General features: G+C 43.2%; 1 protein-coding gene across 4 annotated transcripts; it reads left to right on the forward strand.

Moving 5' to 3' along the window:
• Positions 1-15,994: 15,994 nt before the first annotated feature.
• On the forward strand, positions 15,995-53,442 carry LOC100383867 (uncharacterized). 4 transcript variants are annotated; one of them, XR_004857609.1, is made up of 21 exons: positions 15,995-16,230; positions 17,334-17,410; positions 17,675-17,775; positions 18,187-18,257; positions 19,129-19,191; positions 21,000-21,044; positions 21,208-21,273; positions 21,388-21,435; positions 21,515-21,610; positions 21,687-21,728; positions 21,844-22,059; positions 22,619-22,744; positions 27,280-27,489; positions 27,648-27,734; positions 28,886-29,134; positions 29,674-29,795; positions 50,201-50,291; positions 51,721-51,970; positions 52,060-52,136; positions 52,546-52,650; positions 52,943-53,435. XR_004857609.1 is itself a non-coding variant. In XM_020551701.3 (21 exons), exons 1-21 carry the CDS (start codon positions 16,183-16,185, stop codon positions 52,944-52,946), a joined length of 2,172 nt encoding a protein of 723 aa, XP_020407290.1. In that variant the 5' UTR covers positions 15,995-16,182; the 3' UTR covers positions 52,947-53,435. The 4 variants fall into 4 exon arrangements, 3 of the variants coding, with proteins under 3 accessions (XP_020407290.1, XP_020407291.1, NP_001349146.1); XM_020551701.3 differs by having other exon boundaries at positions 27,284-27,310; positions 27,418-27,489; positions 51,721-52,136; NM_001362217.1 differs by having other exon boundaries at positions 16,091-16,230; positions 51,721-52,136; positions 52,943-53,442.
• The last annotated feature ends 18,647 nt before the right edge of the window (positions 53,443-72,089 follow it).

Consider the following 72,089-nt stretch of genomic DNA (forward strand, 5'->3'; position numbering starts at 1 on the left):
CCGGATAGTTCGGCAATGGTCGGATCCAACAGTCAACTGCTATAGATCCCAATGGTCTGCTGACGTGGCCAGGGCACCGAACGGTGAACAGTGCTTGTCCGGTGCACACCGAACTGTCCGGTGCGCCGTCGACAGAAAGCTACTGCTTCTGTCCAACGGCTATAATTGAGCGGGAAGGCTATAAATACCCCCCAACCAAGCCATTTCAAGGTGTGGAAGCCCAAGCAACATACTAAGGCATATTGTATACATTTCCAAACTCAAACACCCAAGTGCTTAATAGAATCACTCGGTGATTAGCGTAGGTGCTTTGCGAAATGCTTAGGTTAATTAGACCGCATTAGCGCATGCTTTAGGTGAATTCTAGTTAGTTGAGTGAGTTTAGAAAAAACACACAACCCCTCGGCTCTTGCGTGAGCCGTTGTAATTGTACCGAGTGGAGCGAGAATCTTGCGAGACCGTTACAACCGCGTTTGTGTCATGGCCGCCACCGTGTACCGAAGGGAACGAGGCCCATGACGTTTCGACCGGAAGCTCGATAGTGGATACGGCGGGGAGCGTCCGAGAGGAGCCAGAAGCGGAGCACCACTTGAGCGTGGAGAAGGCTCATGGCTCTCTACGGAGTTACTCGACCGAGGTGCTTGCCCTCGCGTGGGATACCCTTTGCGTAGGGGCACCAACGAGGATTAGTCGGAACCTTGCGTGGTTCTGGATACCTTGGTAAAAATACCGGCACTTTACCTTCTGCATTTATATTAAGTATTTAAGTTTCAATCTTGTCTTCCTAGTTAGATTATTTAGAAATAAAACTTAGGCTTTGCGGTAGAGATAGCAACACTTAGACAAAACCTAGTTTGCACATTCTAGATTGTTTATTTACATAGGTTTTGCTCTAGGGATTTAATTGTGGCCAAGTTTAGCAAAAGTTTTTTAAGTCCTAATTCACCACCCTATTAGGCGTCACTGTTTCCTTCAACAATGATGTTTCTCATGCGCCTAGGAATGCACCTAATGGACAAATTAGGCTTTATCATGCTCATAATGCTTCATATGTGCTATACTATAAAAATGATAAAGTGGTTGCTAAAAATGTGGGCCTAAATGAAAGAAAGGCAAGACTTGCATTTGGATTCCAAAACCTTATGTGATTAACCTTGTAGGACCCAACAAGAGTTGGGTACCTAATCCCAAGCTTAAACTATCTTGCAGGTTTATGCATCTAGGGCACAAGCTGGATTGTTGATGTCAGATGCACAAACCATATGACGGTGGAGGAGAAGATGTTCACCTCCTATGTTAAGAACAAAGATTCCTAAGACACAATTATCTTTGGAGATGGGAATCATGGCAAGGTCAAATGTTTGGGTAAAATAGCCATCACTACTGAGCATTCAAGTTCTAATGTATTCTTAGTGGAATCGCTTGGTTACAATTTGTTGTATGTAGGTCAATTATGTCATATGGGTTATAATTGCTTATTTACAAATATTGATGTATCTGCCTTTAGAATAAGTGATGGTTCATTAGCTTTTAGAGGTGTATTAGACGACAAGCTTTATTTGGTTGATTTTACTAAAGAGAATGTCGATCTAGATGCATGTCTAATTGCTAAGACTAACTTGGGCTGGCTCTGGCATCGTTGTCTAGCACATGTTGGAATGAAGAATCTTCATAAACTTCTAAAGGGAGAACATGTGTTAGAACTAATAGATGTCTGTTTTGAGAAAGACAGACCTTGTGCAACGTGTCAGGTAGGGAAGCAGGTGGGAACAAATCATCCAAGAAAGAATGTGATGACGACATCAAGACCACTGGAACTCCTTCATATGTATCTCTTCGGACCTTGTGGCTTACGTTAGCATCGGGGGAAGTAAGTATGGTCTTGTAATTGTTGATGATTTTTCCCACTTCACTTGGGTATTCTTTTTTGCAGGATAAAACAGAAACTCAAGGTACAATAAAGCGCTTCCTAAGGAGAGCCCAAAATGAGTTCGAGTTCAAGGTGAAGAAAATCAAGAGCGACAATGGATCTGAGTTCAAGAATCTTCAAGTGGAAGTGTATCTTTAAAAGGAAGGCATCAATCATGAGTTGTCCGCTCCCTACACACCTCAACAAAATGGTGTAGTAGAGAGGAAGAACAAGACGATTATCAACATGGCAAGGACAATGCTAGGAGAATACAAGACGACAGAGCGGTTTTGTTCGGAAGCCGTGAACACGACTTGCCATGCCATAAACCGTCTCTATCTTCATCGCCTCCTCAAGAAGACGTCATACGAACTCCTAACCGGTAACAAACCAAATGTTTCAAACTTTCATGTATTTGTGAGCAAATGCTACATCTTGGTTAATAAAGGTAGACATTCAAAGATTGCTCCTAGAGTTGTAGAAGGTTTTTTACTAGGTTGTGATTCAAATACAAAGGCATATAGGGTCTTCAACAAATCTTCGGGTTTAGTTGAAGTCACTGTGACATTGTATTTGATGAGACTAATGGCTCTCCAAGAGAGCAAGTTGATCTTGATGATATATATGAAAATGAAGTTCCAACGGTCGCAATAAGAACTGTTGGGGGCCTTCCTCTTCCGAAGGTCCTCAAAAAACTTAACTAACATCTTTTCAGTATAACATAGACTGTTACATGAGGCTTCAACTTTGAGATGAAGGTGTGTGTGGTATGAAGGTGCATTCTGAACGAAGGATAAGCTAGCTCCAAAGCTGTGGCTGAAGGAGCTTCGGCTCAACACGTTGACGATGGTGAAAGGAGAAATTGACTTAAAAGGGAAAAGACTGCTTAGTCCTTGATAGCTTACCTTATGGTCAACAGTAAATGTCAAGGATATGAATGTAATTTCATCCAGGCTGCGTCATATGCCTATAAATAGATGAACAGTAACACCGTACTGTTCACGCTGACTTGTAATCACTATTGCGTCACTCCCACTTTTTCACCTTCTGTCAAGCCAAAGGTACAAATGTAATATAAATATCATTGATGTTTATTCATATTTATATAAAACAAAAATATGATTAGTCTAATGATTTGAAATGATTATTCATATTTCTTTTGTGTTGTATACATCTTCGTTTACATTCTTGCTTACTAAAATGATGAAGGTATGTCCTTCATGATCTTCGTCCGAAGATCATTATATCCTAAGGGAGATAATGCTTTGAAGGGCGAAGGTCTCTAATCATTAACAATTGTGTTGCTTTGTTCTTGGTATTTAGCATCCGAGAACAAGGACCAACAAGAACTATGACAATAGGTGACATGTGACCACATGAACAACAAAAACATGATCAACCATCTTCCTCAACAATGGTGCATCCCCCAACTCAAGACGAGGAACAGGTACCTCAAGATAAAGTCATGGATCAAGGGGGAGCACATGAAGAAAAGGACAAGACAAATACATACCATAGGCGCCTCCAACTCAAGTCTAGGCCACTCATTTGTTTCTTCTATTGAGCCTTCCAGGGTAGAAGAAGCCTTGTAGGATTCGGACTGGGCGTTGGCCATGAAGGAACAACTCAACGACTTCCAGAGAAATGAAGTGTGGAGTCTGGTGCCATGTCCGAAGCAAAATATTGTGGGAACTAAGTGGGTGTTCCATGACAAGCAAGATGAGCACGGGGTGGTGACAAGAAACAAGGCTCGACTTGTGGCAAAAGGATATGCCCAAGTCATAGGTTTGGATTTTGAGGAGACTTTTGCTCCTATAGTTTGGCTCGAGTCAATTCACATTTTATTGGCCTATGTTGCTCAACATTTTAAGTTGTTTCAAATAGACGTGAAGAGTGTCTTCCTCAACGGACCAATCAAGGAGGAGGTTTACGTGGAACAACCCCTGGCTTCGAGGATGATAGGTATCTCGACCATGTCTATAAGCTATCTAAGGCGCTCTATGGGCTTAAGCAAGCTCCAAGAGCATGGTATGAATGCCTTAGAGATTTTCTCATTTCCAATGCTTTCAAGGTCGGGAAAACGGATCCTACTCTTTTTACTAAGACTTGTAACGGTGATTTGTTTGTATGCCGAATATATGTCGATGACATAATGTTTGGTTCTACTAACCAAAAGTCTTATGAGGAGTTTAGCAGGGTAATGATGTAGAAATTCGAGATGTCAATGATGGACGAGTTGAACTACTTCATTGGATTTCAAGTGAAACATCTCAAGGAAGGAACGTTCATATCCCAAACGAATTACACCCAAGACTTGCTAAAAAGGTTTGGGATGAAGGACGCAAAGCCCGCAAAGACGCCAATGGGAACTGATGGGAACTTGGATCTTGACGAGGGAGGTAAGTCCGTTGATCAAAAGGCATACCGGTCTATGATACATTCATTACTTTATCTTTTTGCCAATAGATCAGATATAATGCTTAGTGTATGCATGTGTGCTAGATTTCAATCCGATCCTAAGGAATGTCATCTTGTGGCTGTGAAGCGAATTCTTAGATATTTAGTTCATACGCCCTGCTTCGGGGTCTGATATCCAAAGGGGTCTACCTTTGACTTAATCGGACACTCAGATTTCGATTATGTCGGGTGCAAGGTTGATAGGAAGAGCACATCGGGGACTTGTTAGTTTCTGGGAAGGTCCCTAGTGTCTTGGAGCTCTAAGAAGCAAACATTTGTTGCCGTGAAAGGGAAATGTGCCCTTGGGCCATTTCTAAGTATTTTGGTGATTTAGTGTCCAACACAAGTGCTTAAGTGTTAAACTATGCCAAATGGTGGACGAAGTGCAAATCAAGATTAAAGGTATGTTTCTAGACTTAGTACATTGTTTTGAAGACTAATGTATTGTGTCTAAGTGCTAGAAACAGGAGAAACAATTATGGAGAAGTTGGTTGTGTACAGCCAAAAGGCTGCTCAGTCTGAAGGGGGCACCGGAATGTCCGGTGTGCACCGGACAGTGTCCGGTGCGCCAACGGCTCCAAACCGCCAACGGTCGGCTGCACCAAAACAGGAAAGAAATCCGCACCGGACAGTGTTCGGTGGTGCACCGGACTGTCCGGTGCGCCAGGCGACAGAAGGCAAGAATTGCCTTCCTAGAATGCTCTCAACAGCTCCTAGCTGCCTTGGGGCTATAAAAGGGACCCCTAGGCGCATGGAGGAGAACACCAAGCATTCCTTGAGCATTCCTAAGCACCAAGACGTCATTTCCGCGCATTCGATTCTTTGTGATAGCAACTAGAGCTCCATTTGAGTAGAGAACTCTTTGAGTTGTGTTGAGAGCTCAAGTTGTGACTTGTGTGCGTATTGTTGCTCTGATTTTGTGTCTTGTGTGTGTTGCTCATCCCATCCTTACTTCCGTGATTCTTTGTGTTAATCAAATTGTAAGGGCGAGAGGCTCCAAGTTGTGGAGATTCCTCGCAAGCGGGATATAGTGAAACAAAGCAAAACATCGTGGTATTCAAGTGGGTCTTTGGACCGCTTGAGAGGGGTTGAGTGCAACCCTCGTCCGTTGGGACGCCACAACGTGGAGTAGGCAAGTGTTGGACTTGGCCGAACCACGGGATAAACCACTGTGCCTCTCTGTGTTGATCTCCTTGTGGTTACTTTGTTTTGCAAGAACTCCTCTCTAGCCACTTGGCTTTATTGTGCTAACTCCTAATCAAGTTTTGTGGCATTAAGTTTCAAGTTTTTACAGGATCACCTATTCACCCCCCTCTAGGTGCTCTCAATTGGTATCAGAGTCGTTCTCTTCAAATAAGGGACTAATCGCCCGAAGGGATGGATCCTAAGGGAAAGGGAATAGTGATCAACGACAAGGAGAAGGAGTCCTTCATCAATGAGCCGAAAGACGACAAGCCCACTGACTCGGGCTCAAGTCAAAAGAAGAAGGACGGGAAGAAGAAGAGGCGTATCAGGAAGATCGTCTACTACGACGACAGCGACGAGTCTTCTTCTTCCCAAAAGGACGACGACGACGACTACGAGAAAAGGAAGACGGTTAATTCAAACTTTTCCTTTGATTATTCTCGTATTCCACAAAATTCCAATGCTCATTTGCTTTTCATTCCCCTCGGTAAACCGCCTCACTTTGATGGAGAGGACTACGGATTTTGGAGTCACAAAATGCATAGCCACTTGTTCTCTCTCCATCCAAGTATATGGGAGATAGTAGAAAATGGAATGCACTTTGGTAGCACGGATAGTCCCATGTTCATCAATGAACAAATTCATAAAAATGCACAAGCTACTACTATGTTGTTAGCCTCATTGTGCAGGGATGAGTACCATAAGGTGAGCGGCTTGGACAACGCCAAGCAGATTTGGGACACCCTCAAGATCTCACATGAGGGGAACGACGTCACCATGCTCACCAAGATGGAGCTGGTGGAAGGCGAACTAGGAAGGTTCGCAATGATCAGGGGGGAGCCAACCCAACCATACAACAGGCTCAAGACCCTCGTCAAGAAAATAAGGAGATATGGAAGCATGCGATGGACGGACCACGACGTCGTCCGCCTAATGCTAAGGTCTTTCACTGTCCTTGATCCACATCTTGTAAACAATATTCGTGAAAATCCTAGGTACACCAAGATGTCGCCCGAAGAAATACTTGGAAAGTTCGTAAGCGGGCGGATGATGATCAAGGAGGCAAGATACGTCGATGAGGCATTAAATGGTCCAATTCATGAGCCTCAAGCCATTGCTCTCAAGGCAACAAATAGCAAGGAGACGCTACCTTGCAAGGTGGCACAAGTTGAGGTGGCAGGGCTCAATGAGGAAGAAATGGCCCTCATCATCAAGCGCTTCAAGACGGCGCTAAAGGGTCGCAAGGAGCATCCCAAAAAGAGCAAGACGAAGGGAAAGCGCTCCTGCTTCAAGTGTGGTAAGATTGGTCACTTTATTGCTAACTGTCCCGATAATGATAGTGACCAGGAACAAGGAAATAATGGGAAAAGAGAGAACAAGAAGGTTTACAAGAAGGCTAAAGGCGAGGCACACCTTGGAAAGGAGTGGGATTCGGATTGCTTTTCGTCCGACTCCGACGACGAAGGACTCGCCGCCACCGCCTTCAACAAATCGTCTCTCTTCCCCAACGAGCATCACACCTGCCTCATGGCAAAGGAGAAGAAGGTAAGTACTCGAAATGCTATTACTTATGCCTCTTCAGGTGATGATGAATCTAGCGATGATGAAGTAGATTATGCTAGTTTATTCAAAGGATTAGATAGGACTAAAATTGATAAGATCAATGAATTAATTGATGCTTTGAATGAGAAAAATAGACTTTTAGAAAAGCAAGAAGATCTCTTATATGAAGAGCATGATAAATTTGTAAGTGCACAAGATTCTCTTGCTTTAGAAGTTAAAAAAATGAAATGCTTTCATGTGAATTGTCTACATGCCATGAATCTATTTCTAGCTTAAAGACTATCAATGATGACTTGAATGCTAAACTAGAAATAGCTAATAAATCAACCTCTTGTGTAGAACATGTTGTGGTTTACAATAGGTGTAAAGATTTTAATGTTGATGCTTGTAGTGAACACCTAGTCTCCATTTCTAAATTAAAGGATGAAGTGGCTAGTCTTAATGCTCAACTTAAGACTAGCAAAAGTGAATTTGATAAACTAAAATTTGCAAGGGATGCCTACACGATTGGTAGACACCCCTCAATTAAGGATGGACTTGGCTTTAAGAGGGAAGCCAAGAACTTAACAAGTCATAAGGCTCCCATCTCCGCCAAGGAGAAAGGGAAGGCCCCTATAGCTAATAGTGCTCAAAAGAACCATGCTTTCATGTATCATGACAGGAGATATTCTAGGAATGTTCATAGAAGTTATGATGCTTTTGATTCTCATGCCATGATTGCTTCAAGTTCTTCTATTATGCATGATAGAAATTTTGCTAGGAAAAATGTTGTTCATCATATGCCTAGAAGAAATGTTGTTCATGTACCTAGGAAAGTAAGTAATGAACATTCTACAATTTACCATGCTTGCAATGCTTCCTTTGCTATTTGTAGAAAGGATAAGAAAGTGGTTGCTAGGAAATTAGGGGCAAAATGCAAGGGAGACAAAACTTTCATTTGGGTTCCTAAGACTATTGTCACTAACCTTGTAGGACCCAACAAGAGTTGGGTACCTAAGACCCAAGCCTAGTTTGCCTTGCAGGTTTATGCATCCGGGGGATCAAGCTGGATTATCGACAGCAGATGCACAAACCACATGACAGGGGAGAAGAAGATGTTCACCTCCTACATCAAGAATAAAGATTCCCAAGATTCAATCATATTCGGTGACGGGAATCAAGGCAAGGTTAAAGGCTTAGGCAAGATTGCCATCTCAAATGAGCACTCTATCTCCAATGTATTTTTAGTAGAGTCGCTAGGTTATAATCTTTTGTCAGTTAGTCAATTATGTAATATGGGATATAATTGCTTATTCACAAATGTAGATGTGTCTGTCTTTAGAAGGAGTGACAGTTCATTAGCTTTTAAGGGTGTACTAGACGGCAAACTCTATTTAGTTGATTTTGCAAAGGAGGAGGCCGGTCTAGATGCATGCTTAATTGCTAAGACTAGCATGGGCTGGTTGTGGCATCGCCGTCTAGCACATGTGGGGATGAAGAACCTTCACAAACTTCTAAAGGGAGAACATGTGTTAGGTCTAACAAATGTGCATTTCGAAAAAGATAGACCTTGTGTAGCTTGTCAAGCAGGTAAACAAGTGGGAAGTGCGCATCACAGCAAGAATGTGATGACCACATCAAGACCCCTGGAGCTGTTGCATATGGACCTCTTCGGACCCGTCGCCTACCTCAGCATCGGGGGAAGTAAGTATGGTTTAGTAATTGTTGATGATTTTTCCCGCTTCACTTGGGTATTCTTTTTGCAGGACAAATCTGAAACCCAAGGGACCCTCAAACGCTTCCTAAGGAGAGCTCAAAATGAGTTTGAGCTCAAGGTGAAGAAGATAAGGAGCGACAACGGGTCCGAGTTCAAAAACCTTCAAGTGGAGGAGTACCTCGAGGAGGAAGGAATCAAGCACGAGTTCTCCGCTCCCTACACACCATAGCAAAATGGTGTGGTAGAGAGGAAGAACAGTACGCTCATAGACATGGCGAGGACAATTCTTGGAGAATTCAAGACGCCCGAGCGGTTTTGGTCGGAAGCTGTGAACACGGCTTGCCACGCCATAAACCGGGTCTACCTTCATCGCCTCCTCAAGAAGACGTCATACGAGCTTCTAACCGGTAACAAACCCAACATTTCGTATTTTCGAGTTTTTGGGAGTAAATGCTACATTCTGGTAAAGAAAGGTAGAAATTCAAAATTTGCTCCCAAAGCTGTAGAAGGGTTTTTGTTAGGTTATGACTCAAATACAAAGGTGTATAGAGTCTTCAACAAATCATCGGGTTTGGTTAAAGTCTCTAGCGACGTTGTATTTGATGAGACTAATGGCTCTCCAAGAGAGCAAGTTGAGCTTGATGATGTAGATGAGGAAGATGTTCCAACGGACGCAATTCATACCATGGCGATTGGAGACGTGCGACCGCAGGAACACAAGGAACAAGATCAGCCTTCTTCCTCAACGATGGTGCACCCCCAACCCAAGATGATGAACAGGTACCTCAAGAGAAGGCGTGTGATCAAGAGGGAGCACAAGATGTCCAAGTTGAAGAGGAAGAAGCACCACAGGCCCCTCCAACTCAAGTTCGAACGATGATTCAAAGGAACCATCCCGTCGACCAGATTTTGGGTGACATTAGCAAGGGAGTAACCACTCGCTCTAGATTAGTTAATTTTTGTGAGCATTACTCTTTTGTCTCTTCTATTGAGCCTTTTAGGGTAGAAGAGGCCTTGCTAGATCGGACTGGGTGTTGGCCATGCAGGAAGAGCTCAACAACTTCAAGCGTAATGAAGTTTGGACACTGGTGCCGCGTCCCAAGCAAAATGTTGTGGGAACCAAGTGGGTGTTCCGCAACAAACAGGACGAGCACGGGGTGGTGACGAGGAACAAGGCTCGACTTGTGGCAAAAGGTTATGCCCAAGTCGCAGGTTTGGACTTTGAGGAGACTTTTGCTCCTGTGGCTAGGCTAGAGTCGATTCGTATTTTGTTAGCCTATGCCGCTCACCATTCCTTCAGGTTGTACCAAATGGATGTTAAGAGCGCTTTCCTCAACGGGCCAATCAAGGAGGAGGTGTACGTGGAGCAACCCCCTGGCTTTAAGGATGAACGGTACCCCGACCATGTGTGTAAGCTCTCTAAGGCGCTCTATGGACTTAAGCAAGCCCCAAGAGCATGGTATGAATGCCTTAGAGACTTTTTAATTGCTAATGCTTTCAAGGTTGGGAAAGCCGATCCAACTCTTTTCACTAAGACATGTAATGGTGACTTATTTGTGTGCCAAATTTATGTCGATGACATAATATTTGGTTCTACTAACCAACAGTCTTGTGAAGAGTTTAGCAGGGTGATGACTCAAAAGTTTGAGATGTCGATGATGGGCGAGTTGAACTACTTCCTTGGGTTCCAAGTGAAGCAACTCAAGGACGACACTTTCATCTCCTAAACGAAGTATACGCAAGACTTGCTCAAGCGGTTTGGGATGAAGGACGCCAAGCCCGCAAAGACTCCAATGGGAACAGACGGACACGTCGACCTCAACAAAGGAGGTAAGTCCGTTGGTCAAAAAGCATACCGGTCCATGATAGGTTCCTTGCTTTATTTATGTGCTAGTAGACCAGATATTATGCTTAGTGTATGCATGTGTGCTAGATTTTAATCCGATCCAAGGGAATGTCACTTAGTGGCCGTGAAGCGAATTCTTAGATATTTAGTCGCTACGCCTTGCTTCGGGATCTGGTATCCAAAGGGGTCTACCTTTGACTTGATTGGATATTCAGACTCCGACTATGCTGGATGTAAGGTCGATAGGAAGAGTACATCGGGGACGTGCCAATTCTTAGGAAGGTCCCTGGTGTCGTGGAGTTCTAAGAAACAAACTTCCGTTGCCCTATCCACCGCTGAGGTCGAGTATGTTGCCGCAGGATAGTGTTGCGCGCAACTACTTTGGATGAGGCAAACCATTCGGGACTTTGGCTACAATCTGAGCAAAGTCCCACTCCTATGTGATAATGAGAGTGCTATCCGCATGGCGGATAATCCTGTTGAACACAGCCGCACAAAGCACATAGACATCCGACATCACTTTTTGAGAGACCACCAGCAAAAGGGAGATATCGAAGTGTTTCATGTTAGCACCGAGAACCAGCTAGCCGATATCTTTACCAAGCCTCTAGATGAGAAGACCTTTTGCAGGCTGCGTAGTGAGCTAAATGTCTTAGATTCACGGAACCTGGATTGATTTGTAGCATACATGTGTTTATGCCTTTGATCATGTTCCTTATGCATTTTGTTGTTTATTTATGGTGCTCAAGTTGTACTCATGATCCCCGGACCTCACAAGTCCAATTGCAAGTGATGCACTTATTTAGGGGGGGCATGCTACAACTTGACCCTTTGAGACTAACCATGTGCTTGAGTTTACTTGATTTAGTCTCAAAGGTAGATTGAAAGGGAAAGGTGAACTTGGACCATGCAAGACTTCCACTGCACTCCGATGAGAGGGTAACTCACTCCAAGTTCGTCTTCATATTCTTATTGCCTTTTACTCTTAGTTGAAGATTTTGGTGAGGCAATGGGGTTTAAGGGCCAAGATTGATCTCGTTTTGGTGCTTGATGCCAAAGGGGAGAAAATAAGGCCAAAGCAAGAAATGGATCAGCTACCACTTGAGAATTTTGAAAATAGTAGAGTAGAGTTTTGTTTTGTCAAAATACTCTTATTATACCTTAGTGCTAAAAGTCTATCTCTTATGGGGAGAATGCTTGATTATGGGAAAAAGGGGGAGTTTTTGAATCTTTGATCAATTTCTCTTGGAATACCTCTCTTTATGTCTTCGCAAGTGAATTTGACTTAGAGATAGGAAATTGAGTTTAATTTGCAAAAACAAACCAAGTGGTGGCAAAGAATGATCCAAATATGCCAAATTTGAATCGAAATCATTTCTTGTTCGAAATTGCATTGATATTGCACTTCTTTTAGTTGCTTTATGTTATGTTGGCATAAATCACCAAAAAGGGGGAGATTGAAAGGGAAATGTGCCCTTGGGCCATTTCTAAGTATTTTGGTGATTTAGTGTCCAACACAAGTGCTTAAGTGTTAAACTATGTCAAATGGTGGACGAAGTGCAAATCAAGATTAAAGGTATGTTTCTAGACTTAGTACATTGTTTTGAAGACTAATGTATTGTGTCTAAGTGCTAGAAACAGGAGAAACAATTATGGAGAAGTTGGCTGTGTACAACCAAAAGGCTGCTCGGTCTGGGTGCACCGGACTGTCCGGTGGTGCACCGGACAGTGTCCCGTGCGCCAGTCTGGCTCTGGTGAAAAGGCTGCTCTCGGGAATTCGTCGGCGGCGTACGACTATAATTCACCGGACTGTCCGGTGGTGCACCGGACTGTCCGGTGAGCCAACGGTCAGCTGGACCAACGGTCGGCCGAGGAATCCGCGTGTGACGCGTGGCCGGGCCAACGGTCTGAAGGGGGCACCGGACAGTGTCCAGTGCGCCAACGGCTCCAAACCGCCAACGGTCGGCTGCGCCAAAACAAGAAAGAAATCTGCACCGGACAGTGTCCGGTGGTGCACCGGACTGTCCGGTGCGCCAGGTGACAGAAGGCAAGAATTGCCTTCCTGGAATGCTCTCAACGGCTCCTAGCTGCCTTGAGGCTATAAAAGGGACCCCTAGGCGCATGGAGGAGAACACCAAGCATTCCTTGAGCATTCCTAAGCACCAAGACCTCATTTCCGCGCATTCGATTCTTTGTGATAGCAACTAGAGCTCCATTTGAGTAGAGAACTCTTTGAGTTGTGTTGAGAGCTCAAGTTGTGACTTGTGTGCGTATTGTTGCTCTGATTTTGTGTCTTGTGTGTGTTGCTCATCCCATCTTTACTTCCGTGATTCTTTGTGTTAATCAAATTGTAAGGGCGAGAGGCTCCAAGTTGTGGAGATTCCTCGCAAGCGGGATATAGTGAAACAAAGCAAAACATCGTGGTATTCAAGTGGGTCTTTGGATCGCTTGAGAGGGGTTGAGTGCAACCCTCGTCCGTTGGGACGCCACAACGTGGAGTAGGCAAGTGTTGGACTTGGCCGAACCACGGGATAAACCACTGTGCCTCTCTGTGTTGATCTCCTTGTGATTACTGTGTTTTGCAAGAACTCCTCTCTAGCCACTTGGCTTTATTGTGCTAACTCCTAATCAAGTTTTGTGGCATTAAGTTTCAAGTTTTTACAGGATCACCTATTCACCCCCCCTCTAGGTGCTCTCATATCCACCGCTGTGGCCGAGTATGTTGTCGTAGGCCAGTGCTGTGCGCAACTACTTTGGATGAGGCAAACCCTCCAGAACTTTGGCTACAATCTGAGCAAAGTCTCACTCCTATGTGATAATGAGAGTGCAATCCGCTTGGTAGATAATCTTATTGAACACAGCCGCACTAAGCACATAGACATCCGACATCACTTTTTGAGAGACCACCAGTAAAGGGGTGATATCGATGTATACAACATTATCACCGAGAACCAGCTAGCCGGTATCTTCACCAAGCTTTTAGATGAGAAAAGGTTTTGCAGGCTGCATAGTGAGCTAAATGTCTTAGGTTCGGATGCCAATTAACTCCAAAGACATAGAAAAACAGGTATATCAACTTCTTAATATTCAAATAAGCTCTCCTCAAGTAATTATATTGTTTCTATAAAATATTTAGGAGGAATGCACTTTACAACCAGAAGACGCCGAAGAAACTCAAGATAGGAACATTGAACCATTTGGGAATGATTAAGATAAATTTCATTCTTATCTTCTATACTAAATCTTAATAGCTTTCGAATAATGCCATTTCGTATTTACTTTCCATAACAAACTATATATGTGTATATATGCATAAAAAAAGAATACTACTTATTTGTTTGTAAAAATGTATTTGAGTCCATTGAAATATTACATATTAGTTTTTAGTTTTATAAAGAGCTTTAATAGCTCATGTCATGCTGTTATAATATTTCTAATAGCTTATGTCCTATTATTATGAATAACCCTTCTCCATATTGTCTGCATTTCATCATTTGCGAAGAAACTCAGAGTTCAAACTAAATAAGCTTTGGAGACCGAAACTATGACAACCATGTATGCTCCATATTATTGCCAGATCCATCATTTTAGTGCAAATGAACCTCTTAATTATATCATAGATCTTAAGCTATATTTTAGCTTATCAAATATGGCATATGCAAAATGTATGTAAATTGCAAATTTGTAATCGAGGACTAGTACACTTTCACTTGCCTGTTATCAACTTGGAAGCAAAATAAACATATAAAACATTATTAAACATGTGAAAAGCATTGATATAACCCAATGTTATCGAAAAGAAAATGTCTAATTGTAGTTGCTTTTCTATAATGTCATCTTGCATGATCACCATGCTACCAGTAAACAATAGTCGATTTTTTTTACTATGTTCTTTGCTCTATTTGTAGCTTCCATAAACTTAAACTTGGCTCTATTCATAATCACATTAGGTTGTTATGATTCATAAAACTTTTCTTAATAGGAAATAGTTGATGACAAAGATCTTCCACAACATAAGAAAATTAGAAGGATCCAATCTCAAGCAAAAAGCAAAAAACGATGTACTCCCTCCGTTTTCCGTTCCTGATCTTAAGGTCACGATGGTTTTTTCTAAGTCAATGTTTTGAAACTTTGACCAACAATATCTATAAAAATAATTATTTTAATTACAAAAATTATATATAGTGGTAGATGTTTTAATAATAAATATAATAGTTCATTTTTATTTAGTAAATATTTATGAATATTTTGTTATTACCGATCAAAGTTGAAAACATTGACTTAGGACATACTTTCATGACTTTAAGATAGGGAACAAAGGGAGTATGTAACCAAGAAGACAAATTAAAGCAGTATCCTTTATAACCCTCTTGACTTGTTTGATATTTCTATAATTTCTGTTTTGTTGAACACCGAAACACTATATCTTTTGATGTATATAAGCATGTAGCTACATGGTCTTGATCATCTTATGTTATAAACCAACAGGACATAAGTAGTATCCTCCATAAGTTCTTTTCATTAATATTTTACAAATCTATATCTATACTAATATATTAAGAACCTAACGCGGCTTCACCCTCCGTCCTCCGCGCTACCACACCGTACAAAAAATAGTGCACAAAGCGAGCACTTGAACCCATACTCCTTCCTCCAAACATTTGGGGGTAACCAACAAACCACACATACCTTAGTGTTTATAAATAACCAATAATTATATTTGAATAAATATCTCAATACCTATTTATCTATACTACTCTATTAAGAACCTACCCTTCACACTGACACTCTGGGCCCACCCCACATGCCCCGACTGGTTCTCCTGTTAGCTCTCTGACTGGTTCTCCCGTATCTCTCTCAGCTACTACCATGTGAATCCCAGCTCCCACGTAGCCAGCTACCGCGTTTGCTCAGCATCCGAGCCCACCCACGCAACTATCATACCACCTAAAAAAAAGTGCATAGTGAGCACTCGAACCTACATCTCGAGCTCCAGAAATTTAGAGCTAACCACCAGACCACATATACCTTAGTGTTTATAAATAAACAAGAACTATATTTAAATAAATATTTTAAATTTATTTATGTGATATATAAAACCGTAGCAAAGCATGTATAACTGACTAGTCAAACTAAGATGGGATTTATATCATCGCTTCAACGATATCTACACTGGATTCCACGCCGCCGCGTCGTTTTCTAGTGTTTTTTGATTCGTGAGCCCGGCCAAGAGCCCGTGACCAGCTAAGTCGGCCCATCCCATTTTCCACTCCGGACTCGGTGAAATGCGGTTGGAGTTCAAAACTCAGCCCGACCCATCCAGCTCCGACACTGCACAGCCCGCACCACGCACCAGGACATCGCCACCGGCACCGCACTACGGCGTACAGGAAACCGGACGGACAGCTATGCCCGACCGCCTCCTTTCTGGTTCTCCTCCTCCCTCCTCCCTCCCGCGCAGATCTCCACAAGCTTCCAGAGAGCAGCAGCAGCAGCAGCTCGCCTCCACGCGACACGAGGACGGACATGGCGACCTTCACCAAGCTCGAGGATTCCCCCATGTTCCGCAAACAGGTGGCGTCCCTCGCTCTTCGCTCCTCTGCCCACGAGGCCTCCCTGATCCGGCCCCGTCGAGGCAATGTTTCGTGTTTCTTGGGATCTCGGTCGGTCCTACGTCGTCAGTTGGATTTGGGTGTGTCGAATGGAAGGATTCGGTCCGTTGTCGGAGTCTGGGTGGTTGTGACGGAGCTATGGCGGATTTGGATCATTTTGTGTGCGGCAGATCTCGACTTGGTAGCTTGATCCAGTGTGCCTCGGTCGTTTTGGGTTTGAAACACAGGGATTTCTCAGCAGAGTCGACGTTTTGACGTGATGCGTAATTATTGCTGCAATTCTGTGTTTGTTATGACGAATTGGGCATGTTAGTGAAAATGGGTCAATCATCGTCCGATATTTGGGATTGATTTCTTTGAAGGGGTTAGAACGCTGACAACGGCGCAGCTTTGACGATCAAATTGCACTGTTGCATTGCACAACATATTTGAATAGAAGGGGTTGATTTTATTTGAATTGAGCTCATGGATGGACCTGGTACAGAGGGTGAAGCTTTTGCTTGAGCAAATTTTCAGCCTGGTTGTAGTTGTTACAATGGTTTACTGTTCATTTTTATTTTTGCTGAGGACACTACTTTGCCCATTTTGAATTGATGGTTGCATTTTTTGTTGAATCACCTTCTGGAACAACAACAATCCATTTTTGTTGAATCAGTCTGCTGGGACTTTTATAATGAATATTGGACCCTCTTAAAAACATCCCCTCTATTCTGTTCCTTATATAAATCAAACAAAAAAGAAGAGGTGTAGGCATTGTGCTAAACAATTTTGCTGGGTAACTTGGCTCACTAATTTCTCTCCAAAGGGCAGACCTATTGACGTAGGGTCTAGAGAAGGGATAAACCCAGTCAAGCTTTCTCAAAGTACGGAGAGGCTGCTTAAACCCGTGACCTGGTGGGCTGCTTAAACCCGTGACCTGGTGCTGCACCAGGCCTTCCCTTCTAATTTCTCTCCAGAATCACCAAATTATCTCTCTTCGTTGCCCCAAAACCTTGTTTTTGAACTTCAAAATGAAACTATACATGCATTTAAATTATTGTCCCAACTTGTTTCCAATACCTGCAGGTCAATTCTTTGGAACATCTTACTGATGAACTGAAAGAACGGTGCTCAAACCTGCATAAAGGATGTAAAAGATTCATGTACATTTCTTTGTTGTCTCCTGTTCCACATTTGCAAACATTTGAGATGTTCTAACTGCACATAACTGGAGGCAAATGCCATAAATGCATACTGTCTTATTGCATAAGTTTCTGATAAGGCCCTTTCATAAAAATTCCTTTTAGTTCAAGAAATACATTCAGTATTTTTTCTTTACTTTGCTGTTCCAGGTTTCTTGTTTTAGTTTTTGTAATGTTCCATGAGCTAGTGCTCTTTTATTATGTTGCTAATTACCTTAGTTTCAGGGGATCACTTGATGAGGCATATGCAGGGGATCTATCATTTGCAGATTCTCTGCAAGCATTTGGTGCTGGTCTGGATGATCCTATTAGTGTTGCCATTGGAGGTCAGCAAACCGCTAATGTATCTATTGCTTAAATGCTTAGTTCTGTCCTTCCATCCTATCTATATCTAGTAAAACAACAACAACAACGCCTTTTAGTCCTAAGCAAGTCGGGATAGGCTAGAGTTGAAACTTAACATTTGTGTTTTTTTCCGTTTCTAATTTCTAGTTGTTCCACTGCCACTTTGAGTGTTTTGGATATTTACGGCATATTTTTTTAATGTCTGTAGATCAGAACAATGGATCCTTAGAATATAAAAGTACAGATACATACATATCCATGCACTCATTAATTAATCAAATTCCTCCTATTTAAAATTGCAGAGCATGATAATTGATAGCTACAAATTTAGTCATTTGTTGGTGTTTCTCTATTGAAATTCTCTCAAAACTATATTCTTTACTATGTTGCAGGGCCCGTGATGTCCAAGTTTACTACTGCTTTCAGGGAGCTTGGGACATACAAGGAACTCCTTCGTTCTCAGGTACTATAAATCATACAGCATGAAAATGGACCTATAATTTCTGCTGCATAGGTAGTTCGTGTAACACAAAAGGAATGAAGAATTGAAAGGAAAATAACATTACTGTTTTGCAGTCTGAGTTTTCATTTTTGAACTCAACACAAGGGCTTGCTCCTGTGAGTCTGGGCATGATTTGTATTTTTTTATTGGCATGATCTGTATTAGTTTCAGTTTACAATATTCACATCGTTTCTTTTCTTATGTTTTTGAGTTATTTCTGGAACTTCTATACTCAATCTGCCACCTGCAGTTTCACATGTTTACCACCTATAAGGTTCTTGGATTACTTTGTAAATTTCAAAGATATTCAATAAACAGAAAGCACAAGTGATAAAATAAGTTGGCATTTGCAGAACCACAACAGAAAAAGTATGACTGATGCATTTTTTATTTGTTGAAAGATATATCTACCACTATCCTTATGACTGTAATACTGTATACTTCTCCTTGCTCAGGATGCCACGACGCTGGTTACTGTAGTGAATGCTGTACAGTTTTTTTTCTCCTCCTTTCATGCTAGGTAGCAAATCGTTTTTTCCCTCCTGCGTGGGGTTACCTGCTAGTATTTCTATGTCTATAAATAACACAGATAGGAAGAAATTGCCAATTGGGGTCCTTGCGTCCAGTACTGGCTGCATTATCTAGAAGCAGGAATTTTGTGTTGAATAGAATAATCATTTGTTCTGCGATGGAGTTTTTGTTTGTCCTCACACTGATGTCTGTAGATTTATTAAATTTCTTTTGCTCAGGCATGCTGATATATCACATGTATAAACAGGACAAATGATATTTTTTGCATTCTAATTATAATAAGCATTTTCCCTCCAAACAGCTTGAGCACATGCTTAGTGATCGCCTGTCACAGTTCATTAACGTGGATTTAAATGGTGTGAAGGTAAACTCTCCTCTCTTCTCTCCACTTGAAACCGCACAACATAGCATACTTGTAACTATAGGTTGTAACTGAAGTAAACAATATAGTAGTTCAGGTGCTGATTTTCAATGGGCAAATAACCTTTATGCATGTGGGATTAGACTTGAACGCTCTTGCTTCTGAGTTCAGATAACAACAACCACAAAGCCTTTTAGGCCCTGTTTGGCACAGCTTATTTTCAGCTTCTTCATAAATTTAAGCTGAAGTTCTGCCAAACAGACAGCTTCTGCAGCAGCTTATCAGTTCAGCTGCTTCTCAAAATGAACTAAAAGCAGCCAACAAGCAGAAGCTGCTTTTTACCAGCTTATCAGATAAGCTGCTTTTTCAACAAGTAGTAGCTGTGCCAAACAGGGTCTTAGTCTCAAGCAAGTTGGGTAGACTAGAGTTGAAACCTAGCAGAAGCCACAAATCAAGGTTCAAGCACGTGGATAGCTGTTTTCCATTCGCCCTATTCAAGGCTAAATCTTTAGGTGTATTCCATCTTTTCAAGTATCTTTTTACTACCTCTTTCCATATGAACTTTGGCCTTTCCCTGTCTCTCTTCCCATTACTGTCGCACTTTAGGATCCTACTACGCATTGGTGTCTTTAGAGGTCTTTGTTGGACATGTCCAAACTATCTCAATCGGTGTTGGCCAAGTTTTTCTTCAATTGGTGCTATCCCTAGCCTATTGTTGGCACGAAAATCCGTAACCCAAACACTCGGGAGAGAGAGCAAGTGACATAGTGGGGCGACGAGATGCTAGAGCAGTATATTGCCAAGCGTGTCCTGAGTGCTACAGGACCGATGCATTTATAGGGGTAGCCGGGGTTAGGTAAATCAAGTACCGTAATGCCCCCGGCTACCAACTATATTCCCGCCATGCACTGTACAACGGGGTAATTATAGGATAGCGAGCATGAACCCCTAATTACACCAGGTTTAGTACCCTTCTGGGTTGCTTACAGGTGGGCCTGCTGAGGGCAGGTACTTCACACAGAGGCCGCTAAGGCACGAAGTCCGACAGCCGTCGTTGTAAGTTGCCACCAGCCATGCTAAGTCTTTCGGGCGTCCGTGGAAAGTTGGCCCCTTCGCAAGCGAGCCTGCATGGTTGACTTTGCCGCCGTCTTCAGATGTTGGGCCCTCGTGCCTTCGGCAACACTTCCTGGCCTTCGCCTTTCTTTAGCTCGCTTTAATGGTTCGGAGACCAGATCGAGGGGGTGTTATGTCTTCGCTGCAACACCTATCACGTATATCATCGTTCCAGAATCGATTCCTTATTGTTTGACCACAAATCCAAGAAAACATATGCATTTCCACAACACTTATCTGCTGATTATGATGTCTTTTTGTAGGCCAATATTCTTCACCATACAACATAGTAGGTATAATTGCCGTCCTATAAAACTTGCCTTTTAGTTGGTGTGGTGTCCTCTCGTTACATAGAACGTCAGATGCTTGACGACATTTTTTCCATACTGCTTTGATTCTATAGCTAACAACTTTGTCAACATCTCCATCTCTCTATAGCATTGATCTTAAATATCGCAAGATATCATTCCTGGACACTACTTGACCTTCTAAACTAACATCTCATTTCTCATGTATTCCTTGCTTCCGAGTTCGGACAAGGAACAAAAAACCTTAAATAGTCCTAAGATCTGTGCCTTCCATCTTGGGAAAAAGGAACAATTGCCTTTCCATATGGACAATAATGTGGAAGTTAGATTTTAACACATTGCTTACTTGATATATGTTCTTTTTTTTCGTAAAATACTTGCTCTGTATAGGATTGTCGGCAACGTTTGGATAGGGCTGCAGTGGCTTATGATCAGGTGATGCTCTGAGTTTGACTTATCTGAGTACCTTCTTTATTTTTGTTCATGTGACATGTGTTAGATGATAAATTACTGAACAATGTGACCTTGTTTTTCTATACCTTTAACATGTTAGTGTAATACACTGTGTGTTAAGATTGTGGTGCTGTTTGTTTGTCAGGCACGTGAAAAATTTGTGTCAGTGCGAAAAGGGACTAGAGCAGAAGTTGTGACAGAACTTGAGGAGGCACGTTGTGAACTTGTGATGAGTCTGTTTTTTAGATTTTGTTTTATTCTAATTTATGGGGTAGATGAATGTATATATAGCTTTCATGTCGTCGCCCTAATTCTAAGTTTACAGGATCTACACAATGCCAAGTCAGCTTTTGAAAGATGTCGCTTTAACTTGGTATGTATATCAACATTTTTCCACATGCAAGTATACTGTCCAGCCTTGCTGATGATTGACTTTGCTGTAAGAAATTCAGGTACATGCCCTTGCGAACATTGAAGCAAAAAAGAAGTATGAATTTTTGGAATCAATAAGTGCAGTGATGGATGCCCATTTGAGGTATTTTAAGCAGGTATGGTTCCTTTTATGTGCTTAGTAATTTGTGGTCTTTTGGTTGTTTGGGTTCTGATTTTGTTTTTTTGATATAGGGATATGAGCTATTGAGTCAAATGGAACCATTCATTCACCAGGTTTACTAATGTCTCATGTCACAATGCTCTTTAAAAGAAATATTCAGCCTTTTCAACATGACCCATCTAACCAGGAGTTAACAATTGCTGTGCTAAGCTTGAAGTGTTGATGCAGGTTCTAACATATGCACAACAATCCAAACAAATGGCTCTAAGTGATCAAGATAAGCTTGCAAAGAGAATTCAAGAGTTCAGAACTGAAGAGGAAATAGCTAATGTGAGAATGGCTAGCAACGTTGACACGTCTACTAGCGGTGATGGTATCCATGTTGTTGGCCTTCAGTCCTATAAAACGATAGAAGCATTAATGCAGTCAACTGCTAACGGCGAGGTATAATTATCCTTTGTGAAGAAAATTAGTAAATATTCACCAATACTAGGATAAACTAGCTTAAAGCTTATTCATGCTGCTTTATATGATGATTTGAAGATACTCAGGTGCTGTTTGGTTCACATATTTGCAACATGAACGGTAAACAATATTACAATAACATCAAATCATGTTTGTTTAAGTCCAATCGTAATCAGATTCCACACTAGAAACTGATACCAGCCTATTCAAACCTATTACCGCCAGTAATCATTATTGTTGCCATTTACGTTATATTTTGTGAACCAAACGACACCTCAGTGTTGATAGGTAGAATTTACGTGTAGTTGAGATGATCTTTTCTAACGTTGTACTAATTTGACATGCATGAGCCTTCCTATAATCAAAATCTAGGCAAGTGGTATCCATGATTTCTACCATTTCGGTCCAAAATCTAGTATTTATTCTTACATCATTTCTCTTTTTGTAGTTATATTGGACTGAAGTTTTATTGTTTGCTAATTTCTAATTGTTATGTGAACTTCTATTGCTTGTTCTTACTAGTATGTTCCTTTGCTAGGTTCAAGTTATTAAACAAGGTTACCTATTTAAGCGTCCTCAAAATATACGTGGTGAATGGAAGAGGAGATTTTTTGTGCTTGACAGCCATGGAACTCTGTACTACTATGGGAATAAAGGAAAATCGGTATGCAATCTGATTATCTGAATTGGCTTGGGAACATATACAGAGCTTGGCATTCAGGTGCAAGGAGTTCTTATTCTTTGCTTGCATGAGTAGGCAAATTTGTATTTGGGATGATCCTTGGTAGGGTTGGGGTGGTGGTGTGAGGGAATAAGCACATGAGAGGGAGGAGGCATGCAACCAAGGAGAGGGAGAGAGAGGAACATACGAGAGTTGGAGAGGGAGGAAAGGGAAGAGATAGGAGGATTAACATCTATTTCTCGTTTAATCAAAAGGGTACATCTTTTCATATATTATAATCCCTAGTGGACTCTTATAGATATGGACTCTTCTTTCCTAAAAATCTTATATTTTCTTTTATTTAATCGTTATCTAGTCCCATTATTCTTCTCTATTCTAGGCTCCTCCAAGGGAGGAGGGGGTGGGGGGTGGGGAGGATGATGGGTTCCCTAGAGCTGTCGCCTCCCCTACCGTGCATGCGACAGACTGCCTTGGCTTAGGTTCTGATCGCCCAGGGCCCTCCTTTGGGTTTGGCTGAGCCCAACACTTGGAGCCAGGGATTGACCCATGATATCTCTTTCCACTTTTCCTATTAGTGCCTTCTCACTGAATTACCGCTCAAGTGGAGATACATCGGGGGGTAGAAGAGCTCATGTTGGTATTTCCTCCAGCCTTATGATGAGTCGTCAAAACACCATAACTGAAAAGTGGTTTTGTTATGTTCTATCGAAGAGAGGTGGGTGAGGTACTTTAGAGAGTCGATGCAATAGTGGAGGTAGAACCCTGATGTTGGGGCTAAGGCGTATCGTCATTGTTCCATGGGCGTCGATGATATGGCAAGGGACACAATCTCCTAGTAGTAACATTTGTATAGATCGTGCGAGTCTATTGAAGCTAGGTACCTGGAGTCCATCGAAGTTGTTGTGATGGTGGTGGATGGTATTGATGTCATTGCATACTGTAGATTATGGTTGTCTTGATGTAGAAGACAATGTAGTTGTCTCGCCTCTTGCTACGCAGCCCGTGCCTCCCTTCCCACCGTGGAGTGTCGAGGATGACATGTGTTGCAATTTAAGGCTACTAGAAGAGCTTTGATCTCATATGTCTTCGCGTCAACGTGAAGAGGGATGTCAAAGCAGGTACCACAGTAGGTGATTGTCATCGGTACCAATGAAGTCCAAAGATATTGATGTTGGTGCGACGTTCGACGTTGCCCGCCAGTCGTGCGAAGGTTGTGTTGATGATGTTATGCGTGGCGTCTATTAAGTTGCATGCACCAATCAGTCCAATCCAAAAGCTTAAGCTGTTAGGAGAAGGTAAGCAATCCATTTATACACTTCAACACCCCCACTCACGTGCAGCCAGAGAGAAAGACACAAACATGGAAATAAAGGGGTGAAAGCACAAATAAAGCCTCTGACAGGATTCAAACTTGAGACCTCTAGATCTGATACCATATTAAGTTGTATGCACCAACCAGTCCAACCCAAAAGCTTAAGTTGTTAGGAGAAGATAGGCAATCCACTTATACACTTCAACAATATCAATATCGATGCAAATGCGAACTCCTTCCCCAAAGATGGTTCAACATGGAGCGTCTACCACACACTCTTGTGTGCCTAGTTGTTGAGAACATCATTGCCTCTAAGAATTGCTCACAGTGGTTAAGCCATGGCGGTGGATCCTTCTTGCTGTTGTATGTATGGAACAACAACTTGTGGCTGCGGGCAGTGGCAGAGCCAGGCTAAAAGCGAAGCCTGGGCAATGCTAGTGAGAGGGTAGGGGCGACGACGCATTGAGATTAGCACTGTTCTTAAGGCATCGCCTAGGCGTCCAGGCGGAGGTCCAACGCCTAGGCGCCTTGCCCGCCTACCTCGCCTAGGCGTCCAGGCGGTGGTCCAACGCCTTGTCTCGCCTTACCGCTTTAAAAACCATGGAGATTAGGCCATTAGGGTAATACCACCACTAGTAGCAAGGCTTCCTCCGCCCACAACCATCCCGCCTTACCTCAATTGTCTTTGACCTCTCTTTGCCTGCTTTTACTCTTATTCCTCCCCAGCAACTGCCTCCATGCGGGGGAGATCTGGATCGAGGCGGCCACTACCTTATGGTAGCGATGGTGAATGTGAAGAGGTGATCTACTGCATGACGACGACGAATATGACAACCGGTTTAATAGGAACCAATCCTAAGTGGTGGCGGTGCCCTCGACGAAGATCGATCTCTCCTTGAGGGCGCGCAGTGTGGAAGCTGCAACGGCTAGGGTTATGACTAAACCTAGATTCATTATACCGTGTAGGGCCTCATCTGTTGATTATATAGAGTACATATGACTAACACCACATGGATAGATAGTGTGGTACTATTCCTATTTACTCTTAAACTTTGCCCAATGCCCAAGGGGACCACAATTATGACACTTATGCTTTTAGTCAATGTGGCCACTATCCTTGGCGTTAGGCACGTGGGGCTACTTTTTGCACTCGCCATGAGAGAGGTAGCATGCCACTGCCTGGCGTGGTAGGCTTTGAGCAGCATTTACTGTGTTGCCTCTACTTCGACCGTGTGAGCCATTGCTCCTTGGTGAAGTGGAGTTTGCTGCCAAAGAGTATCAATTGATCTGGAGTTGCCACATCATCGTCTCAACCGCCTTCAGATTGTCGGTCACCTCTAAAATTGAGGTCCGCTGTGCCGAGCAAGGTGCTGATTGCAATCACCACATGCTTGTACTGCCTCGGGACGACACACATGAGCTTTTCAACTGCATGCTGCTCGGTGATGCCCTTGCCATAGAGGTCGAGGGAGCTCATCATCCCAGGCGGAGCACAAAGTCGTGGAACGAGAGCAACTACCAGTCCCTTTGGAGCTGCTGCAGCGTAGACTTGCGTGCGTGCTTCAAACCAACATTGATGGACTTGATCACCTCCTAAACCTCTTTTGCCGTCGTCTTCATTGCCAGCAAGCGGATAATCTTTGGGGCTACAATGGAGAGGATGGCATTGAGAGCCATGTGATCTTCCATGCGATCAGCGCATCATACCCGATCTCGCATCCTAGAAGCCACGAGCTTCCAACTCCACCTTCATGAGGAGGCTCCAATCCTCATGCTTGCTGTGTGTCACCGACTTCCTTCACCATGCTGGACCACCATTCCACGCCTCCATGGCTTCGCGCGCGCCTTGGCTATGTGGAAGGGGGGAATGACAGCGGTAGGTTCACACCCATTGTGGGCTGCATCTTTGACCACTACCTGCCGGAGCTGAGACCATGGATCACTCTAACACAACATCTATAGGATGAGCAGAGGTAAATAGAGTAGCTGGAGTTTTAGAGCACATGTTCTTTTTTTGAAGCTAACTGGCTTAATCAAGGCCGTTCCTGAGTTTTTTTTGGGGGGGGGGGGCATAATTATAAATGGAGGCCCCAATACCATTTTCATTATTATATATCAACTAATTAAAATAATTCGATGTATCATAGAAAAACTTGAGTGGTAAAAAATAGAAATAAAATTATTACCTCAAATATATTGTAGAGATAACCTTAAAAATGACTTCTTCTAATGTATCAATGATGGCTTTTATATTAATATCATCTAACAATTTCTTATCAATATCTAGAGTTGTTAGCCATTTAACCTTTCTCGAGACATTGTAGACCTTAAATAATTCTTTAATAATTTTAGATTTCAGAAGCTTCTTTCAAAATTACTGATATTATAAATAATATCTGATAAGCAACATATATATTAAGATAGCAATCCATTTTCCTGACAAGCTCAAACATTTCCATAGCACTAGGGTAGGACCCCTAGGAAGTGGTTGCCCAGATCGGCCGCCCTCCTTGACCCCCCTCAAGCACAGGCCTGGGCTTATTTCTATTGATCGCTTATGCATACATATATATCGAGATGGTGGACTCAGTTCGTAGTAAACCGACCTGGGTACAACCGGCCATGAACCTGCCAAACTTAAGTCGGTCTATACATTACTATTGTTGCTGAGCTAACTAACCTGACACTGGCCGGTATAGGACAAAACTGTTGCAGTCTGTTGACTACAGCTGCTACTGACCTGGTCAGCAGCAGGCCAAAACAAAATTGGTTGCTACTACTAGCTGCAGACATGAAACTTACTAAGGAACGTCTGCTTGACAGGCGTGCAAGAAGCTTCTTAATGGCAATGATGTGCGAAAGGTCTCTAGCTGAGTTGGTTAGGTGGTATAAGTAGCATTCATCAGGTCTTGAGTTTGACTCCCTGTAGGAGCCCACAGGTCGATTTTTTTTAATGGCATTGATGTGTGTTGTTGTGGTGGTGGGTGGGTTGGGGGTTCTTTCTCCCGCAGAGCACAGGTCCAGGTTTTTTAGGATTGCAGTACATAATTTGCACGTCAAAATTTATGTGCAGTAGATTATTTTCAAGGGATGTGCTGGATTATTTTAAATGCAGTGTGCTATATAATTTATCCAAAGATGCTAATTTGCTTATGTTATTTTTTCTGTATTTTACATGTACCTGTTCCTTTTATTCTCTTGGAAGCAAGGAGTGTCATCACAACAAACAACTGAAGGTACTGGTGTTTTTGGTCGATTCAGATTCTTGAACCAAAGAGTTTCATCTCAGAGTGAAGATTCATTATCATGTCATAGAATTGATCTCAGAACTTCAACAATTAAGATTGATGCAGATGAAAATGATTTAAGATTTTGCTTCAGAATAATCTCACCTGTTAAGGCATACACATTACAGGTAACTGCATAGTCCTCAGATATCGAACTTTCTTTGTGCAATTCATGTTTTTGCTATTTCCTGAACAAGTGAATAACACATTTTATGATTTTTTAATTCTTCTATGATACACCAATGGGCTGATGCCACATGAATGCTTTTCGCTTTGTTTATGGCAGGCAGAATCAGGGGCTGATCAAAAGGACTGGATCCAGAAAATTACTGGAGTTATCGCATCGCTACTAAATTCACCATTCCCACAGCAGGTTTGCTGCATCATCATATAACTAGTCTTGGTTTACCTTTTTGGTTGAAACAAAGGATAGATCTATTAAACTCTATGCATCAACTCTGGATAATCATGAAGTAATAATGCTTAGCCTTCCTACTTTGGTTCCATTTTAGGCCCCCTTTGGCATAACTTTAGCTTTTAAAAAAATAGCTTTAGCTCTGGCTTCTCCGTGTAAGTAACTTTTCTAAAGGAGCCGAAGCCATTAAAAAAACTATTTGGTAACATGGCTTTTAGACTGTTTTCCAAAATAAACCCTGACTACTTGACGGAAGATGGAATGTGAACCAGAAGTCCAAGGGCGTCGTCGGAACCGTGGATGGTGAGGACGGCGAGTACAAGGATGAGCAGCCCCACGGAAGCAGGAGGCGCTCCTTCTGCTTCTATGTCTCCAAAAATGGGAATCCACGTAGGAACAAGGGAGAGAAGACGCCCTGGCTCATGGAGGACTTCACTGTTGTGGAGTACGGACACGATGAAGGCGACGGGACCTTTGTCGTGTTTTGCAGAATCTACCTCACGCCAGCGCCACACTTTCTTGGGTATCAACAAGGTCAGCCCACGTCTGCCGCCGCTGCCCTTCCATGGACAGCAACACGGGCAGGCCGCTGCGACACCAGTCGTTCTTGGAGATCACCATGGCCGCGCCATGCTGCTGCAGCTGCTGTTCCCAACGTGCCCGAGCGTCTGTCTTGTTGGTCACCAGCAAGGCGAGGCGATGACCCATATGGAGAAGAAGCCGCAGCAGGCGTATGGTTTGCCGGCGTGATAGACGAAACGATGCAGCACATACTGATTGGTGGGGAGGAGATTAGATCCTGATGCATCTGGTGGGAGCTGGTTTTCGCAAAAAGACCATAAGCCAAAGTTGGTTAAGCCACTTTTTTTTGGCTTCACCTATCTTATAGAAAAGGGAGAAGTGTTTTTTTGCCAAAAGCTATGTATCAAAATACCGTTTGGTACGGCTTATGGAAATAAACGCGAAGCTGCAGCAGAAGCTGCTGGAGAGGAGCCTTGCCAAAGAGGGCCTTAATGCATTACATGCATATGTATATGTTCAATCTATTGAAATTTGATGTATTCAAGATATGGTACTAATTTCGTTATTCTGATTTCATTTCATTTCAGTTGTCATATGGTAATGTAGCAGCAGAGAGTAACAGATCCACAAGTTCTGTTGATTCTTTGTCTATTGAAGATAACAAGAGTTCAGAGGGACATGATGATATATTCAACCTTCTGAGGAATATCCCTGGAAATGACAGTTGTGCAGAATGTCGTTCCCCTGATCCTGATTGGGCATCTCTAAACTTGGGTATTCTGATTTGCATTGAGTGCTCTGGGGCTCATAGGAATCTTGGAGTGCACATTTCAAAGGTGCAATAACTAGTTTCCTTATACCATGATATATGCTAATTGGTGATACTGTTTGGTTGGAGATATCTTTTGTAGAAAAAAGTTCAGATTCTTGGATTTATTCACTTAGTAATGATAGATACTAGATACAGTAAATATATTACTGGATATCTTACTATAGTGCAATACTGCTTTTGTTCTCATTAGTTGTCATTTTTGACATTGGCATCTCCAATACAAAGCTTTAGTGGTTATGCGATCTATTATCATATAATATAAAATTTATTTCCATGTGGTAAATTTAAGTACTTCTATGGGGTAGTGAACCATGCATAAGTTTTAAAGACTTGGTATGAAAGGAAAACTTCGATTTAATACATTTGCTTGTTTTTTATTTGTTATGTCTTTCAATTTTATCTGGTAATCAATGTGTGACTTCCAGAACTAGTAAATTTTGTAAAAACTATGCTTTTAAAATTTTATCAGTCAGATTAAAAAAAAGAAAGCTATTAGCTTGTTCCATATGTCATTGTCACAGCTAATGTTTTTACTTGATGCAGGTTCGATCCTTGAGACTAGATGTGAAAGTCTGGGAGCCAGTAATTATGGATCTCTTCCATGCACTAGGAAATGATTACGCTAATTCCATTTGGGAAGCCCTGCTTCCAAAAGAAGATCAAGGGTATGTTAAAGTATACAATCAGATCTGCATTTTATTTCACTACTTTTCACCTTGACATTAACCAGTTTTCTTCCAGACTACACTTGAACTAGTCTGTAAGCTGTGGGACATTCGCTAGTGTAGACTAACATAGAAGCCAACAAGGCAACAAGTTAGTGCTAGCATGAATTATGTGTCCAGACTGTCTGTCCTTGTAGACGTTTCTTTGAAACATCACAAACAATTCAATTGTAATAAATTCAGATATTTTTATCATGTACTATTTAGGCATTTAAAATGATTTACGCTTTCTCAATAAAGGAGGGGTTCCTGGGTGTCATGTCATCCTTCTCTCTTCCATGGTTCCACCTGCAAAGAAAATGAATTCCATGGGCTCTCTATTATTGATAAATATAATAGTGTTGGTGCTACCTTCCCTGAAATACCAATTGCTGAAATTCCGATGGCGGCAACACAAATTCACCACATCGCTCCTTCGGAGGTGATGGCAGAGCTGCTCCTTGCATCTAGGCCTGAAGATGAAGCAGGCCCAAGCAGGAGTGCCGTCTAAGATGTATACATGTTTCCATGGATTTTAGTGCCAATGCTAGTAATGATGGTGGACTTAATAGAAGCTGGAGTATCCTGAACTGGAACACTAGGGGAATAATTCAGAAGATAAATGTAACATTGTCAAGGATAAAATTGAAGAAAGTGTGTGTTCCATAGACTACGAAAGGGCCACTAGCGTAATGGTTAAGGCTTCGGATTAGCACTTCCAGGTCCTGGGTTCAATCTCCCTTGGGAGCGAATTTCGGGCTTGGTTAAAAATCCCCTCGCCGTGCTTCGCCCGCTCCCGGGTTACGTCCTGCGCGCCAGCGGCTGGGCGCTGCAGAGTGGGCGGTGACGGCCCGCTAGTGATGAGGGGCCAGGTTCGGGGATTTTCTCCTGGGGACCATGTTTCGGTCTTTTCTTAATATAATATCGGAAGGGCGGTCTTTTCCTCCCCGGCCGAGTTTTTTTTGTGTTCCATAGACTGTATCAAAGAAGCCAAAAGAGAAGTTGGCTCTTAAATCAAGAAGTTGACTCTAAACTGTTATAACAAATTTGGCTTTCACCCTCTGATGGGAAGTCTGGAGGTATTTTAATGGGTTGGAATAGCTCCATCTTCACTAGTGAGATTGTTCAAATAAACAAGTTATCTATCACAATCATAGTTTAATTTTCTTCTACCCACATTGGCCATCTTCACTACTGTATATGGCCCCTGCCATGGACCTGACAGAGATGACTTTGTCCAATGGCTTAACAATCTTCAAATCAACGATGATGTTAACTGAATGATAGTGGGGGATTTTCAACTTCTACAGATACTTTTTCTGATTGTAACAAAAGTGGAGGCAGCATGAATGATATCATGAACTTCAATGAGATAATTAGAAACTTGGGTTTACTTGAAATTCCTCTCAAGGGAAGGAAATTTACTTGGAGCAATATGCAAAGTGAACCTTTATTAGAGCAAATAGATTGGGTCTTCACCTCTATAAACTGGACTTGCTATTTGCCAGTACACTTCTTGCTCCTATGGCTGGACCAACTTCGGAGCACATCCTTTGCAAAATTTAAAATGACACTTCCATCCCTAAGGCACAAGTTTTCAGATTGATTGAGCATCCTGGTTTTTATGATCTTGTCAAATCTGTTTGGTCTACTCAAGTTAATACCTCGAACAGTGCTTCTAGAATTTCTACTATATTCAATCTTCTGAGAGCAGCTCTTAAAAAATGGAGCAAGAATCTGTCAAACCTTAGTAGTTTAATCAGGAATTGCAGCAACACTTTGCAAATCTTGGATACCATTGAAGAGCAGCGAATTGTCTTCATTCGAAAACATTTTTTTTCTAGAATACGCATGAGAGCTGTGTATCTTTGAATTAAGTGAGAAAAGGGGGAGGTGGTGGTTCTATATAGCCTGCACCCCTACCTTGGACCAAGTAAGGGTCTGCAAGAACACACATGAACTTAGAACCAAGAAAAAAAATATTGTTGTGCGTTCTTCTGTGTCTTCTTCGGAGTCTTCGGCTGTGGTTCCATACTACAATGTGAAGCATCATGTGATACATGTCTATACACGACATCGTCTCTCGGATGTTTCTGCTTTCCCATCTTCTGATGTGCTCAATCCTTCTAGTTCTTCTGCTTCAGCTTCTCCTGCTATATCTTCTCCTACTGAATCATCTTCTCCTATTGAGCCATCCTCACTTAGTAATTCTTCACCTAAGCCACTTCTTCATAGTCGTTGATCTTGTCAACCCGTTGATCTGTATGATTTTGGACAAGTTACCTGGCAAGGTTTTGCTAGTACTATTCTTTCCGAACCAACTTCTTATCATGATGCTGTTCTTCATCTTGAATGACAGCTTGCGACTGCGCTTTAGCGTACCAACACGTGGGATTTTGTTCCCCATACTCATTATATGCTTTCTATCACCTGTAAATGGGCTTATCGTGATGCTAACTGGTCTAGTGATTCCTCTGATCGTCAATCTCTTTCCCCCTTGTGTTTTTCTTGGTGGTTCCCTCATTGTTTGCAAGACTAAGAAGCAGGTAATAGTTTCTCATTCGAGTGCAAAGACTGAGCTGCGTGCTATGGTTCTTGTAACTATAGAGGTACTTGGTTACGTTGGTTGCTCAAAGATTTTGGTGTTTATGTTTCTACATTGACTCCTCTTTAGTATGACAATACAAATGCTATTAGTATTGCTCGTGACCCGCTCAAGCATGATCTTACTAAGCATATAATTCAGGTTGATATGATTGATCTTTGCTCTATGTCTTTATAGCTTCAGTTGGCTGATTTCTTCATGAAGGCGCATACTAGAGCTCATCATAGTTTTTATCTCTTCGAACTCCGTGTGTTTGATCCACCTTGAGTTTGAGGGGTGTTTGATTGCTATGCATGTGTCCATGTTGTAACTGACTAACGTAGCCAACGGAGTATGCCAGATCCGGTCGTGTGTGGATGAGGTAGCGAAGACTCCCCACAAGACGCCGGTACTGAGTAGCGTCCACCTCCTTCGTTGTGCTTTCACGGCTCAGCCTCAGCCTCTCCTCCATCGGAGTGAGAGCTGGGTTGCAATTAGTGAGCCCAGCCAGCTCAACAATGCGCTTGGCGTAGGCGGTCTGGCGAAGTGTGATCCCAGAGTCACTCTGGTGCACCTCAATCCCTAGATAGATGGAGAGATGCTCCAGGTCACTCATCTGGAAGGTGGCCTTCATCTCTTCCTTAAACGCCGCCACCTCTGCATCCTTGGCGCCGGTGATCACCAAATCGTCGACGTAGACACCCACCAGCAGGGCATTTTCTCCATTGCCCCGCCGATAGATGGCTGCCTCATGCGGGCTTGGCATGAAGCCCATCCTCTTGAGCGTGGAATCCAGCTTGACATTCCACGCCCTCGGTGCCTGTCGCAAGCCGTAGAGGGCCTTGCGTAGGTGCAACACCTTGCCCTCCTTGCCAGGGATCGCAAAACCTGGAGGCTGGTGTACGTAGACCTCTTCCTTTAAATCGTCGTTAAGAAACACCAACTTGACGTTCATGTGATGAACATGCCAGCCCTCCTGGGCTGACAGCGCAAGGAGGAGTCGCACGGATTCCATCCGTGCTACGGGGGCGAAAGCATCGTCGAAGTCGATCCCCTCCTGCTGTAAGAAACCGCGTGCCACCAAGCGAGCCTTATGCTTGACGATGGCACCGGCTTCATCCCTCTTCAGTTTGAACACCCACTTAAGGGTGATCGCGCGATGACCATGAGGGAGATCAGCGAGCTCCCAAGTGCGGTTCGTCTCAACCGCGTCCATCTCCGACTGCATCGCGGCACGCCAAGCCGCGTGTTTCTCGGCCTCCGCTAAAGACCGAGGTTCGCCATCGTCGCATGTAAGATGCAACTCTCCCGCCAGAATGCGAGACATTGGGCCCGGCACCGACGGGTCGATCAGAAGACCCTCTACCTTTCGATACCGCAACGACTCGCCGTCGTAGCACGCGTCGACGCGCTCCTCGTCGTGGGAGAGTGGGGTCACAAGCTCCACTGGGTCGTGCTCGACACGAGCTGGCGTCGGAGAGGACGTTCCCGGAGAGGGTACCGTCGGTGCTGGAGTACGTGGTGATGGAGAGCTCGCTGGAGCCGGAGTCGTGGCTAGATTGCGTGGTGGCGAAGAGCTCGTTGTAGCCGGAGCTGGAGAGCGTGGCGCTGGAGTCGGTGGAGACTTGGGGGCTGGGGTAGGCCTACTCGGAGAAGGGTCGCCTACTCCCCCAGCTCCCTTAAAGTGGACGTACTCGATGGTAAAGTCATCATACGTCGGAGTCGTGCCGTCGTCCACCGCCTTGTCCCAGGCCCATCCTCGCCCTTCGTCGAACACTACGTCGCGCGCCGTGCGCACACGTAGTGTTCCTGGGTCAAGGATGCGGTAGGCCTTCGAGCCCTCCGTGTAGCCAATGAACACCCCTGGGGTGCTCCTGTCGTCGAGCTTGCCGATGTGGCCAAGTTCCTTGGTGAACGCGAGGCAGCCGAAGACCCGTAGGTGAGAGACCGCCGGCTTGCGCCCATGCCAAGCCTCATACGGTGTCATCCCGTTGAGTGCCTTGGTGGGCGAGCGGTTGAGGATGTAGACCGCTGTCACCACCGCCTCTCCCAAGACGATAGCCGACATTCCCCTCTGCTTGAGGAGAGCCCGAGCCATCCCCACAACCGTCTGGTTGCGCCACTCGACGACGCTGTTCTGCTGCGGGCTGTACGACACGAACTCAGCCACTGTGAATTCACCGCCGTTGTCAGTGCGCAGCACGCGCAGCTTGCTGTCGCACTCCGCCTCCGCAGCGACCTGCACACGCTTGATGGCGTTCGCAGCCTCTCCCTTGTTGCCAAGGACCATCACCCACCTTTAGTGAGAGAGGTCGTCGACGAGCAGCAAGAAGTAGCGTCGTCCTCCTGGTGTGGCTGGTGTCACCGGGCCACACAAGTCGCCATGCACGAGCTCGAGCCTCTCCTTGGCTCAGAAAGAAGTAGCGTCGTCCTCCTGGTGTGGATGGTGTCACCGGGCCACACAAGTCCCCATGCACGAGCTCGAGCCTCTCCTTGGCTCGGAAGCTCGACTGCTGGGGAAAGGGGAGTCGTCTCTGCTTTGTCAACACGCAGATATCGCAAAATTGCTCCACATGGTCAAGGCACGGCAGGCCTCGTACCATCTCCTTGGCACTGAGCCGCTTCAGGGCCTCGAAGTTAAGATGCCCGAAGCGCTCGTGCCACTGCCATGCCCCATCGTCCCAACGAGCAGCAAGGCAGCAAGGTTGTGTCACCTTCAAGTTGAGGATGTAAAGCCGATTTGGACTCCTGTGTACCTTGGCAAGAAGGCGACGAGAGGGGTCCCAGATCCTCATGACTCCTTGCTCGACCTCCACGCGCGAACCATTCTCATCCAACTGTCCCAGGCCGATGATAGAGTTCCTCAACGCAGGGATGTAATAGACTCCGGTGAGCAGCCTGTGCTCACCAGACCCGACGGTGAATACGACTGAGCTGGCGCCCTTGATCTCTACGCCGGAGGCGTCCCCAAACTTGACGGAGCCTCGGACGCTAGAGTCGAGCTCGGTGAAGAACTCCCGTCGGCCGGTCATGTGATGAGTGGCGCCGGTGTCCAGGCACCATCCTTCGATCATGTCGTTGCTGGAGCCTTCGCCGAGGAAAGCGCGTGCTTTCGACTCATCAAGGTGGAGGATTGCCGCTGCGGCCGGTGCCGCTGGAGGTAGCTCGATGCTTGCGTGTGCTAGGAGCAGAGCTTCCTCCTCCCCCTCCGCCTGTGCGACGTTGTCCTGGCCGCGTCGTGGCTGTCGACATTCCCTGGCCCAGTGGACAAGCTTGCCACAATTGTGACAACCGTCATCTCGTGCCAGCTTCTTGTTGCCGACGGCGCCACCTTGGGCGCTTCCGCGGGCACCACCCTCAGCTTGTCCTCACGCCCCGGCTTGGGCGCCTCCGCGCGGCTTGCCGCATTTGCGGCCCCGTGTCGAGGAGGACTCCCCCTTCTTGTCACCCTGGTAGGCCTCCCACTGCTCTCGAGTGAGATGTAGCTTCCTGCCGATGGTGGTAGGCCCAGAGAGGGCCCGTGGTTCGTCGCCATCGACGACCTTGAGACGACCAATCACTTCTTCGATCGTCATCGTGGAGAGGTCTAGCAGAGACTCGATTGAGCGAGCGATCTGCTTGTACTTCTCGGGGATGCAACGGAAGAGCTTCTCGACGGCTCTCTCCTCATCGTAGGTGTCATCGCCGAACTGCACCATCTTCTGCAACAGTGTTGAGTTGAAGAGCAAAGTCATCAACATCCTCACCTGGCTTGAAGGCCAGGTTCTCCCACTCCTTGCGAAGTGCCTACAGTGTGGTCTTGCGGGCACGGTCGCTGCCGATGCGGGTCGCAACGATGGCATCCCAGGCTTCCTTGGCAGTCCGCTTCTGGGAAAGCGAAAACTGCATCTCGGGCGGGACTGCAGCAATGAGGGCATCTAGCGCCCGTCGATCCTCGTAGTAGTCGACGTCGCTGTACCGAACTGCTTCCCACATGTGGCGAACCTGGAGCTGTACCCTCATCACCGTGGCCCACTCGACGTAGTTGGTCTTAGTGAGGGTAGGCCACCCACCGCCGGGACCGATGTCCCAAACAACGGCCTGGACCCCACGGAGACCATGATACCGATCCGGGGAGGGAGAGCCGCGCCGTCTGTAGAGGCCTCGATCTCCATCGACCCGGCCGCCGCCACCGGGAGCACCGTCGGCGCGTCCTCGCCCATCTGGGCTGCCGCCGCGTGTGTTCTCGCTCGGAGCGCCGTCGGCGCGTCTGCGCCTATCTAGGCTGCCGCCGTGCGTGCCCCCATGGGGGTGCGCGGCTGCCCATTGAGCCGCCTGCTCTTGCGCTGCCTCCCTTGCCAGCCTGAGCTTGTCGTTGGTGCTGCCGGCGCTACTGCCGCGTAGAGCCTCGAGCTTTGCCGCCGCCGCATGTGCAACATCCGCCGCTTCTACTTCCGCTCTCGCTGCTGCCAGTTCCGCTGCCGCCAGCTGTGCTGCCCTCGCTGCTGTCGCTGCAGCCGCCGCCGCTGCTCGCTCGTGTTCTTGTGCTACGGCGACCTCAGCCTCCTGCTGGCGCCGCGCACTCGAAGTGACCGAGCATAGGGACATGGTGTGCTAGAGAGGGGTTGCTGCGTGTGGAAGAGGCTATCTCAGACGAGAGGCTGCTCGTCCGAGCAGGAGAGGAAGCAACAATTGGAGCTCTTGCTTCCGACTGAGTATAGGGAGAGGCGCGGGAAGGAGATGAGCAAGAGATGTTTAGGCTGCAAGATAACTTGGCTCCGATACCAATTGTAAGCAACGAGACTCTTACTCTCATCGAGAGGATGACACTATGGGTTGGGGCGATTTTTGTTTATTTTTTCAAACACTACACAATGTCATACCCGTCTAAGGGTTGTGATACATATTTATAGCCCAAGGGGCTGCAACATATGCTTTCTAGAGATGCGAATATGCTGTCCTACAAACTGCACTACCTGTCCTACAAAACGCACTAACCACTAGGTGCTGTTGTACTCTAGTCAAAAGAAAACTGCAGCAAGCTGTTGTCCTCCAAAAGCTAGAAAAGCGGAAAAGGAGATGCCTGCAGCACGCTGTCCTTGCAGTCAGCAGACTGACATGCTGCTGTCCCACGTTATCCTTGCAGTCAAAAAATTGAGATGTTGCTGTCCCTGCAGTCAAAAACCACCAAGGACTGCTGCTGTCCTTCCCACAGACCACGAGACTTATTCCAACAGTCTCCCGCTCCAGTGCAGAGGCCGAGTACCGCGCTGTGGGTAACGATGTGGCCGAGGCCTCCTGGATGCGCCAGCTACTCCACGAGCTCCACAGCCCCCTTCAGCGCGCCACCCTTGTCTAATGTGAAAGTGTTAGCGCCGTCTACCTCTCCACCAATCCCGTGCAGCACCAGCACACAAAGCATGTGGAGATCGACCTGCACTTCGTCCGCTAGCGTGTGGCTGCATAGAGTTGTGACTGCGCGGGGGGGGGGGGGGGGTGTTAGGTACCTGTCCCTCGTAATGGGCCTGACCCAGTTATGTGATCTATTAATACTCAGCCCAACCCTATTCTAGGGTTAGGGTTTCCAATAGGATCAAGGATGGATAGAACTGCAACTATTAATCTTGACTATTTGGGGCTGCCCTCTCATAACCTGGAGGATTTGGACTTACCAATTACAGAAAAAGAAGTCCTTGAAGCCATTAAAGAGCTGCCATCTGACAAAGCTCCTGGACCAGATGGGTTCACAGGAAGATTTTACAAGGCTTGCTGGCCCACTATTAAGGGAAGTATGATGTAGGTGCTTGCAGCTATTTGAGACAGGAAATTTGGCCACTTTAGCAAGTCAAATTCAGCTCTTGTAACCCTTATTCCAAAAAAGGAGGGAGCTAACCAAGTCAAAGACTTTAGACCTATTAGTTTAGTGCATAGCATGGCCAAGCTAGTCACTAAAATTCTAGCTAACAGGCTGGGTGATAAGCTACAAGATATGGTCTCTCAAAGGCAGAGTGCATTTATTAAAGGCCGGTTCATCCAAGACAATTTTATGATTGTGCAGCAAACTGCCAGACTCCTCCATCAGCAAAGACATATAAGAATTCTTTTGAAGCTTGACATCACTAAAGCTTTTGACTCAGTATCCTGGCCATTTCTCCTCGAAGTGCTTCAAAAACTGGGGTTTGGGCAGATTTGGACAGATGTTTTGAGTGGACTGCTATCTACCTCGTCCACACAAGTTATGCTTAAGGGAGTAGCAGGTGAAAGAATTCAGCTTAAAAAGGGTTTAAGGCAGGGAGACCCCCTCTCACCTATGTTGTTCATACTAGTCATGTACGTGCTAGGCTGGTTAATCTTAAAAGCTGAACTGGAAAATCTGCTGCAACCCTTGTTCTCCAGACCTTTGCAACACAGAGTGTCCTTGTATGCTGATGATGTGATCATGTTCTTGCATCCAAAAGAATCTGATATACAAATTGTACTCAAAATCTTAGAGATTTTTGGAGAAGCTTCAGGGCTGAAAACCAACATCCAAAAAAGCAATATGTATCCAATTAGATGTGGGGAAGAAGTGGTAACCCTTCAAGAGCTGCTCCCATGTGAGATCTCTTCTTTCCCCTGTAAATATCTTGGTCTGCCTCTGTCTCTGAGCAAGCTATCCAGAAATCAAACTCAAAGCATAATTGACAAGATAGCTGATCAGCTTCCTGGGTGGAAAGCTGACTTGATGACTCGAGTCGGAAGAAAAGTGCAAGTTCAATTTGTTATGACAGGAATGGTCATCTACCTTGCAATGGCAATGAACTTACCTCCAAGAGCTCTCAAGGATATTGATAAAATGAGAAAAGGATTCCTTTGGCGTGGAAGAAAAGAAGTCAGAGGGGGACACTGCCTGGTGGCTTGGGGAAGAGTGCAGGCCAGTTGAGTTTGGAGGTATGGGCATTTTCAGCCTTAAGGAGCTAGGATGGGCTCTGAGAATGAGATGGTTGTGGATGGCTAAAGTTGAGCCTAGTAAACATTGGGTAGGGCTCCCAATGCATTTTCCTTTGAAGGTGAAATCCTTCTTCCATGCGCCATTCACACAGAAATTGGCAATGGATGTTCGACACTTTTCTGGGAAGATCGATGGATACACGGAAGAAATCTGAAGGACCTTGCTCCTAGACTGCTGGCAGCTGTGCCAAGGCAAATTCGAAACAGTAGAACTGTCCATACAACTCTAGCAAATAGAAGTTGGCTGAATGACATCAAAGGAGCTCTCGCAGTGGAAGTCCTTGCTGATTTCCTTGATCTTTGGGATGCAATTCTCACAGTAAACATAAATCCACAAAGGGAGGACAAACACATCTTTAGTTTTGCTCATAATGGAAAATATTCTGCTAAAGTAGCCTACGAAAGTCTCTTCATTGGGTCAGCATACTTTGAGCACTGTGACAGGGTTTGACATTCCTGGTCCCCCCTCCCAAAATGCAAATTTTTCTTATGGCTTGTGGCGCTTCAGAGATGTTGGACAGCTGATAGACTTCAAAGGAGGGGGCTGGATCACCCAGATCAGTGTCGTCTATGTGACCAGGAAACATAAACCATTGATCATCTCTTTGTGGGTTGTGTGTTTGCAAGAAGCTACTGGTTCAGGTTGCTGGGACAGGTTAACCTCCAGGATTTCACTCAAGTGCATGATGAGAATACCATGCTATGGTGGAAAAGAAGCAGTGATCAGCTGCAAGGAATAGCCAGAAAAGGGCTAAACTCGCTTATCAGTCTCGGCCTCAGGATCTTGTGGAACCACCGAAATGCCTGTGTCTTTGACGGTCTTTCTCCCTTTCTTAATGTAGCCATCAAGAGGACCGAGGAGGAGAGGGATCTGTGAGTGTTAGGGGGGCTAAAAACCTAGACCTTCTAACAGCCTCAATCCCAGGTCTTTAGATCAGAGTAGTTTCTGGTTTTTCCCCCATGGATGTCTTTTTGTTTCTTTGTTTTCGGCCACCGTAATGTGGGCTTTTTGTGTCTCCCTATATTGATCCTTTATGGATCTTTTTCCTTCTCTTAATAAAATGATGAGCATGCCACTTGCGCGTTCGAGAAAAAAAGAGCATCAGCTAGGCCTAAATTACACTTCGACCATTTATTTATTTTATATTATATTGTGATAGTCGCCTAGATGGGGGGTGAATAGGGCGAAACTGAAATTTACAAATATAAACACAACTACAAGCCGGGTTAGCGTTAGAAATATAAACGTGTCCACGAGAGAGGGTGAAAAAACAAATCGCAACCAAATGGAGAGTGTGACACGGGATTTGTTTTACCGAGGTTCGGTTCTCGCAAACCTACTCCCCGTTGAGGAGGCCACAAAGGCCGGGTCTCTTTCAACCCTTCCCTCTCTCAAACGATCCCACGGATCGAGTGAGCTTTCTCTTCTTAATCACTTGGAACACAAAGTTCCCACAAGGACCACCACAAGTTTGGTGTCTCTTGCCTCAATTACAAGTGAGTTTGATCGCAATGAAAGAATCAAGAAAGAAGAAAGCAATCCAAGCGCAAGAGCTCGAAAGAAACACAAGCAAATCACTCTCTCTAATCACTAGGGCGTTGTGGAATTTGGAGAGGATTTGATCTCTTTGGTGTGTCTAGAATTGAATGCTAGAGCTCTTGTAAGTAGTTGGGAAGTGGAAAACTTGGATGCAATGAATGGTGGGGTGGTTGGGGTATTTATAGCCCCAACCACCAAACTTGACCGTTGGCGGAGGCTGTCTGTTCGATGGCGCACCGGACAGTCCGGTGCACACCGCACATGTCCGGTGCCCCAGCCACGTCACCAGTGCCGTTGGAATCTGACCGTTGGAGTTCTGACTTCTGGGCCCGCCTCGATGTCCGGTGGCGCACCGGACATGAACTGTTCAGTGTCCGGTGCGCCGGTATGGGCGCGCCTGCCTTCTGCGCGCGCTGCGCGCGCATTTAATGCGTTGCAGGTAGCCGTTGGCGCGAAGTAGCCGTTGCTCCGAGGATGCACCGGACAGTCCGGTGCACACCGGACATGTCCGGTGAATTATAGCGGAGCAGCCTTCGTGAAATCCCGAGGCTGGCGAGTTCCGGAGCAGCGTCTTCGTTGGAGCACCGGACACTGTCCGGTGAATTATAGCGCGTCGGTTCTGGATTTTCCGAAGGTGACGAGTTGGAGTTGGAGTCCTCTGGTGCACCGGACACTGTCCGGTGGCACACCGGACAGTCCGGTGCGCCAGACCAGAGGAGCCTTCAGTTGCTCCTTTGCTCTTTTGTTGAACTCAATACTTGGTCTTTTTATTGGCTAAGTGTGAGCCTTTTGCACCTGTATAACTTATACACTAGAATAAACTAGTTAGTCCAAAGATTTGTGTTGGGCAATTCAACCACCAAAATTATATAGGAACTAGGTGTAAGCCTAATTCCCTTTCAATCTCCCCCTTTTTGGTGATTGATGCCAACACAAACCAAAGCAAATATAGAAGTGCATAATTGAACTAGTTTGCATAATATAAGTGCAAAGGTTGCTTGGAATTGAGCCAATATAAATACTTACAAGATATGCATAGATTGTTTCTTCATTTTTAACATTTTGGACCACGCTTGCACCACAAGTTTTGTTTTTGCAAATTCTTTTGTAAATTCTTTTCAAGGTCCTTTTGCAAGATAGTCAAAGGTAAATGAATAAGATTTTGAGAAGCATTTTCAAGATTTGAAATTCTCTCCCCCTGTTCCAAATGCTTTTCCTTTGACTAAACAAAACTCCCCCTAAATGAGATCCTCCTCTTAGTGTTCAAGAGGTTTTTGATTTATCATTTTTGAAATACTACTTTCTCTCCCTTTAGAACATAATAAGATACCAATTTAAAATTGACCAATTGAAAATCTCCAAAAATTTTAAAATTAGGTGGTGGTGCGGTCCTTTTGCTTTGGGCTCATATTTTCTCCCCCTTTGGCATGAATCACCAAAAACGGAATCATTAGAGCCCAACGAAGTACTTTCTCCTCCTTTGGTCATAAAATAAATGAGTGAAGATTATACCAAAGTTGGAGAGATGCTTGGAGTGACGGCGAAGTATGAGTAGTAGAGTGGAGTGGAAGCCTTTGTCTTCACCGAAGACTCCAATTTCCTTTCAATATACCTATGACTTGGTTTGAAATACACTTGAAAACACATTAGTCATAGCATATATAAAAGAGATATGATCAAAGGTATACTTGTATGCTATGTGTGCAAATTAGCAAAAGAAATTCCTAGAATCAAGAATATTGAGCTCATGCCTAAGTCTGGTAAAAGATTGTTCATCAAGTGGCTTGGTAAAGATATCGGCTAATTGATCTTTAGTGTTAATGTATGAAATATCGATATCCCCCTTTTGTTGGTGATCCCTAAGAAAATGATACCGAATGGCTATGTGTTTAGTGCGGCTATGCTCAACGGGATTATCCGCCATGCGGATTGCACTCTCATTATCACATAGAAGAGGAACTTTGATTAATTTGTAACCATAGTCCCGCAGGGTTTGCCTCATCCAAAGCAATTGCGCGCAACAATGGCCTGCGGCAATATACTCGGCTTCGGCGGTAGAAAGAGCGACCGAATTTTGCTTCTTTGAAGCCCAAGACACCAAGGATCTTCCCAAGAACTGGCAAGTCCCCGATGTGCTCTTTCTATTAATCTTACACCCTGCCCAATCGGCATCCGAATAACCAATTAAATCAAATGTGGATCCCCGAGGGTACCAAAGCCCAAACTTAGGAGTATAAGCCAAATATCTCAAGATTCGTTTTACGGCTGTAAGGTGTGATTCCTTAGGGTCGGCTTGGAATCTTGCACACATGCAAACGGAAAGCATAATGTCCGGTCGAGATGCACATAAATAAAGCAATGAACCAATCATCGACCGGTATACCTTTTGATCCACGGACTTACCTCCCGTGTCGAGGTCGAGATGCCCATTTGTTCCCATGGGTGTCTTGATGGGTTTGGCATCCTTCATTCCAAACTTGGTTAGAATGTCTTGAGTGTACTTCGTTTGGCTAATGAAGGTGCCCTCTTGGAGTTGCTTGACTTGGAATCCTAGAAAATACTTCAACTCCCCCATCATCGACATCTCGAATTTCTTTGTCATGATCCTACTAAATTCTTCACATGTAGATTCGTTAGTAGACCCAAATATGATATCATCAACATAAATTTGGCATACAAACAAATCATTGTCAAGAGTTTTAGTGAATAAAGTAGGATCGGCTTTGCCGACTTTGAAGCCATTAGCAATAAGGAAATCTCTAAGGCATTCATACCATGCTCTTGGGGCTTGCTTGAGCCCATAAAGCGCCTTAGAGAGCCTATAGACATGGTTAGGGTACTCACTATCTTCAAAGCCGGGAGGTTGCTCAACGTAGACCTCTTCCTTGATTGGTCCATTGAGGAAGGCACTCTTCACGTCCATTTGGTAAAGCTTGAAGCCATGGTAAGTAGCATAGGCTAATAATATACGAATTGACTCGAGCCTAGCTACGGGTGCATAGGTTTCACCAAAATCCAAACCTTCGACTTGTGAATACCCCTTGGCCACGAGTCGAGCTTTGTTCCTTGTCACCATACCATGCTCATCTTGTTTGTTGCGGAAGACCCACTTGGTTCTTACAACATTTTGGTTAGGACGTGGAACTAAATGCCATACCTCATTCCTTGTGAAGTTGTTGAGCTCCTCTTGCATCGCCATCACCCAATCCGAATCTTGGAGTGCTTCTTCTACCCTGTGTGGCTCAATAGAGGAAACAAAAGAGTAATGCTCACAAAAATGTGCAACCCGAGATCGAGTGGTTACCCCCTTATGAATGTCGCCGATGATGGTGTTGACGGGGTGATCTCGTTGGATTGCTTGGTGGACTCTTGGGTGTGGCGGCTTTGGTTCTTCATCCTCCTTGTCCTCAACATTTGTATCTCCCCCTTGATCATTGCCATCATCTTGAGGTAGCTCATCTCTTTGATCTTCTTCTTCATCAACTTGAGCCTCGTCCTCATTTTGAGTTGGTGGTGATGCTTGCATGGAGGAGGATGGTTGATCTTGTGCATGTGGAGGCTCTTCGGATTCCTTAGGACACACATCCCCAATGGACATGTTCCTTAGCGCGATGCACGGAGCCTGTTCTTCACCTATCTCATCAAGATCAACTTGCTCTACTTGAGAGCCATTAGTTTCATCAAACACAACGTCACAAGAAACTTCAACTAGTCCTGAGGACTTGTTAAAGACTCTATATGCCCTTGTGTTTGAGTCATATCCCAGTAAAAAGCCTTCTACAGTTTTAGGAGCAAATTTAGATTTTCTACCTCTCTTAACAAGAATAAAGCATTTGCTACCAAAAACTCTAAAATATGAAATATTGGGCTTTTTACCAGTAAGGAGTTCATAGGATGTCTTCTTGAGGATTCGATGTAGATATAACCGGTTGATGGCGTAGCAAGCGGTGTTGACCGCCTCGGCCCAAAACCGATCCGGTGTCTTGTACTCATCAAGCATGGTTCTTGCCATGTCCAATAGAGTTCGATTCTTCCTCTCCACTACACCATTTTGTTGTGGAGTGTAGGGAGAAGAGAACTCATGCTTGATGCCCTTCTCCTCAAGAAAGCCTTCTATTTGTGAGTTCTTGAACTCCGTCCCGTTGTCGCTTCTAATTTTCTTGATCCTTAAGCCGAACTCATTTTGAGCCCGTCTCAAGAATCCCTTTAAGGTCTCTTGGGTATGAGATTTTTCCTGCAAAAAGAATACCCAAGTGAAGCAAGAATAATCATCCACAATAACTAGACAGTACTTACTCCCGCCGATGCTTATGTAAGCGATCGGGCCGAATAAATTCATGTATAGGAGCTCCAGTGGCCTGTCGCTTGTCATAATGTTCTTGTGTGGATGATGAGACCCAACTTGCTTTCCTGCTTGGCATGCGCTACAAATCCTGTCTTTCTCAAAATGAACATTTGTTAGTCCCAAAATGTGCTCTCCCTTTAGAAGCTTATGAAGATTCTTCATCCCAACATGGGCTAGTCGGCGGTGCCAGAGCCAACCCAAGTTAGTCTTAGCAATTAAGCAAGTGTCGAGTTCAGCTCTATCAAAATCTACCAAGTATAGCTGACCTTCCAACACTCCCTTAAATGCTATTGAATCATCACTTCTTCTAAAGACAGTGACACCTACATCAGTGAATAGACAGTTGTAGCCCATTTGACATAATTGGGAAACAGAAAGCAAGTTGTAATCTAATGAACCAACAAGAAAAACATTGGAAATGGAATGGTCGGGTGAAATAGCAATTTTACCCAAACCTTTGACCAAACCTTGATTTCCATCCCCGAATGTGATAGCTCGTTGGGGATCTTTGTTTTTCTCATATGAGGAGAACATTCTTCTCCCCTGTCATGTGGTTTGTGCACCCGCTGTCGAGTATCCAACTTGAGCCCCCGGATGCATAAACCTACAAAACAAGTTTAGTTCTTGACTTTAGGTACCCAAACGGTTTTGGGTCCTTTGGCATTAGATACAAGAACTTTGGGTACCCAAACACAAGTCTTTGACCCCTTGTGTTTGCCCCCAACAAACTTGGCAACTACCTTGCCGGATTTGTTAGTTAAAACATATGATGCATCAAAAGTTTTAAAAGAAATGTCATGCTCATTTGATGCACTAGGAGTTTTCTTCTTAGGCAACTTAGCACGGGTTGGTTGCCTAGAGCTAGATGTCTCACCCTTATACATAAAAGCATGGTTAGGGACAGAGTGAGACTTCCTAGAGTGAATTTTCCTAATTTTGCTCTCAGGATAACCGGCAGGGTATAAAATGTAACCCTCGTTATCCTGAGGCATGGGAGCCTTGCCCTTAACAAAATTTGACAATCTTTTAGGAGGGGCACTAAGTTTGACATTGTCTCCCCTTTGGTAGCCAATGTCATCCTTAATGCCAGGGTGTCTCCCATTATAGAGCATACTTCTAGCAAATTTAAACTTTTCATTTTCTAAGTTATGCTCGGCAATTTTTGCATCTAATATTGCTATATGATCATTTTGTTGTTTAATCAAAGTCATATGATCATGAATAGCATTAATATCAACATCTCTACATCTAGTACAAATGGAAACATGCTCAACACTAGATGTAGAGGGTTTGCATGAATTAAGTTCAACGATCTTAGCACGCAAGATATCATTATTATCTCTAAGATCGGAAATTGTAACATTGCAAACATCTAGTTCTTTAGCCTTAGCAATTAAATTTTCATTTTCTACTCTAAGGCTAGCAAGAGAAATGTTTAATTCTTCAATCTTAGCAAGCAAATCATCATTATCATTTCTAAGATTGAGAATTGAAACATTACAGACATGTGAGTCAACCTTAGCATTTAAACTAGCATTTTCATTTCTAAAGTTGGTAATAGTATCATGGCAAGTATTTAGCTCACTAGATAATTTCTCACATTTTTCTACCTCTAGAGCATAAGCATTTTTAACCTTAACATGCTTTTTATTTTCCTTGATTAGGAAGTCCTCTTGGGAGTCCAAGAGGTCATCATTTTCATGGATGGCACTAATTAGCTCATTTAGTTTTTCCTTTTGTTCCATGTTAAGGTTGGCAAAAAGAACGCGCAAGTTATCCTCCTCATTGCTAGCATCATCCTCATCACTAGAGGTTTCATATTTAGTGGAGGATCTTGATTTTACCTTCTTCCTTTTGCCGTCCTTTGCCATGAAGCACTTGTGGCCGACGTTTGGGAATAGGAGTCCCTTGGTGACGGCGATGTTGGCGGCGTCCTCGTCGAAGGAGGAGTCGGTGGAGCTCTCGTCGGAGTCCCACTCGCGGCACACGTGGGCATCGCCGCCTCTCTTCTTGTGGTACCTCTTCTTTTCTTTCCTCTTTCCCTTCTTGTCGTTATCCCTGTCACTGTCACTTGATAATGGACATTTAGCGATAAAGTGACCGGGCTTACCACACTTGTAGCAAACCTTATTGGAACGGGATTTGTAATCCTTCCCCTTCCGTTGCTTGAGGATTTGGCGAAAGCTTTTGATGATTAAAGCCATCTCCTCATTGTCGAGCTTGGAGGCGTCAATTGGTTGTCTACTCGGTGTAGACTCCTTCTTCTCCTCCGTCGCCTTCAATGCCACCGGTTGTGCTTCGGACGTGGAGGGTTCATCAAGCTCGTTGATCTTCTTGGAGCCCTTGATCATACATTCAAAGCTCACAAAATTCCCGATAACTTCCTCGGGGGTCATTTGAGTATATCTAGGATTACCACGAATTAATTGAATTTGAGTGGGGTTAAGGAAAATGAGTGATCTAAGAATAACCTTAACCACCTCGTGGTCATCCCACTTCTTGCTCCCGAGGTTGCGCACTTGGTTCACCAAAGTCTTGAGCCGGTTGTACATGTCTTGTGGCTCTTCCCCTTGGCGAAGTCGAAAGCGACCGAGCTCCCCCTCGATCGTTTCCCGCTTGGTGATCTTTGTTAGTTCATCACCCTCGTGCGCGGTCTTGAGGAGGTCCCAAATTTCCTTTGCATTCTTCAACCCTTGCACCTTGTTGTATTCCTCTCTATTTAGAGAGGCCAAGAGTATGGTTGTGGCTTGGGAGTTGAAGTGCTCGATTTGGGCCACCTCGTCCTCATCATAATCCTCATCCCCTACGGATGGTACCTGTGCTCCAAACTCAACAACATTCCATATACTTTTGTGGAGTGAGGTTAGATGAAATTTCATTAAATCACTCCACCTAGCATAATCTTCACCGTCAAAGGTTGGCGGTTTGCCTAATGGAACGAAAAGTAATGGAGTATGTCTAGATGTACGAGGATAGTGTAAGGGGATCTTACTAAACTTCTTACGCTCTTGGCGTTTAGAAGTTACGGAGGGCGCATCGGAGCCGGAGGTCGATGTTGATGAAGTGTCGGTCTCGTAGTAGACCACTTTCCTCATCCTTGTGCTTGTCCCCACTCCGATGTGGCTTGTGAGAGGAAGATCTCCTTCTTCTCTTTGTGGTGAGAAGAAGATTTCTTCTCCTTCCCTTTGTTGGAGGAGCTCTTCTTATTCTCCTTCCTCTTGGTGCGGGACTCTTCCGATGAAGTGCTCCTGTGGCTTGTAGTGGGCTTTTCGCCGGTCTCCATCTCCTTCTTGGCGTGATCTTCCGACATCACTTCGAGCGGTTAGGCTCTAATGAAGCACCGGGCTCTGATACCAATTGATAGTCGCCTAGAGGGGGGGTGAATAGGGCGAAACTGAAATTTACAAATATAAACACAACTACAAGCCGGGTTAGCGTTAGAAATATAAACGTGTCCACGAGAGAGGGTGAAAAAACAAATCGCAACCAAATGGAGAGTGTGACACGGGATTTGTTTTACCGAGGTTCGGTTCTCGCAAACCTACTCCCCGTTGAGGAGGCCACAAAGGCCGGGTCTCTTTCAACCCTTCCCTCTCTCAAACGATCCCACGGATCGAGTGAGCTTTCTCTTCTTAATCACTTGGAACACAAAGTTCCCACAAGGACCACCACAAGTTTGGTGTCTCTTGCCTCAATTACAAGTGAGTTTGATCGCAATGAAAGAATCAAGAAAGAAGAAAGCAATCCAAGCGCAAGAGCTCGAAAGAAACACAAGCAAATCACTCTCTCTAATCACTAGGGCGTTGTAGAATTTGGAAAGGATTTGATCTCTTTGGTGTGTCTAGAATTGAATGCTAGAGCTCTTGTAAGTAGTTGGGAAGTGGAAAACTTGGATGCAATGAATGGTGGGGTGGTTGGGGTATTTATAGCCCCAACCACCAAACTTGACCGTTGGCGGAGGCTGTCTGTTCGATGGCGCACCGGACAGTCTGGTGCACACCGGACATGTCCGGTGCCCCAGCCACGTCACCAGTGCCGTTGGAATCTGACCGTTGGAGTTCTGACTTCTGGGCCCGCCTCGATGTCCGGTGGCGCACCGGACATGAACTGTTCAGTGTCCGGTGCGCCGGTATGGACGCGCCTGCCTTCTGCGCGCGCTGCGCGCGCATTTAATGCGTTGCAGGTAGTCGTTGGCGCGAAGTAGCCGTTGCTCCGAGGATACACCGGACAGTCCGGTGCACACCGGACATGTCCGGTGAATTATAGCGGAGCAGCCTTCGTGAAATCCCGAGGCTGGCGAGTTCCGGAGCAGCGTCTTCGTTGGAGCACCGGACACTGTCCGGTGTACACCGGACAGTCCGGTGAATTATAGCGCGTCGGTTCTGGATTTTCCGAAGGTGACGAGTTGGAGTTGGAGTCCTCTGGTGCACCGGACACTGTCCGGTGGCACACCGGACAGTCCGGTGCGCCAGACCAGAGGAGCCTTCAGTTGCTCCTTTGCTCTTTTGTTGAACTCAATACTTGGTCTTTTTATTGGCTAAGTGTGAACCTTTTGCACCTGTATAACTTATACACTAGAATAAACTAGTTAGTCCAAAGATTTGTGTTGGGCAATTCAACTACCAAAATTATATAGGAACTAGGTGTAAGCCTAATTCCCTTTAATATTGTTTGATAGGACATTTGATTACAAATAAAATAGTATCAATTTTGTATTACATTAGTTTCAAAATTGATAGCCAAATTATTGGTTAAAGATCATAAAGTTTGACTGTTGACCTAAGCGAAATGCTTTATAAACTGGAGGGAGTAATAGTGTTGCAACTAATATGTTTTGGAGTGCATGCATGGAGAGCAAATGCTGCTGTTTTTTCTTTTTGTGCAATTTCTTTCTTGGTATTTTGTTAATTTATTCTATGTTCATCCAGAATGAACGACTCAAATGGAGCTATTCTTTTTATTGAAAAGCCTAAACCTAGTGATGCTTTCTCAATAAAGGAGAGGTACATACAAACGAAGGTAACTTCTTCAATTAATTTTATCTTTGATCAATCTACCGATGGTTTCTTCACAATCAATATATGACATATTATGCATTTATTGTCTGATGTCACTGAAATGTATTCCCTGGATGGATGCAAACAGTGGTCATGTGAGCAACATGAGCAAAAGTCTCATCATAATCACACCCATGTTCCTGTTGTTAACCACGGGAAACAAAATGAGCCTTATAACGCTCGAAAGAACCATCAGAGCAGGTCTTAACCTTATAGACCTATTTACATAGGATAGGTCGAACATGAGGGGGATGAAGAACAATCTCCTAAGTGCCAGTATGCTCAAGAGCAACAATCTCCTTAGATATTGCTAGTTGCCATTCAGGATAAAGAATAGCATTACGATAGGAAGTCACCTCAGAAAGAACATACCTGACAAAACCCTGCCATGTAACAGGACCAAACCCACCTCAGAAAGAACATACCTGACAAAACCCTGCCATGTAACAGGACCAAACCCATAGCGATCTATAGGCACGAGCAATCAACTCAGGAGAGTGAATCAATAGGAGAGACTGAACATCAAGAGAAGAGGGCAACAAAGGAAGGTGATGGAGAAGTAGCCGAAGGACGTCGTCATGTATAAACATGTATCATAGGGGGCTTGTAGTCTGGAACCAGAACAGAAGTCTCTGAAGAAGAAATAGAATGGGACACGGGAGGAAACCCAACAGATGAGGACATTGGAGTAGTCACCGCAACAGGAGGTGGTGGGCGAGAGAGCGACACGTGGTATAGCGGAGTCAGGGATGGACAGAAAAGATAAGAGGATCAACCAAAGATGCAGAGGAAACATCAGACGAAGGCCGATGATAGAAAGGACGAGTCTCATTAAAGAAAACATCCCGAGAAATCCGCATCCGATGAACCACTGTATCCCAACAATGATAGCCCTTATGCTCAACGCGGTACCCAAGGAAGACGCCCTCAGTGGACTGTGCAGTCAACTTAGTACGCTTACGATCCACAAGAAGCACATATAACACAACCAAAAAGATGAAGGTTGGAGTAAACGTGCATCTTGCCACAAAGGCGCTCAAAAGGAATGCCACCCTGAAGAGAAGAAGGCTGATATTAGTCAACTAGGTGGAAGTAGAGATAGCCTCAGCCCAAAAGTGAGGGTATATATACACTGGTAAATGAGGGTAAATATGCACTAAACCCTTCATAAAATGGGGATACACAGGAATACATAGATATACATATAACAATATTCATCAGACCTCTACATGCATATACTTGAGCCTACTCAGATGTATGCGAGTGCTATTCATTAAAACAAAAACAAGTAGCATGATATAGTGCTGTTAGTTTTGTTTTATATATGTTTGCTATTGATGATCATTTTCTGTTAGTATCATGTTGTTCATTCTTATAAATGATCCATGCAGTATGTGGACAAACTGCTTTTTGCCAGAGATCCCGATCAGAATACCATTAATATTTTGGAAGCCATAAGGAAAAATGATGTGAGAGCAGCATATCGAATTCTTGCAATAGCTGAAGTCAGTGCTAACATGACATATGATGCTTTGAGCAAAGATGTCCATCATGTTCAGCCAGTGACAGACAAGATGTTACTTGATCCGATTTCTTGTGAGATAATTCAGGACTCTGGAAAACCAGAAGGCTGTCTACAAGGTTGTTCTTTATTGCACTTTGCATGCGAATACGGTTATCCTATAATGGTGGAGCTTCTTCTACTTTTTGGCGCGGATATTAATATGCAGGATTTCCATGGCCGAACACCATTGCATCATTGTGTCCAAAAGAAAAATGATGAGCTCACCAAGCATCTGCTGAAGAGGTAGGCTTGAATTCTTGATAATATTTGTTTCATGATTAGTTTTATTTGCAATATCATCATTAGCGTGATATTTATGCCCATGCCATGTTTAGGGACGAAAGTGGATATCCGAATTGTTACTTGTTAGAACAAATTTAATTATTTGCTCCCTAGAATAAAAAAGGTGAAAAAAATATCTGTATTCATATCGGAATCTAATATCCCCTATGGTTCATGAGATGATAAAATTCATGCCAGCAGTGTGGTACTCTATGGTTGTTCAGTACAAAATTCATTCTTTGTTTATTTTCCCTCGTTACCACTATGATTTCCTTATTGTGCCGACATAATTTTCCTTCACAGATTATGGAAAACATACTTATAGATGAGAGGCATTTTTCTAAAAGAACTATTATGATCCTTTCTACAGGGGTGCGAGAACGACAATTAAAGATGGCGGAGGTCTGACTGCTCTGGAGAGAAGAATGGAACTTGGAGCGATAACTGATGAAGACTTATTCATACTATTTGTGAGGTATGGTCGTGGTGTTACTTTTATAGCCTTGGATTGCTCATAATCTCTATTTAAGAAACTCCTTGTGAGTGATTCTTATAATAAAATAATGCTAGAGGCCTCATCTCCATCTCTTTTTTTATCCTTAAAAAGAAAGGGGGAAAAAGTGCCTTGTGGCTTTGTGGGAATGGCAGCCTGCAAGTTCTATGGGTTCAATACCTGCCATTTTTCGTGAATGTGTGATTCCAGCTCAAGATTGCCATTTTTCTATGAATTTAAAGTGGACAGCATCTCACAAGGTTATCATGTGCAGGTGATGTTGCAAACTTGCAATACAGGCCTTTGGCAACTAGCTGTTTGTACCTGATAGCATTGTATTGTACCCACCTAATTTAGCTTCTGGAAAGAACATGATTTCTACACCTGAAGACAAATGCCTTTTACTGTACCACGATATAACTTATGGGACTGCTGCGCTTGGCTGTGTTTTAAAATTCCACTGGTCGACATGACCACATCGTTGGTTTGTACAACAATTATAGGCAATCACAGTATTCGATTCTTTGAGTATGGTTATTGAGGTATGAGTTTCTGATGTCAAGCACGTAAGGAAAGAACACACGATAATCGTGCATGCATATTACCGTTGGGCAATTTTCTTTTTTTATTGCAATTTTACAACTGTACTGCATATGGTCGACCTGTAACAATTATTGAATTTATGGGTACGTGTATCCTGCAAGATATGAATCAACTTGTAACAGCATCTAAGTATCGCTTCAATAAAAAAGTGCAAATGCAGCATAGTTTTCCCGTGAATTTGTTATTCAGTATACTAGCGTGGCAAACTGATTAAGGATGCTAATTCAGGCTCTAGGGTACCTAGAGATCAAGCATTGACATGATCGGTACGTACATAAGGAGTTTGCAAGCCACATGGTCTACCTAAATAAGCTTTGAGAAATTTGACCAAACTTAACAAATGGTTAAAATTTATTGGACAAGCAACACAAATCTAAATCAAGTTAGTACTTCATACTAATATGAGGCACTAACTTGAAAAATCAGAAAAACAAATGGAAGTAGGAATCATTTTTGTAGTGTTGTCACCAATTACTAAAAAGGATGGGATTGAAAGCTCTATATGTTGTTTTGGTAGTTGAGACAATTAGGTGATTAACTATTTTATGAGTGAAATGAATGAGATAGGTTTGGAGTCCACAAAGACGAGCAGGTACTGTACAAGGATGTTGATTGATAGAGTAAATCAAATGAGGTGCCTATCATTGCTAGATGTGGGGAGGTTATTAATGTTGTAGAAACAAATACTTGAATATGTGGAAGATGTAAGGCTAATGAGGTTCCTGACATTGTTGGATCTAGAGAGGTTATTGATGTTGCAGAAGTGAAGACTTGTTAGAAGACATAAAAGCAAGATGCGATGCAAATGTATAAGTTATCGTACTATTAGGAAGAGTAGACTGTGTGATTTGATTTAGGATAAGTTATCATACTATTAGGAAGAAATTCATGGTTCAAGTCAGTTGCTTATGTGCCATTACATGAGATGGACTCATGCATGTCTATTAGGACCTAATGGAGTTGTGAGAAACCATCATAGACACCACTAACTTAGGCTAGCTAATGGTCCATAGTGTTGGGAAACAAGTTAGAGTTAGCATATGTGAGTAGGTGGGAAGATATGAGACAAACAAAGGGTGTTGGACGCTAACTGTTTATGGGTATCAAAGTGATACAATGATAGTCCAATGATTAACTATAAAGTGCTTACAGAGATATCATTGGACCTTGTGGTATGGTCAGACAATGGGTATTCGACCGGTCTGATGGGTTGGGTTGCTCTCTAGTCACACTCTAAATTTTGTTAGACCCAATGTCAATGGTCTGATGGTCGAGAAAAATGTGGCGTCAGACGGGACGAGTACACTATTCACCAAGAGGGTCTCATTGTCAGTAAGACAGTAAGTCACATATGTGTCATCAGCAAGACACTCTAAGCTGAAATACATTTTATTTATGCCATTCCTACGGAATCATAATTCTTAATGTCATCAGCAAGACAGTAAGTCACATATGTGTCTAACCATTCATTTGCAGATAAAGCTTCTCCAAACTGGCTTTTGACGAGGCAGAGCTTAGGAGCTACACTTCAGTCATCTATGCTAATGTGTATCAGACAATTAAAATGGGCTATATTAGAAAGGATGTGTCTTTTTTCTCTTAAATTTTAGAGATGAGTATGTAGGAAATTTTGATTATTGTAGTTGTTTGCTGCTCCAATGAGTGTGTATTTGCAGATATTTTGTCTCAATGATGAGATAAATATGCACACAAAGAGATTACATGAGGGGGGCTAAAAAGTTAGCCTTAGTCAAACCAGATTCCTCAAAATATCTTTTATCTCGAGATAATCAGGTTTGCACAGTTCTCCCTAAAAAATTAGAGTTAAGTCTTGGCAAACTTGGTTATTTTGTAATGTAATTATCCTGTAGTGGTCCTAACTTGATTGCTATATATGGTTGAACCTGTCTGGAGCTATGCTAACCCAAAATGCTTTATTATGCTTTGCATGATTACATGCTAACAAAATAATATCCGCTGTAATTTGAATTCTTCTGAAAGGCATAGGGAACTAAATAATGACTAATTCATTGTTCTTCATGCATTTCTCCCCATATTTTTCTAGAAATTCGTTTATGCCTTTTGGTATCTGGGAATCTCGCCTCTGCATTTTTTTTGGCTTCAACAAGACAATTGTAGATTTGCTCAAATATTTGTTGTCTCAAATGTTTATTATGTGTGTATTCATCTGCATCAGGTTTTGATCATTTGCTCTGTTTGTAGTTATGAGGTTAAACAACTAACAAATGTGACCTTCATAGGCGTTGTAATCCATTTATTAGCTCTTAGATGCTTCTCATTAAGAAGTCATTTGAACTTGGCCGTATTGTTCCTGCTAATTGTGATCCTTGGTGTTACTGATGAAGCCAAAGAGCTGGACAAAGAGTTGCGGCAGATAACCATGAAGAAAAATCAAGTTGTACGCATACAAGATTTTAATTTTATATTCACTGAAGATGTCAACAAACAAAATAGACAAGCAGTCGCATTGCTTGCCATGTGCTAACAGTACAACTAATGATTTTTCAACCTTAATTTGTCAAATAAAAATTCGATTCGAAACTTTTTACATGTCCAGTTAACTTTTACAACACGCATGTTATTTTTATTTTTTCAACACTGCAACATGTTGCCTTAAAAGTATTTTTTGCTAAAGTATACTTTGGATCACCTCATCTCGTCGTCATCTGCGAACAGGGGTCGTATATGATCGCGATCCAAATGTTTCTTCACAATTTGTTGGGGTCCTTAATTAATTCTAGTTCAAAAATAAAATAGAAATAAAGTCTAATCTTAATCTGATCCGATTCTTAAATTTTATAGTGTACTCCCTCTGCCCCAAATTAAAATTCGTTTTAGAGAATTAATAGATTTATACAATAATTAATGTATATGTTTTATATATATGTCTAAATTTATTATCATCCCTTTGAATATAGACATAAATAAAGAGCTAAAACGATTATTATTTTGGAATGGATGGAGTAAAATCTAAATCTCATTGTCACCTCTATCTGCGAACTATTTGTAGTGTCTTCAAATATTCATGCTATCTTACTATAATTGTTTCAGTGAGTTGCAGTAATCTTTTCTATTATGCATGGGCCATGGTGAAAAAAAGTTTGATTACCTTTATTTAGTAGTGAACATTCCTTTGATTAACTTTTTTTAAAGGGTAGGGAACATTCCTTTTGGAGGATGAAATTTAGATATTGGAGACACGCTAAGTTTTGTTTTTCATTTTTAAAAGGGGTATGTATGTTTAGCAATGTAAGAATCAATAGATCTCTACATTAACGTGTATTTTGTCGTATAAATATTCTCGATGTAAATGCACTTATGTAATTAGCGTGCAAACTATTGAACACCTTCTCAAAGTAACTTAAGTATCAACTATTATATACATATTCTGATCCGTTTTCTTTTCAACATTTAGATACTAATGTAGTTCTCTTCTATAATAAGTAGATCTATTATCACCAAAAACCCCTTTTCTCTATAATATTTACATAATTTACACACCATCAATTTTAGCAATACTTATAAATTAGCTTAAACACGTAACAAAGCGCGACCAAGGGCGTGCGACAATTACTAGTATATATTACACATAAAATGAATCTATGTGATACAATCTCATGCATCCAAAGATGTGAAATTAAATGCAACTTCTAAATATAGGATATCTCATATATAAGCAAGCGCTCTATAATCTCACCCTAATAATGTAATTAGCATGGCCTAAACGAAGATACAAATTCTTGCTCCAAGCTGTAGCATCTTGACGTCTCTTGAGGTGCATCATTAATAAGATCGGTATGTTCAAGTGTGTTCTTAGAATCTTCACATAACAAAGGCTCAATATCTCCATCAATCTTAGGTAAATGATGTCTTTTTCTCAGCCTCATGGTCCTTAAGAATTGCAACCTCATGTCTAAGAGTATATTCGAAGACTTTACATCCCTATGGAAAATCGGTATTGAAGCAGCTGAGTAGTGTAGATAAGCAAGTGCCCCCAATGCTTCTGTTGCAATCCTTATACGATCATCCCATGATAGCAAACATTTTGTTGCCATGTCGGTGTGAAGAAGGTCATGCAGAGTGCCGTTTGATATGAACTCATAGACCAGTAAAGGAACCTCGTCTTCTAGGCAGCAACCAAAAATAGCAACATCGTTGATAAATTGATCTATTTCTATTTGCTCCACCATTTTGGACTTTTTTTTTTATATATAGCCACCACACGTTGGTCTGATAGAATCCCTTTATAAACTGTGCCATGTCCTCCAGAACCAAGAACACGAGCAGCATCAAAGTCGTTGGTCGCCTCCTCTAGCTCCTCCAAGGGGAGTATCTTAGTCTTAGCTGTAGCTTTTTCGTTCGTGATTAGTTGCTCCAAGAGCAGACCGTGATTTCCCTCGCTTGACATTTTGGCAGTAACTGTTCTGGCATTTATTCGCATAATTTAACTAGTATTTCATCTTCCTGGGAGAAATAAAAAATAGCGTCCAAAGCTGCTGGCTCGATGTCATAGTCATAGTTAGAGCTGATTAGCCTTTCGGTGTTATCAGAGGTTGTGGCATTCAGCATGTTGGTAACAGTCAGAAGCAAGCCCATCATCAATCGATACATTTGTCACACGATATTGTGCGTAAACACGGTCAAGAACAATGGAGTGGCATTGTTGTTGCTTTCTGTGCAGTTGAGTTTGAAGTTATTGTTGGGCACCAAATTGAGGTGCGGACAGTCCGGCCCTGAGGCCGGACGGTCCGTGCCTTTGGCCGGACGGTCCGCGCACGCGCAGAACAGATTAGGGTTCCGAGTTTTTCGCTGCGTTTGTTGGCGAAAATCATGGGATTTGCTCGGAGTTTTGTTGGTAACCGCCGCCCCTGCGTACGCGCGGACCGTCCGACCCCAGGGCGCGGACCGTCCGGTCGTCAGGCAGAGGACCTTTGCCCCTGCGCCAGGTCGCGGACCGTCCGGCCCCAGGCCGCGGACCGTCCGCGCCTGACCAGAGAGCACCACCACGGTTCTTGCTGAGTGTTTGGCGCTCCGAAAAAACGTCAACAGTTATATAGCTTGCAAAACAACCATCTTCTATCCCAAAAGGGAACAGAATTGTCATGTTTCCACATACACGTCTCTTGTGGCGTTGAATTATATGCTGCTTCATGGCAAATAAATAAAATATGGTGAGAGGATTTTTTAATAATAACAACAAAATGAACGGTGAGAGGATTTGTGAGGAATGGAAACTAATACTGCACATCCAAAGAAATTAATAACAACTTTACTTTCGCAGTAAAGAAAGATATATTCGACCGGCTGTTCGCAAATCACAACTAATAATTTTAACAATATAATAAAATATTGTGGGTGCAGGATGGGATCATTATTTTGAACTTGTGGAAACAAAATAATTTACGTATTTAAACAAGCAGGGGTGCATCTTAGCATCATTTAAGAACTCATTTGGATCAAATCATTTCCCATGTAGAATATTTGTGACCCTCTCAATTCCCTCCTGAGACTGGCGGTGGGTAAGATATTCAATAGGTACACAAGATCATACACGTGTCCACCTCACCACGGGTACAAAATTACCCTATATACCCACCACCCGCGTGGGAAACAGGTACCCATCACCCATATCCACTAACGTTTCAATAGACATACTCATTTTAACCACGACTTTAAAAACCAAATATAAAATATAGAAGCCCCAAACCTCATCAACAACAAAAGATGTAACAATAGTAAACTATCTTTGTGTGCAACACAAGTTTTTGGTATTTTATATGGAGGACTTCTATAATCTATACCCACATATCATATCTTAACGGGTATATATAGGACAAGAGAGAACATGTCCACACCCACCATTCTTATGGTTATAGAAAATGGCCTAATAAGAGCTCATGGATACCAAAATTCGCTATACACAGGCCCTAATATATGGGGTATTTACACATCGGCTATCAGATACCCATTGACATTTCTATTCCCTCTAATCTCTATGAGGAATGGGTATACCTAAACTAGTATTCCCCGGTATCCATATCTATAAATATTTGAAAACAACATGCACACATACACGCTATTTGTTATCATAGATGTTAATCACCAACCTTGAAATAACTTAACAAAAAATCATGAATGACTTAACAATTAATAAAAAATTATTAAGTTATTTTAGGATGAGTGATCATTACCTAGGATGATGAATAATGCTACCTTAGGTGATGATCAACTATCCTGAAATGACTTACAAAGATCATAAATAACTTAAATTTACAAGTCATTTTAGTGTGGGTGATTATCAACTAAGGTGATGAATATAACACATATATAATATATGTGTTATTAGGGGTGGAAACGAGCCGAGCTGAGCCGAGCTCGTCTCGGCTCGCCCATCTAGCAAGCTCTCTAAATTATAATATAAAATCTAAAAAAAATTTAAATAACATATTTTAAATTAGTAAAATAGATATATCACTAATATAATATATAAAATAGATTATTTTTTATAGTAATCTTAAATAACATAAATTAATTGTCTACTCGGTACTAATGTTATATGCTAATTAAGATTTTATGCAATAAATTATTGTTGGGTCGAGCCACGAGCCAGCTCGCAAGCTGCACCGAGTCGAGTTGGCTCGCTCTTTTCACGAGCCACAAAAACAGGCTCGGCTCGGGCTGCTGCGAGACCGAGCCAGCTCGTCGAGCTTTTTTTTCAGCCCTACATATATACACATATATAGAGAGATGTTAGAACCGAGCCGTCACAGTCGGTTCCCTGACGAGTGAAGACGACGCAGACCGTCGGCGAACGCTGGCCACGATCACCACGGCGTAGGATCACTGATTTGGAACGCAGTCACACACATCTAGAAAAATATCACACGAGAGAATTTGGCCTGCAGACTGATGGCTGCAGCTTTTCTGAGTTTATTCTCTAGTCAATAATGAACGAGATATATCCGGCTTATAGCCGTTTCCCCGTCGCACGAAGGCTCCACGTCTCTTGTAATTTCGGATCAGAAAGACGTGCACAACGCAAATACGACGTCACGACGGGGTAACCTACATGGCGGTCATGGAATGGTCTGTGCGCGTTCCAGCCACCCATGAAACTACGCCAAACAAACTGAACGCGTGAATACTGGTTCCAACAAGATTACATGGTGCTCAGCACTTTATTTGTCTAACAAGAGATAGATAGATTATGTACCTTGGATGCAGCCATTTATAACGTAGGGGTTGCCAAGAGCGTAACTGGGACAGAAGCAATTGTAGCCTCCACCAGATGGTAGGACATAACTGTCCTGATTCATCTTGCCACTTTCACAGCTTGGTTGGTCTGTGATGACCATCTCAAGCCACGAACCTCCAACATTGCTTGAGTTTACCCAACTTGAGTAGAGATCGTCTGTATAGTAACCGTATCGATTCGATACAATAACCTTGACATCAGGGTGTTGTTTTGCTACTGCGACGTCATGACGAACAACTTTGACGCCATACGCTCGTAGTTTCAGGTCCGACGCCAACATGATCTTGCAGCAGCCATCGTTCGTCCCTGACAGTGTCCCTCCACAGTAGAACTTCCCTTGATCTCTTTTTCGTCTCTGCAGCAAGTGCTTGTGCAAGCACCGATGAGATGGCCTGTACTATGGCTGAACAGGTAGACGTCGACATCCGCAGCCCACAACGCGCAGGTCGTTCCCTGCTCCATCCAGCATGACGCCCTTGGCAGGGGCCTCCCATGTCCTGTGGTAGGTGTTCACCCCTGGGCTCTTGGTGATGTGGAAACCAATTGTAGAAACATAAACATAGTTATAGCCGTCGACGATGGAAGGAATTGATCTGAGTGCTGGTACTGTTTGCAAAAAAGAGGCCAGGAGGATGCGTTGTGTGGTTGCAGGTGAGCTCGAAGCCTTGCTTGAAGCAGCCTGGTCCTACGCCGAAGGGGCAGGAGATTTTGATGTCCCCACAGCGTGAGGGGCAGTGTGACAGGGAAGCACTAGAAGGAATAGTATGGAGGGGCTGCTGCCTGCTAGAGGTTCAGCCAAGAATTAGAGCATACACATTTTTTTTGGAAATGGAAATATCGTTCCGGCCTTTTGCATTTTCATGCATACAGCCATACAACTCAAATAATACATCATCCCAACAATTTGTGAATCAAACAAACTTCAACTTAAAATATGGTATGGAATATAAGATCACAAACACTAAACCGCGTCAATCCTTGTATTAGACCGTCACCCGTGGCTCGCGAAGACCTCCATGGCCACCACCTCCAAAGACTGACACACGACAAGGATTTGTTGTTGTGTTTCTTCCTTCTGTAGGAGTCTCCAAAATCTAAACCAATGTATACCTCTGAAAATCACCTGTATAATTGACGGTATATGGTTATGATTAAACACCACATCATTACAGCGTGAGGGGCAGTGTGACAGGGAAGCACTAGAAGGTAGGGATGAAAACGGACGGAAATGGACGGAAAAACCCCTCTCCCGTTTCCGTATCCGCATTTTATCATCGGAAACGGGATCGGGTCCGGAATCGTCGGCGCTAGAACACCGCCGTGGATCCGCCTCGCGTCGCGAGCAGGGTGGTTGCCGCCTCTACTCCCGGTAAGAAGCCCGTCCAAACGATTCGCCTTCACCTCCTCGTTGCGTAGCACCCGTCAATTTTGGGCTTGGGGCATTGAATCGCGGGCGCGCCGGCGAGCCTCCACCGCGGATACTGTGCTGCGCCGCCACGCCTCGGGTCGGATTGGAGAGGATGGTTGTGCACCGTCTGATCCACGTCAACGGCCACGATTAGATGTTGGATACCGTTTCGGTTCAGCGTCACGGAACGTCCGATCTAAATCGTGTGCACAGGATTAGATCTTAGGTTTTTAAATCAGGAGCGTTGCACTTGGATCTGACGGCTGATATGGCGTACCGCTTCATCGCGCTAGGATTGAATCCAGACCGCAGGATCTGGATCGTTCGGCCCACAATAGAGCCCCTAGAGTTTTAAGCAATCAACCCGCAGTCCACTCAGTAGCGTTTTGAGTCTTAGAAGAGTTTGCACCGTGACCCCTGAGTTTCCCAGGAATTGAGGCCGAGTCCAGAGAAGATTAAAAACAGAGAAATAATTATAGAAATTCGTTTTTAATACAAAAACAATTCTAGAAACTTGTAAAATGCATAGAAAATTCATTTTAGCTCCAAATTGAACCATTCCAATTTCTAAAATTTTGTAATATTATTGTCTATCACTCTGTTTTGACACGAAAACAGTAAGAAAATTAATTTCTCATTTAATCCTATTTCAAGCACATTAAACCTTAGGAAATTCATAACTTGAAATCTATAACTCCAAATTTAATGATTCCAGTTCCTATGATCTTATTTTAATGTCTAGATTATTATTGTGTATTTTAATTACATGTTTGGTGTAATGTTAATTTTTGCTATACTATGTATGTATTGTGTTGATGCGAGTAGACGAGCAAGCTACTGAGGATTCTGAGGTTCAGCAAGTAGAAGTAGCTGAGCAGGAGCTCACTGAAGGCAAGTTGTGCCCTTGATCACTTACTTTTTCCTAGCCATGTTCTTATTAATTATAATGATCTGCATAGGTTAATTTTGATGGGATCCAATAGGTTACCCTAGTTTTGGTTATCTTTATACCTTGTTCACCACTGAAATATTTTTGGGTAGTACCTGCTATTGCTTTATGTGGATTTGGGTATGGAGATACACTATTCATGATTATTCTTTTATTACCTTTTTATTATTATTGTTCATGTTAAGATCATTATGTTAATGGGAACATGGAGCGACCACCCGGGAAAACAGTGCTACCACAAGGGTTTAATGGGACGCCCTTGGCTGATTAACTAGGAAAGCTAGTGGAGGTCTTCCTTACCCGAAAGGGGCAAGGACAGTAGGGGAGTGGTCAGTGTAGGGAGGTCCTTGGGTTGATTTTGCTGTGGTGACGGTCAGGCAGGGATTCCTGCACTGGAGCTTCCTATAAACTGTAGCGGGATTTCTGAAACTAGTGGAACTTTGTAAAGGCCTCGTAGTGTTACCCTGCCTCGCCTCCTCGGTAGAGGTGTATGGGATTGGCCATCTCTTAGCAGATGGGTAACATGACTTGTGGGTAAAGATGTGCAACCTCTGCAGAGTGTAAAACTGGTATACTAGCCGTGCTCATGGTTATGAGCAGCTCGGACCCTCACATGATTAATTTATGGAACTTAAATTTAATTTGACATTTGCATCGCATTTGGGATTATTTTAATATTACTTTCTTTATTATTATTAAGGTTTGGTATTTACTTACACTTAGTAATTGCTAATAAAATTTTGACCAACTTATAAAAGCAATGCTCAGCTTCAGCCTCTATTTTGTTGATCAGCCTTACACTTCACATGAACTCCCACCTTTGGTGAGTTCATGCACATTATTCACCACATCTTGTTGAGCTATGAACGTATGTGAGCTCACTCTTGTTGTCTCACACCCCCACAGGAGAAGAACAGGTGGTCGAAGAGGAGCCGCCTAACTCTGAGGCTTTCGACTTGATCTAGGTGGCGTCTCCTAGTCAGCTTTCTGGCGCCAAGGATAGATTTTAGATCCTGCGATATTTATCTCTTATTTTGTAAGACTTCCGCTATGTAATAAAATACTCTGATTATATTGTGACATTTATCTCTATACACTCTGTTATTGTATATGTTGTCTTCTTTGGCGCATGTATGAGATGCACCCGGCTTTGTCCCTTAAAGCCCGGGTGTGACAGAAGTGGTATCAGAGGAAATGTGGACTGTAGGACGAAACCTAGATAGATATGGACAAACTCTTACCTACTTACCTTACTCTGATTCTCTTTATACTTACCTTGATCCTGTCTCACCTTTACTGTTCTACTCTGATTATTCTTATCTTTTCTATTCTAAGACTAGATGGATTTCACACCTTGGAATCCTACATTTATGACCTTTTAAAGAGATAGGAGACCTAAGACAAAAATTAAAATTATTTTCTCTATTAAAAATGTTGGTTGATTGTTCTGATGATCAATGCCTGATTTGCTTCTTTGATTAATTGAAATAGTATAGACAGGCATCTTAGCATGTACCACCATAAGGTAATGAATTAGCTTTAGTAGGTGACACACTTAGCTAATAAATCCCCCAAAGTAACATGCTTCGTAATCACTGCCTTGTCTACAATCCTTTCTTTCGTCCCCTGTGTTTCTAACCCAGATGGGCTACCCCTATAGTGTTAGAAGATAACACTATAGATGTGATCCTTGGTATGTCGTGGTTAAGAAAGGTAAAGGCAGTTTATACACTGTACTAAAGGAACCATAGAACTCACCAGTTCCAAAGGAGAAAGATTTGGAGTTGGAATTGCAGTAACTACCGCCACCAAACTAGCGGCATTCTTAGCCGATGGGAAGTTTGTTGGTGACAACATCTGTGTGGTTAAGGATTTTCCGGATGTCTTTCCAGAGGAGTTGCCAGGGATGCCACTAGATACGAAAGTTGAGTTTGTCATAGATCTCTTACCTGGAACTGCTCCTATTTCTAAACGGCCATATAGGATGTCTGTAGAAGAGTTAAAAGAACTCAAGAAGCACTTAACGGAGTTGCAAGAGGCTGGGTACATTCGTCCGAGTCTTCACCTTGGAGAGCACCGGTTTTGTTTGAACAGAAGAAAGATGGATTGCAAGGGATGTGCGTGGATTGAAGGTCCCTTTAATGATGTTACTGTGAAGAACAAGTATCCATTACCCCGTATTGAGGATTTATTTGATCAGATGAGAGGTGCTAGGGTATTCTCAAAGATTGATCTCCGATCGGGATACCATCAAATGAAGATTAGACCATCAGATATTCCTAAGACGACTTTCTCAACCCGATACGGATTATATGAGTTCACTGTTATGTCGTTTGGATTAACCAATGCACCAGCTTATTTCATGAATTTGATGAATAAGGTGTTTATGGAGTATTTGGACAGATTCGTCGTGGTGTTCATCGACGATATTCTTATCTATTCTAAGAGTGAAAGTGATCATGAAGAACATCTAAGGTTGGTGCTACAGAAGTTACGAGATAATCAACTTTATGCCAAGTTTAGCAAGTGCGAGTTTTGGATTGACAAGGTGCCATTCCTTGGACATATTATTTCTAATGAAGGAATAGCAGTGGATCCTGCTAAAGTGAAGGAGATAATGGAATGGAGCGTGCCCACTACCGTCACTGAGATTCGGAGTTTCTTGGGGCTTGCAGGATATTATCGGAGATTTATTGAAGGGTTCTCTTAGATTGTCAAGCCTATGACCTCGCTTTTGGAGCGTTCTGAGTCTTAGAAGAGTTTGCACCGTGACCCCTGAGTTTCCCAGGAATTGAGGCTGAGTCCAGAGAAGATTAAAAACAGAGAAATAATTATAGAAATTCGTTTTTAATACAAAAACAATTCTAGAAACTTGTAAAATGCATAGAAAATTCATTTTAGCTCCAAATTGAACCATTCCAATTTCTAAAATTTTGTAATATTATTGTCTATCACTCTGTTTTGACACGAAAACAGTAAGAAAATTAATTTCTCATTTAATCCTATTTCAAGCACATTAAACCTTAGGAAATTCATAACTTGAAATCTATAACTCCAAATTTAATGATTCCAGTTCCTATGATCTTATTTTAATGTCTAGATTATTATTGTGTATTTTAATTACATGTTTGGTGTAATGTTAATTTTTGCTATACTATGTATGTATTGTGTTGATGCGAGTAGACGAGCAAGCTACTGAGGATTCTGAGGTTCAACAAGTAGAAGAAGCTGAGCAGGAGCTCACTGAAGGCAAGTTGTGCCCTTGATCACTTACTTTTCCCAGCCATGTTCTTATTAATTATAATGATCTGCATAGGTTAATTTTGATGGGATCCAATAGGTTACCCTAGTTTTGGTTATCTTTATACCTTGTTCACCACTGAAATATTTTTGGGTAGTACCTGCTATTGCTTTATGTGGATTTGGGTATGGAGATACACTATTCATGATTATTCTTTTATTACCTTTTTATTATTACTGTTCATGTTAAGATCATTATGTTAATGGGAACATGGAGTGACCACCCGGGAAAACAGTGCTACCACAAGGGTTTAATGGGACGCCCTTGGCTGATTAACTAGGAAAGCTAGTGGAGGTCTTCCTTACCCGAAAGGGGCAAGGGCAGTAGAGGAGTGGTCAGTGTAGGGAGGTCCTTGGGTTGATTTTGCTGCGATGGCAGTCAGACGAGGGATTCCTGCACTGGGGCTTCCTATAAACTGTAGTGGGATTTCTGAAGCTAGTGGAACTTTGTAAAGGCCTCGTAGTGTTACCCTGCCTCGCCTCCTCGGTAGAGGTGTATGGGATTGGCCATCTCTTGGTAGATGGGTAACATGACTTGTGGGTAAAGATACGCAACCTCTGTAGAGTGTAAAACTGGTATACTAGCCGTGCTCACGGTCATGAGCAGCTCGGACCCCCACATGATTAATTTATGGAACTTAAATTTAATTTGACATTTGCATCACATTTGGGATTATTTTACTATTACTTTCTTTATTATTATTAAGGTTTGGTATTTACTTACACTTAGTAATTGCTAATAAAATTTTGACCAACTTATAAAAGCAATGCTCAGCTTCAGCCTCTATTTTGTTGATCACCCTTACACTTCACATGAACTCCCACCATTGGTGAGTTCATGCACATTATTCCCCACAACTTGTTGAGCTATGAACGTATGTGAGCTCACTCTTGCTGTCTCACACCCCCCACAGGAGAAGAACAGGTGGTCAAAGAGGAGCCACCTAACTCTGAGGCTTTCGACTTGGTCTAGGTGGCGTCTCCCAGTCAGCTTTCTGGCGCCAAGGATAGATTTTAGATCCTGCGATATTTATCTCTTATTTTGTAAGACTTCTGCTATGTAATAAAATACTCTGATTATATTGTGACATTTATCTCTATACACTCTGTTATTGTATATGTTGTCTTCTTTGGCGCATGTATGAGATGCACCTGGCTTTGTCCCTTAAATCCCGGGTGTGACTGGAGGGGCTGCTGCCTGCCAGAGGTTCCACTGCCATGCATCGCTCCCAGCATAGCAGCAGCCAAGAACTAGAGCATACACATTTTTTGGAAATGGAAATATCATTCCGGCCTTTTGCATTTTCATGCATACAGCTATACAACTCAAATAATACATTATCCCAACAATTTGTGAATCAAACAAACTTCAACTTAAAACATGATATGGAATATAAGATCACAAACACTAAACCGCGTCAATCCTTGTATTAGACCACCACCCGTGGCTCACGAAGACCTCCATTGCCACCACCTCCAAAGACTGACACACGACAAGGATTTGTTGTTGTGTTTCTTCCTTCTGTAGGAGTCTCCAAAATCTGAACCAATGTGTACCTCTGAAAATCACCTGTATAATTGACGGTATATGGTTATGATTAAACACCACATCATTACAGCAAAGCCAAATCGACCAAAACAAAGCTGCAACGCCAGAAAGAAGTAGCTTTTTATGCATACAACCTTTGTTGGATTCCCAATCCCCTATAATATGATTAATATTAACGGGTGGGTCTATTTTTAAAGTAAAATAAACAATTCTCCAAACAGTTTTAGCTATGTAGCAATCAAAGAAAAGATGTTGTATGTTCTCGTTCTGATTACAAAAACTGCACTTCAGACTTTCTCGCCATCTACGTTTCGCTAAGTTGTCTTTGGTTAGGATCAGCCCCCTACCTAGATACCAAAGGAAAATCTTAATCTTAAGGGGTAATTTCAACTTCCAAAGCAAACATCCACGATTATAATTGGGGATACTAATTAAATTATAATACATGGATCGGGTTGAGAAAGTCCCATTCCTATGAGCTCTCTACACGAAAGTGTCCCTCAACAGAGTCAGGTTAATCGTAGCCAGTAAGTGTATCATGGTCTGCCATTCTACCAGCTTAATTCCAACAATGGATCTCCGGAAAGAAAGATTTATATTTTCATGTGACAACACTTCTGCAACCAGCGAGGTCTTATTGCGTACTATATTTAAAAGGTTTGGGAATTGCTCACTAAGAGGAGAATTATTAAGCCATTTATCTTTCCAGAATCTTGTTGCTTGTCTGTTCCCCACCTTAAAATATCCCCACTTGAGGAATTTGTCCTTGACGTTCATTAGACCGGCCCAGAAATGAGAATCACCCGGTTTTCTGACAACTTGTGTTAGGGATTTGTCTCTCAAGTATTTGTTTCTTAATAGCCGTTGCCACACACCATCTCCATTGAGTAATTTAAAAAGCCATTTGCTGAGTAAACAAATGTTCTTTATGTCAAGATTGGTGACTCCCAGCCCACCTAGCTCTTTAGGTTGACAAATGATTTCCCATTTGGCTAGTCTATATTTCTTTGTATGATATCCTCCTTGCCAAAAGAATCTGGACCGAATAGCATCTAGCTTCTGTAGCACACCAGCCGGGATTTCGAAGAAATACATCATGAAAATGGGTAGGCTACTTAAAACAGAATTAATCAAAACAAGCCGCCCCCTGAAGATAGGAATTTGGCTTTCCAATTACTAAGTCTCGACTCAAACCGATCAACGACACAACGCCACTCACTATTTCTCAATCTTCGGTGGGTCATAGGAATCCCAAGGTACTTGAAAGGCATTGTGCCTACACCGCAACCAAAGAGTTGTGAGTACTGGGACTCACAATCTTTAGCTGTCCCATAACAGAAAAGTTCACTTTTGTGAAAGTTTATCTTAAGGCTGGACATTTGTTCAAACGCAGTTAGAAGCAGTTTTACATTCCTGGCCTGTTCGATGTTATGATCCAGAAACACCACCGTATGATCTGCATATTGAAGGATAGATAAACCTCCATCAATCAAGTGTGGTACAATTCCATTGAATTGATGTTCCTCTTTCGCACTAGAGCATACACATGGCAGCGGCTAGCACTCTAGCGGAGAGCATCGTGTGGTTTGGTTGGTGGTGGGGTGACGATAATAATCAAGAGGTAGCATGGGCATTCCATTGTGCGTTGTGTGCACTCTATATAATATATACTCCAGAGCTTTGATCAACGGTACGCTCACTAGTAGCTAGATTGTAATATTCTTCTCCTTTGTGTGATGTTCCCTTCTCAGTAGTTGTTTTGTTTGGCAATGCTATCATGCATGATTATTTAGGGTTTGTTTGCATGAATGGGATTAGAGGGGATTAAGGGACATAATCCAGAACAATGCCTTTTAATCCTCTTTAATCCCCATGCAACCAAACAAGCCTTAGGATTAAGCAGCTGGTCGTCATCTCATGCAATGTATCTTTTCTAGAGAGGACAATTCCCCAGGCAGCTATCTTCTTTGAGAAGCTAACCTGCAAAGTGAATATGTATGAGATGATGTTTGGTTCGCACATTTCGTGGCATGATCCAATCGCAACGCCAACAAATTGTGTTATTGTTGTTTGTTTAGCGTCCAGTGCGATCGGCTGGCATGGAAACAGAAACCAACCTTTCGCACACGGATTACACCTGCAAGTGGGTCGTAAAAACCGTTGGCGCAACCACACGACAATGATCACCAGAGTTTGTGTAACATCCCGTCTACTCCTGGACTGGTGGTAGTTACTCCTGACAGCACTCTAGGATCATATATCATCCCACATACCAACACGAGTCTTTTGTGGTACTTTGTCCTCACTCATGCACACACGAGAAGACTTCTTGGTAGCTCACCCATCCCAAGATTGCTCTAGGCCAAGTACGCTTAACAAAGAGGTTCTTTCAACATAGGCTTCTAAAAAAATACATCTTGTTGGCATGGATACTCTATTAATTCTATTAAGCCTTGGGTTAGAATATTACCATCCATTAGGGCCAAGATATCACCATCCATTAGGGTGAGGATATCACAATCCACCCCCCTTAGAAGACTGATGTCCTCGTTGGTCAACCCCAAGCCAGGAACCTCCCCTCTTGGCCACGTTTGTATGTTTAGTGTTGCCGTATACCATGCCATGTGACAACTTCGGGCCCCACATGCGCCATGCGCCATAAACCAAAACCCCCTAGCCCAAACACGCCCGTGAAACCGCGATGGTTGGCTCTAATACCATTTCTAACACCCCGTCCACTCCCGGACCGGCGGTACTTACTCCTGGCAGCCCTCTAGGATCATATATCATCCCCACAGACCAACATGAGTTTTTTGTGTGCACTTTATCCTCACTCATGTGCACTCGAGAAGACTTCCCAGGCGGTCATCCATCCCAAGATTGCTCTACACCAAGCACGCTTAAGCCAAAGGTTCTTTCGAGATATGCTTTCAAAAACAAGATGCACCTTATTGGTATGAGTACTCTATTAATTCTATTAAGCCTTGGGTCAGGATATCACCATCCACTAGGGTCAGGATATAATGTGAACCCAAATGTGGTTGCCCAAATATGGTTGAACCCAAGAAGGGAAGGAGCAAAGGCAAAGCGCTCACAACAATCAAGACTTGGGATGATTCTTCAAGTGAAGATGAACCTCCAAGGAGCCACGACCATCACTCTTCATCATGCTCTTCACAATCATCACATAAATGCCTTATGACAAGAGGTAACAATATTATCCCATCCTCTAGTGATGATAGTGATAGCAATGATGAAGATAAACCCTCTATAGATGAACTTGTGCATGCCATATTTTTTTGAGGATGTATGTACTAAACAAAAGTCTCAATTAAAAGTGCTAAAATCTAAGTTGCATGGCTCTCAAAATGATTATAAGAATTTGCTAGAAAATTTGAAACTTTTGCAAATTTGAATGTTGACCTAATAACAAAAATTGAGCAATTAGAATCAAAAGCTCCATCCTCTACTACCAATTATAGCCTTGTTAAAAAGAATGAAAAACTTAATGCTAAGTTAGCTAGCTCTCAAGGTGGTATTGAAAACTTGCTAGAGTGGAAATTGTTAGCATACATAATAATGAGCTAACTACTAAGCTAGAGAGCATCAGTAGTACCCCAGAACACCTTTAGTTGAAATTCCTGAGATTATTAGAAAGGATGCTTCTACTTCCTGCTTAGACTTAATTGATGTTAATTATAATCCATGCAATCAAGTCTTGGTTAAGAATGTGATTGTAGAAACTTGTTCTGATGAGATTGCTAAGGATAATTAGTCATTAATGCAAGAAGTGGCTCGCCTTGGAAAGGCTTTATATGATAAGGAAGGCAAAGCCAAACAAACCTAACCTCCTCAGGATAACACCACTTCTGGAGTGAACAAGCCTGTGGAGGGTGAAACCATGGTTTGTTGGTTGTGTCATAAAGGAGGACACAAGCCTTATCAATGCAAGGTGAAGACCGGGAGAGAAAAGAAGAAAAAGCCAACAAGCAAGATCTCCAACACCTACACCAACAATGTCAATAAAAAGGTAGCTAGACCATATTTGATCAAGAAGAAGAATAGAAAGATGATAGCCATCAAGGGCAACAAGTAAGCTAACAATGGAAAGGGGGCCGCTCTGATCTGGGTGTCGAAGGAGATTATTTCCAACATGAAAAGCATCAAGAAGGTTTGGGTCCCGATAGGGAAATGAGAAGTCCAACAGACTTCAAGAAATTTGGAGACTTGGCAAAATGAGATGTATATCATGGGATACATAATATCAAATCAAGTTTATTTCCAAGTGGGTTAGTGAAAATTATGGACCCAAGTTCCCCACCCATGACTAAGGTAA

This window comes from Zea mays, chromosome 4, assembly GCF_902167145.1.
Source record: "Zea mays cultivar B73 chromosome 4, Zm-B73-REFERENCE-NAM-5.0, whole genome shotgun sequence".
NCBI classification, from domain to species: domain Eukaryota; kingdom Viridiplantae; phylum Streptophyta; class Magnoliopsida; order Poales; family Poaceae; genus Zea; species Zea mays.

Excerpts from the sequence above, each read along its gene's own strand:
- LOC100383867 (NM_001362217.1), top strand. The coding sequence starts at position 16,183 with ATGGCGACCTTCACCAAGCTCGAGGATTCCCCCATGTTCCGCAAACAG. Across the intron at positions 18,258-19,128 it reads AGGAACTCCTTCGTTCTCAG|CTTGAGCACATGCTTAGTGA; the intron begins GTACTATAAATC and ends CCCTCCAAACAG. Across the intron at positions 21,045-21,207 it reads CTGCAGTGGCTTATGATCAG|GCACGTGAAAAATTTGTGTC; the intron begins GTGATGCTCTGA and ends TTTGTTTGTCAG.